Consider the following 72,089-nt stretch of genomic DNA (forward strand, 5'->3'; position numbering starts at 1 on the left):
TTTTGTAACCTACTAATTTTTTTTAAAGAGCTTTTAACTCTTTGGTGAAAGAGGAACTGAAAAATCAGTTCAAAATGAATAAAAAAACAGCTCAGAGAAGGAAGAATGAACAGAAAGTATAGAATTTCTATTAATATTATATCTATGGGATACATTTAAACAATCAAGAAAGCCTATAGCCCTAACACTTTTGTCAATACAAATGAAAGAATGATAATAAATGAACTAAATTCTCAGCTCAAGAAGCTAGAAAAAGAAGAACAAAATGAACAAAAAGAAATCATAAGAAAGGACACAAGAAAGAAAAAAGTAGAAAGCAATGTTGTAGGGAATACAAAAATAGTAGACCTAGTTAAATTAAAATCCTTACTTTTTTGAAAAAAACTTTAACAAAATAGACAAACCACTAGGTAATTAATTAAGAAAATGGCAGATGATAAAGTACAAATACACAAAATAAGAAATGACAATAGGGAAATAATAGTAAGCAGAAGAAAATTGGACAGTACCTAACAAAAACAATATTGGCATTCATTTCTACCCAGCAACCCTATGTCTGAGAATTTACCCTAAGGTACACCTCCAACAATATGAAAAAACATATGCATGAGATTATTTATTAAAGAATTGTTTATAATTGCAACATTAAACTGGAAATCTAAATACTCGTAAATAGAAGAGTTTTGAATAAAGTATAGCCTATTTACAAAATTAAGTATTGAAACTATAAGAAAAGAATAAATTTTCTAGAAAATTTTATCAAGTGATTTCCAGAATAATTTGTTAAAAGAAAAAAGCAAATGAAGGGTGGCTCAGTCAGTTAAGCGTCTGACTTTAGCTCAGGTCATGATCCGGTAGTTTGTGAGTTTAAGCCCCGTGTGGGGCTCTATGCTGTCAGCACAGAACCTACCTCAGATCTTGTTTTGCTCTCTCTGTCCCTCCCCTGCTTGCACCCTCTTTCTCTAAAAAATAAATAAACATTAAAAGAAAAAGAAAAAAGCAAATGATATGCTGAGATAGCCTAGGATCAGCAATGAGCATTCCCAGTGTTCAGATCTTGGTTTCAAAAGGAACCAGAGCTCATTAAAGAAATGATTCCAGCACTGGGGCAGAAAAAGTACCATAGAAACCTGAAACATCTTGCTGTGCTAGAAAGTTGGGAAGTGTTCAAACAATGATAGTGACATGTCAGGTCACAAGAGCTCACATAAGGAAACTCCCACTATCCAAATCTGGAAAAATTTAAGCATCAAAATAGCAATAAGGGTAATGTATTATAACCCACAGAATGAAATAGAAACCAATGAGTCCAGGGGCGCCTGGGTGGCTTAGTCGGTTAAGCGTCCGCCTTTCGCTTAGGTCATGATCTCGGGGTTCATGGGTTCGAGCCCCGCGTCAGGCTCTGTGCTGACTGCCGGCTCAGAGCCTGGAGCCTATTTCAGAGTCTGTGTCTCCCTGTCTCTCTGACCCTCCCCTGCTCACGCTGTCTCTCTCTCTCTCTCTCTCCTAGAAATAAAGATCAATATTTTAAAAATTTAAAAAAAAGAAACCAATGAGTCCACATTGATATAAATGGAAGAAAAAGGAAAACACTTCATTGCACTGGAATGCCAAATAATAAATGTTAAAAATATGAAAAACTAGAAAATCACCATTTGGTGACTATCATAGTAATAATTGATACAGGCAAGGGTCATATATGGATGCTAAAATCAGTAAATGAAAGTTTGCTAAGAACAGAATATTAACATATTCTTATAGTATTTCACCAAAATATTCTTAGTAATTATGGAAGAAAAAAATCGTAAATCTGCAGTCGAAAAATCAGGCAGGTGTCTCCTTAACCAAGTGATCCAAATAAACAGCATTGATAATGGGACAAAATAAGCCTCATGTGCCTCCTGATATTGATGTACTAAGAAAACAAAATCACTTTTTTAAGTATTCATACTAAAAAGGATTGGAGCAAATCTAATCATAAATATTAGATAAACTCTGTTAAAGGAGACACTTTTTAAAGTATAATCATGACTCTTACACAGATTTTAAATGAAAATGTTAAAGATTTTACTTCTCTCATTAATGACAAAATCCGTATGATATTGTAACCAGTTGAAGTAGAATCCAAAGTACCACTCATATGCAGTCAACTAAGAAATGCTGAAATGAGCTAGGAACAACAGTGAACCACATTCCACGGACACAATTTGCAATTTCTATGGACAAGAATCATTTGCACTGCTATCAGTTTCTATGACCTACAGAGCTGTGAAGGAGCTTGAATATAACAAAAGGCTCAGAGCCACATAGAAATCAGATAACCTGGAAGGGTATTTCAGGCAACTTCTGGTTCTTCTTGGATGTACCCAGTAATCTTCTGGTCTTTACAAAGGTTTTTACAATTTTTCCTACAACCCAAATTGAGAGATATTCTATAAAATAACCAGTCATGAAATACAAAAGACACAACAACTGTTCCACAATTAAAAAGATTTAAAAGACAAGAACTAAATGCGACGTGCATCCTAGATTGGATTCTGACCAAGAAAAAAAGGTTTGTTTGTTTGTTTGTTTTTCTATAAAGGACACTAGTGGGATTATCGGTGGTACTTTGAGGCCTGTCAATTAGATAATGCTGCATCAATGTTAATTTCCTGATTTAGATCATTATATTCTGGTTATGTCGGAAAACGTCCTTGTATCTAGGAAACACGCTCAAATATTTAAGATCAAAGAGGCATCATGTCTTCAACCTAATCTCAAACTGTTCAGGGAAAAAATATGTAACACAGAAAAACTAATAAAGCAAATATGGTAAAATGTTACCATTTGAGGAATCTGGAATAAGAGTGGATAGTAATTTTTGTACTATATTGGACTTCTATGGAAGTGTGAAATTATTTCAAAAGGAAGTTTTTAAAAAGAAGCACTTACTGAGGCTTTACTAAGTATTCTATTTAGAAAGGAAATTAATAATTGCCCTCTAGGAATATAAAAATCTGGCAGAAAAGAAAGGTAGTGAAGCTGAAAAGTACTATACAGAGAGACAATAGAGTGATAAGCCAGACAAATACAATCCTTTGGGAGGACAGAGAAAAGATATTTTGTCCCTACTGTGGGGAAATGTGAACAGTAAAATAAATCTAGAAGAAGGAGCATAGAGAAAGCTCTTCAAAGTGATAATAGCTAAACTGAAAGATGATGTCAGACAAGTGGGAAGGGGTGATGCATTCTAGGTAAATGAAAAGGTCCAGCATGCTACATTTAGAAAATTATAATTAAAGTTTTTAATACATCAGAGGAGGAGGCTGGTGGTAATCAAGCCCCAAATCTTAAAGAGCTTAGTATGCCATATGCAAGAATCTGGCTTTTAACCCACAGGCAATGGATGTGAGTACACATTTAAGGATGGAGTGATATTATTAATCAATTTCACTCTTGAAAAACTCACTTTTTCAAGTATTTGAAAGATGGGTTATAAGAAGACAAAGCAAAAACAAATCCATTAGGTAGCCATTTGCAGTAAACCAAAAGAAAAGGCTGATTGGGATAGAGAAGGGTGAAATTAAGGTGATATTAGGAAAGTCAAATCCACAGAAATTGGTGACCAATTAGAAGTGAGAAAAAGTGAGAAATAGGGAGAAGCATATGATAACTCCTAGTTTTCTGGCTTCCACTACTCCACTGGCCTCAATAGAGGTTGATGTTGTTTCTCCTTGTGAAAATCATAAGCAGACAAACTTCAAGTTCTGCTGAGCTTGAATCCTTATTAATTTGCTTTTATAAGCAATGCAAACACAAACAAGGTTGAGTGCAAACAGCAGAGTTAGAACAAGTCTGCTAAAATGTGTTGTAGTAAAATGATTTTGAGTTATCACATGTGTCATTTTCCCAGACTACCTCAGCCTGCAGCCTGTCCACGCCTTCTTGTACCTGCTCAGCCCTGGAGGCTTACCATTCAATATTCCTCCCTTTGAAAATTCAAATGTATGGAGGCTATAAAAGGAAACAAGGAAAGTATATCTAAGAATAGAAAGAACTGAAGTCTACAGGATTTTCTGAACTTCATACTTAATCCTCTAATAATGAAGCAGTATGGCTGTAATTGGGGGCAGTAGCTGGACTTTCCACTATGGGTTAGTCACCAATGAGACTCCACCTTTCAAAATGTAATCACTTAAAGTATGCACACACACCCGTAAGAGTACAAGGAACATTTTCAATATGAAAACAACAGCTCCGACAAAGTTTACACTGTTAAAGGCAGAATTGGCCAAAACATCACTACACAAATTGCTGACTCTGGTGCCCTGAATGCTTTTAAGATCCTTGTTTGTTTGTTTGTGTAATAGCAGTTTTAGTAACAGAACTTCAGAAAAAAAATTATGACTGCAGTAAATGAAGTATTTTACTCTATGGATTGATTCTCAGAGGGCACTAGGGTGACCATAGGGCTAGACCATATGCAGACATGAAGGAATTAAAATTTCAGGAGAGAAACAGGGTGCCTGGCTGGCTCACACATATGTATGTATATGTGTTTGAGAAAAAGAGAGAATCCATGCTCAGAGCAGAACCTGATTGGCGGGGGGGGGGGCTCAATCCCACAAGCTAGGGATCATGACCTGAGCCACAATCAAGAGTCAGATGCTCAACTGACTGAGTGACCCAGGTGCCCCAAGCTTTAATGAATATATTTTTAAATAATACAAATCTTTCATATTAAGAATGCATTCAGGGGCACCTGGGTAGCTCAGTCAGTTAAGCGTCCGACTTCGGCTCAGGTCATGATCTCATGGTTCGTGCGTTCAAGCCCCGCATTGGGCTCTGTGCTGACAGCTCAGAGCCTGGAGCGTGTTTCAGATTCTGTGTCTCCCTCTCTCCCTGACCCTCCCCTGCTCATGCTCTGTCTCTCTCAAAAAATAAGTAAACTATAAAAAAAAAAAAAAGAATGCATTCATGCAGCATCATTATTCATGGAGCCAAAAGGTGCAAACAACAACCCAAATGTCCATCAACCGATGAATAAACAAAATGTGGTATGTCATACAATGGAATACAATTCAATCATAAAAAAGATTAACATACTGATAACATGTTACAATATGAATGAACCTTGAAACATTATATTAAGTGAAAGAAGCCAGTTCACAAAAACCCACATATTATGTGATTCCATTTATTTGAAATGCTCAGAATAAACATATCTATAGAGACAGAAAGTACATTAGTGGTTGCTTAGGGCAGGGGACTAGAGGTGATAGTCTAAGAGATACAGAGTTCTTTGAGGGATGATGAAAATGTTCTAACTTTGATTACAGAAGGGGTATACAATCCTGTGAATATACTAAAAACCATTTAATTATAAACTCTATGCAGGTGAACTGTATGGTATGTGAATTATATATCAATATATACCAAAGCTGTTACAAAAAGATAATAATAATCCAACAATTTAAAAGCTAATTCTAAAGAGAAGACACACCACTGCTAAGAATGCAAAGAAAGCTAGAATGTGAAGTAGTCTTATGTTACAGGGAACATGCAAAATTAGAAGGCAGAGAGGGGCGCCTGGGTGGCTCAGTTGTTAAGCATCCAACTTCGGCTCAGGGCATGATCTCACGGTTCATGGGTTCGAGCCCTGCATCAGACTCTGTGCTGACAGGTAGCTCAGAGTCTGGAGCCTGTTTCAGATCCTGTGTATCTCTCTCTCTCTCTGACCCTCCCCTGCTCACGCTGTCTCTCTCTCTCAGAAATAAATAACATTAAAAAAATTTTTTTAAAAAGATTAGAAGGCAGGGAAAAGAATAGAGCTTCTATTTGATATTTATATAAAAAGAATAAAAAAGAAATTAAGATTCCTGAAGTGTTTAATGTGGTTGACAAGTGCCTTTACTCAGATGATCATGTACCCTGTGAAACTCAAGAGGCATTCTAACAGCAGGAATTCCAAAAAAGACAATCTGGGCTGTGGGGGCCTTATGCATTTTCCCCTGTTCAGCATATTACAACATATGACCAGTTACATGGGTTTATAGATATACTATCTAGATTTAACTGAAGTCATCCTTGCTAAAATAAGTAGATGGCTGAAACACTGCTTGAAGCTTATAACTGTATTTCATGCACAAGTGAAAAGAAAATGGCAGAAAATTATCTGACTGCTACTATGATCTCTTCGGCAGCTAGCACAGAATGATAAATATTAACAATCTATATCTGTTGCCTGAATATTATGGAAGTCATAAAAGGCAAGAGACAACTCTAAGGAAAGCTAGGAAACAATTCTTCACTTTTAGTACATGTTACCACCATTCCCTTACCCCACTATGGAAGGGGTAACTATGGAAATAGCAAGCATTATGATTAAATCATATCAAATGGAAACACAAAAGAAATTTATACATGGATATGCTTTATGTAAAAAACTAAACTACAAGGGGCCAGGTTGTTTTCATATAACAAATTCCTCATGAATCTTACTTCACGATGTGTCCTAATTCACTCATGTATGTAAGGGCAATAGTACCTCGCAAGGCCAGAGACATACACAAGAAGTCTAAAGCCCTGCATATCCGAAAATTATGTTTCTCTTTAGCTAACTAAACACCAGATGTTTGCTTTCTTAAGGGTGAAAAAAGCACCTGCAAGTTTTAGTAAGTTATCGTACTATCAACTGTCACATGACAGTGAGAAACCAGGAAGTTGGGAGAGCTTGAGGACAATGTTAGAAAAAAAAGTTAACAGGGAAAAATGTAAAAATAAGAAACAGCAATGGGAGAGAGAAACCAAACTTAGAAAAGACTATAGGCTAATATGTAGCAGGTTATCGACTTCACTCTGAGATTCTTGCCCTGGGTCAGAACTTCTAAGTATTTCTACAAAGTATCTGCATGATCCCCTCAAATGAAAACCTCCTCCACCAGGTATCACTAAGCAAAGTTATTCTGTAGTTAGGCAGTGGCAGCAGATTAAGTCCTTAAGTGAAGGTTCATAGATTTTATGGTTTATTTAAAAGGATGCAGAGACCAAGGGGGAAAGGGGTGTTGGGTTTGCTTTGGGGCTTTTTGCTTGTTTGTTTTCAATGCGTATTTTAGAAAGGGGGATTTTAAAAAAGCACTATCGGCTGACAGGCAAGAAAAAGAAAGGGGGGTTCAAAGTTAATTTGGGCACGTCTGCTAAAGCCCGGCACAAAGAGTGTACCACCTTCAGCAGGAAAGAGAAAAGGATCTGCACAGATGAAGAAAAACATTCAACCCTTGGTAGGAATAAAGGTGGAAAGTGTTTGCGGCGTGGCCTCTCTGGCAAGCCCAACCGCGCGGCCTTATAAAATCCCAAGGATTCTGTCCACTCCCGAGAGCAAAAGAAGCCCCCAGCGAGGAGCCAGAAGTCCCGGACACTGTTTGCACCTCGCCTACCCAGGCGATCTCAAAGCGCGTCGTCTCCTCTCCCCCACCTGGGATGTTCTGCCACTTGGACTCGACGCGTGGCAGGGCCCTCCGTAGCCATATTTCGCTAGATCCTTCCTTCTTCCACTTTCCACTGGCGAAGCAGAGCTCCCGAGGTAATCACAAGACATCGGCTGCAGGAGGCTTTCCTTCCGGGCGACGGCGGCCCTCACCCTGCGGAAATCCTGCAGCTCTGCTGAGGTGGCCAGCTCCAGCCGGCCCCGCCTACGGCTCCTCCTCCCAGGGGTCCCGGGCTCCGTGCCCTCGCAGCCGCTGTCAGGGACCGCCACCTGGCTGCTCAGCTCCGGGGCACCTGGGACTCGCGGCGACCCTGTGCCCAGCGCGTAGGAAGAAGCTAAGGAGGTTTATTTTCTGTGCCCTGGGGCCGAAGTCTGAGAACACAGTCATAAGCTAGCGCCTCGGGTTGCTTTTTCCTTTCTTTTTTTTTTTCTCTTCTTTTTTAGGGTTTTTTTTTTCTTTCATGACCCCTAAATAACACTGAATTGTTGCTATTACCTTTTGTGTGGATTATTTCAAAATCAGATAGTATAAAATTGATGCATCATTTGATTTAAATATTTTTGCTTATTTCCAGAATGGTGGCATTAGTGGAACTTCCCAGAACACAACTGATAGTGAAAAGACGAAAATGCATGTCTTTTGGGGAGCCTGGGTGGCTCAGTAGGCCAAGCGTCTGGCTCTTGACTTTAGGCTCAGGTCATGATCTCACCGTAGGTGAAACGGAGCCCTGGGTCCTCTGTGCTTTCAGTGCAGAGCCTACTTGGGATTCTCTCTCCCTCTCTCTCTCTCTGCCCCTCCCCCACTTGCATAGGCTCTCTTTTTTTCCTCTCTCTCAAAATAAACTTTTTTTAAAAAGAAAGAAAAGACATGTCTTTTATTTATTTTTATTTTTATTTATTTCTAGGAGAGAGAGAGAGAGACAGCGTGAGCAGGGAGGGTCAGAGAGAGAGGGAGTCACAGACTCTGAAACAGGCTCCAGGCTCTGAGCTGGCAGTCAGCACAGAGCCCGACGCAGGGCTCGAACCCACGAACCTCGAGATCATGACCTAAGCGAAAGTCAGACGCTTAACCGACTAAGCCACCCAGGCGCCCCAAGACATGTCTTTTAAACTGGAAGAGACTTTGCATCCAGTGCAACCCCTTCATTTTTTTCACTTACCCAAAGAAATCCCAAATGCCCTACTCAAAAAGCATACCATTCCCACCCCATCATTTTACTGTATTTTTCTTTCCTTCAGACTTCTCATAAGTTCTGCATATTTATTTTCTTCCATACTATTATTAGCATCACCATCTCCACCATCACTGCCACTACAACAACGTAAGCAAGTTGAGGGTAGGAACTGTGTATCTAGGCAGCACCTGGCAAGATGGACTGAATGAACAACTCAGGGGTGAAGTGACTTCCTAAGGCCACACTGTTAACTGGGAGCAAAATGTGAATTGTCAATTGAGCACTGTCATTGCTGCTTTAGTTCACAGGGGAATCATGGGAGGATTGATGCAAAACATAAGGAACTTAGATTTCTGTAAAGGAAAAAAACAAAGATAATTTTGGAATTACAGTATAATTGTGTCTGCTCCGTGCTTTGCCGCCACTCCACATACCAGTCTGAAAAGTAGGTAGTTCATTTCATAAACCTAGTTTGGAGGTATGGTCACCATTTTGGGTGGGAATAAAAACAAATGGCATTAGAGATACCAAAATGGCCAGAAAAACAAAGTGTGTAATTGTATTTTTGCAAGAGACATTTTTTTACAAGGTTAATGTCAGTGTACAGAATGAAAACGAATATGACTCACACCCTCTTTTTACACATTCTTCCTATGGCAATTTTAGAGATAAAAGACATAACTGCAGTATAAATCATTCTGAAGGGTTAAAATGAGTAGTTGATTGAGTTAAACATAAAACATTTATTAACTACTCTGTAAACACCATGCATTTACATACATCATTTTTTTCCACCTGAAGAGACTGAGGTAGATTAAAAGGAACACTAACTAAGGAAGGCTATCAGTCTATAAGACGGAGATGGAATGAGATCATGCAAACTATTTATCAGAACTCCTCTCAGGAAGATGTTGGGATTAAATGTAAGTGGAAATAACATTTTGATAAACTACTTAGGTTGGTTGGTAAGATCAAGGGAGGGGCACCTTGGTGGCTCAGTTGTTTAAACATCAGAATATTGATCTCAGCGTCCTGAATTCGAGCCCCACATTGGGCCTTAATGCTGGGTGTGAAGGCCTACTTAAAAAAAAAATCAAGGGATATGCCCCAAGAACAACAGATAGTCATGAATTTAATGCCTTTGAAAGAGAGAAAATTCCCTCCCCAAGTGAAGTATATAATTTCTGTTATAACCAAAGTGAGGTATTTATCATCACCCCCTACCCCCACACCCCTAAACCACACCTTTGCTATAGCTATGGCAGTAGCTGTGTTTCTCTACGACCACAGCTGCTGCTGGAGGTCCATCTTACCGGGCTCCTGCTCTTTCTTGCTGGGCTCTAGCAGAACCATTTCTTCCTTTTGCCCCTTCAAGCATTCAAGAAGTGCCAAAGATTTCCAGCCCAATGCTAGTCCCTGGGTGTTTCACCATCATTGTTGATTCCCTTAACCCTGACCCCAACTCTGTCCCCAACTCTGTAAGTAGTCCCTTCATTAATTATTTTTAAGAAATAACATCAATGGTTTCTAAGTTTTTTAAAATCCAGTTGATCTTTTTTAAGTAAGCTCTATGCCTATTGTGGGGCCTGAACTCATGACTCTGAGATCAAGAGTTGGTAGATCAAGACTCTACCAACTGAGCCAGGCAGGTGCCCCAATCCCGTCATTAAATTTTTAATTAACCCCCCTGAGTATACCATGAGTTTCTGTCCAGGTCTTAACTAATACAAAAGGAGTCCTCCTCTTTTGCCTTTTAGGACATAATGTTCAGCCCCTGTAAATAAATGTATCAAAAAAAATTTTAGGATGATCAGTCTGAAAGGATGCCAAATTATGTGCCTATTTGGGGTAACCAAATGTCTCAACCTAGAGAGGTGAGGGATCATGAATGCTAGAATTTACTTAAACATATCACATTTTTATTGAACATTTTTCTTTTTTTAATGTTTACTTATTTTGAGAGAGAGAGAAAGAGCATGTGTGGGGGAGGCACAGTGAGAGAGGGAGAGAGAGAGAATCCCAAGTAGGCTCCACGCTGTCAGCACAGAGCCCAATGTGGCTCATGACCATGAGATCCTGACTTAAGACAAAACCAAGAGTTGGACGCTTAACTGCCTCTATTGAGCATTTTCTACAGGCAAGGCACATGCTTAGTTTCAGGGGATTCCGAGGTAACTAAGATAGTTGTGTCCTCAAGGAGTTTTCAGCTAAATAAATAATATAAAATAGGAATAATAATACAGAGTAACATAAAGTTGTCAAAAATATACTTTAAAGGGGTCAAATTCTTTTGGCAATTAAATGTCAATGATTTTCGACAAAGGTGCCAAGACAATTCAATACAGAACAAATCATCTCTTCAACAAATAATGCTGGCACAATTTAATATCCATTTGTAGAAAAAAAATAAGCCTCCATATTTACCTCATAGTATATACACAAATTAAACTTGACATAGGTCATAGTCCTAATGTAAGAGTTGAAACTATATAAAATTTCCATAAGAAAACATAAAAAACATCTGAGTGCTTGGTTTTGGCAAATATTCCTTAACACAACATAAAAAGCATAAAAAGCCCTTACATTTCAATGGTAATAAGATGAATAACCCAATTTATTTATTTATTTATTTTTTAATGTTTTATTTACTTCTAGGAGAGAGAGAGAGACAGCATGAGCAGGGGAGGGTCAGAGAGAGAGGGAGTCACAGACTGAAACAGGCTCCAGGCTCTGAGCTGGCAGTCAGCACAGAGCCCGACGCGGGGCTCGAACCCACGAACCGCGAGATCATGACCTAAGTCGGACGCTTAACCGACTAAGCCACCCAGGCGCCCCATAAGATGAATAACCCAATTTAAAAATGAGGAAAAGAATTGAAGAGATACTTCTCCAAAGAAGATACATGGATGACAAATAAGCACATGGGAAGATGCTCAAAATTAGTCATTAAAGTGTGCAAGGTAAAACCGCAATGATATACCACTACACTCCTGCTAGAGTGGCTAACATCAAAACAACTGACCACACTGTGTATTAACTAGGATGTTGTGCAAGTCGAACTCTTATATACTGCTGGTAGTTATACAAAATGGCAAAATCACTTTAAAAAATTTAAGAGTTCTAAAGTTAAGCATACATCTACCATATAATCCAACCATTCCATTGTTAGGTATTTATCCATATTCACATCTATTACTATATAACAAGATTGCCACAAACCTAGCCATGTAATTACCTCATAATTTTTATGGTTCAGGAGTCAGGGTATGGCTTAGCTGGGTCCCCTGCTTTAGGGCCTCACAAAGTTTTATCTGAGATTCAAGTGTGGACAGATTCATTTCCAAGATCACCTGTTAGCAATACAGTAAAACCTTAGATTGTGAATAACTTTTTCTGTGAGTGTTCCAGAAGACAAGCAAACATTTCTGATAAATTTTAACTTGATAAATGAGCAATGTCTTGCAATACAAGTAGTACATGATGCCAGATGTCACATGATCACAACTGAGCTAATGGTTCTTCTCTTTCTTTCTCTGTCTTGGTGTCTCTGAGGGATTGTGGGTGATTATCTCCCATGCTCAGATGCTGTCTCAGGCCACGGTGTTTGGCAGAAATCAGTGATTTTTCAGAATGTTGAAAGGTGCGCACAAGTGGTACTAGTGTATTTATGTCACTTCAAAATGCCTACGGACAGTCTTTTGCTTTTCCATACAAGAGTAAGCTTAGGAATGCTTTGCTTCATTCTAGGTCAGGCTACATGCAGGTATAGACCCTTTCCTTGGATGCCTATTGCCAGTTATATTAAATACAGTATATGACAAGAGTTTATTAATCCGTGTGAGTGTATACAATGGCCCCTGTGAAGAAAAAGATTGGAAAAAAAAGGCAGTAAGAAGGAGATGACTACTATGGAAGTTAAGGAAATCATGGAGAAGTACGAATGAAGTATGTGAGTGGCTAAAATTGCAAGATTTTATAAGAAGTCTGTGTCTGCATCTCATCTACAGAGGAGGAGGAGAAAAAGGCAGAGGAACCCCTCACTTCAAATGAGATTAGGGAGATGTGTAAAATGTGGAAACAGTGCAAAATTTTGTGGAAAAGCACCACCTGAATAAGGCTGTAGCAGTGCAAGGAATTAATCTGTTTTCATCAATGCAATGTCACATTTCTGTAAAATCCTCAAAAGAAGGCAAAAGCAAGTGCTATTGGATAGGTTCTCTGTGAAAGTTGTATGAAAAGAAGAAGATTCCATTGAGCCAATAGATAGCAGTGATTCTGTTACTGTGCTAGTGATAGTGAAAGTCATTCTACACAATAACTCTCCTCTCCTGTCTCCCTCACACTGGTCACAAAGGTTTTCAAAGGTAAGTGCAGGTTAATTTATTTTTCTTTATATTTTGTCTTTTCTTTATTATTTTATATTATATTACACTATTATAATCATTTTTATATGCATATTTTTCATTTATGGAATCATCTGAGTTTCCATTATTTGGAAATTTGCTTTGATATACGAGTGCTTTGGATCACAAGCATGTTTCTGGAACAAATTATGCTCCCACACCAAGGTTTTACTGTATTTGGTTCCTCGTGCGTGGCCAGAGTGAAAGCCACAGTTTCTTCCTAGCTGTTAGTCAGGTGTTAACTTCAGCTCATTGCCATCCTTCGTAACATGACCACTTTCTTTCTCAAAGCAACAAGGGGGATAGAGTCTCTCCAGCAAGATGAGTTTACAGTCTTGTGTAATGTAATTATGTACACATTATCACATATATCACCTTTGCTGTATCTTATTGGTTAGAAGTAAGTCACAGATCCCACCCACATTCAATGGAAAAGGATTATCCAAGAGCACAGGTAATAAGGAGACCACCTTCAGTCTGTCTACCACATTATTCATGAGAAATGAAACATATGTCCTCACAAAAACTTGTACATATATGTTCCTAGCTGCTTTATTTGTATAAGCCAAATACTGAAAAAACTCAAATATCCATCAACAGGATAACAGAGAACTTGTAAGATATCCCTACAATGGAACACTCAGCAATAAAAAGAAACAATAAATTGAAACCAATTGAAACAATATGAATGACTCTCAAAGTAATTATATTAAGTGAAAGAAGCCAGGCAAAAGAGAGTACATACTGTTTGATTCATTTATATAAAATTTCACAAAATGAAAAATAATCTATATGAGAAAAAGTAGATCAGTGGCTGCCTGAGAAAAGTGAAGAGGGTTGAAAAAGAAGGATAACCAAGAGGTAATGAAACTTCTGCAGTGATTAGTAATCTCACTACTTTGGGTGTGGTAATGGTTCCACAGGTGTGTGCATATGTCAAAATTCATCAAATTGTACACTTTAAGGATGTGCAGCTATTGTACCTCAGTAAAGCTGATAGATTATACCTCAATAAAGTTTTTAATATATATTTTTATATTTTATTTTTATTAGAGAGAGAGAGTGCGAGCGGAGGAGAGGGGCAGAGGGAAAGAGAAATAATCTTAAGCAGGCTCCATGCATGGCATGGAGCCCAATGCAGGGCTCAATCCCACAACCCTGGGATCGTGACCTAAGCTAACACCAAGAACTGGATGCTCAACTGACTGAGCTACCCAGGTGCCTTTTATATATTAAGGGGCCCCTGAGTGGCTCAGTTGGTTAAGCGTCTGACTTCAGTTCAGGTCATGATCTCACGGTTCGTGGGTTCGAACCCTGCGTTGGGCTCTATGCTGACAGCCAGTTCAGAGCCTGGAGCCTGTTTCAGATTCTGTGTCACCCTCTCTCTCTGACCCTCCCCTACTCATGCACACGCTCTCTCTCTCTCTCTCTCTCTCTCTCAGAAATAAATACAACATTAAAAATTTTTTAATATATATATTTAAAACACAGGATCCACTTTCTACAACTGCATCACATCATATCAATGGTCCCTGTTAATAAAAAAACATGTATTATTATTTACCATTGAATACAACTGATGTCGAGAAAAGAGAATATCATAATTGCACAAAGTATTCAAGATCCGTTATGTGAGTGAGGTGACATTTAAATGGATTTTTAAGGACAGAAAAGATTTTTGATGCATAGAGATAGATATAAGCACACTCCCTGCACAGAAGAATTAACATTTATGGGCACCTGAGTGGCTCAGTCAGTTGAGCTTCCAACTTCAGGTCAGGTCATGATCTCATGGTTTGTGGGTTCTAGCCTTGCATGGGGCTCTGTGCTGACAGCTCAGAGCCTGGAGCCTGCTTCAGATTCTGTGTCTCCTCTCTCTGCCTCTCCCCCCGCTGGTGCTCTGTCTCTCTCTGTCTCTCAAAAAATAAATAAATGTTAAAATAAATAAATATTTTAAAAATGCAAAGAAAAATTAGCATTTATTCATTCAACAAACACTTTTTAGTATTTGTGTACCCAAGCACTGTGGAGACCTTTTTCCCTACTTTAGAAAATTTCCAGACTGGGTTGATTACATTTGTAAGACTAAGACTAAGAATATTATGCTCAAATTTTAGCTGCAGCTTTTCTAGTGTTCTTAGTCACTAACTTAACTTAAATAATTCTTTCTCCACTGCAAGACAGAAGAACTACATTAAAAAGCAGAAAATTACATCAGTAAATTCAATGTAAATCAACATGCAGTTTTATTCATGTGATCACTATGTACATGGCTAATAGATCATTGCAAAATTGCTACACGACTAGAAAGCACAGCTATGTAGTTCTGATTACTCTGAGCAAATAAGCCTTTTAACCAGCTTGGAATTCTATTTTCTCTTTTGAAGGATTACGGATTTCAGGTAAAGTAATCATGTGATTTACTGTCCAAACTTCTGAGAGTGATGGATGCTAATTATCATTCTGGGACAATAATACTAAATCAGGGCTGTTAAAGTTATCCCAGTTATAGGGAGATTTTGGTTTGTTTCAGGGCTTAAGTATATGTTTTAAGGTTTAAGGTTTGTTTTAAGGTTTAAGTACAGATTCCTGAGCTCTACCCCAGACCTACTGAATCAGAATCTCTGGTATGAGATTTTGGGAAGTTATACTCTAATGAACTGCCATGCTTGGAAAGCCTTAGACCCTAAAGTGATATCATTAAAGGCTCTTCCAATTCTAAAATCCTATGCCTTACAGGGGAATTTTGAATATGGACTTGGTATTAGAGAACATCAGGGAATTATTAATTTTCCTGATGTAATAATTTTCTGAAAGCATAAGAAAATGTCTTGGTTTTAGGAAATACATACAGCTGCACTTAAGAGTGATGTATCATAATACCTGCATTTTACTTTCCATTGTTTCAGGGAATATATACACAAACACAAAGTTGATAGTGAGTATACACATGCTCACTGGACTATTTTAATATTTCTGTATGTTTGACATTCTCACAATAAAAGGTTGGGAGGAAAAGACTTAGGGTAAAACTTTGTTTATAGGTAGGTAGTATTATTGTTATAAATATAACTTTTAAGAACTATAACCAAAAAGGTGGCAATTCAATAGATTACTAAAAAATCCAGACTGTAATTCCTCCTCTTGGGTTTTTCCTAAGAAAAAAATAAAGTGACAAAGATATTAGCTGCAAAATTGTTTAAAATAGTAGTGTTTTTGCAATATTCTAAATGTGTAACAATAATGACATGCTTAAGTAAATCATGGTGCGTTGCTACATTCAACGGAGGGATTATTATGCAACCATTAAGATGATCATTGCCAAGAATTTATTGCATATATTGTCCCATGCTGTTACATAACTACGTGTAAAATAATCCGAAATTATATCTGTGGTATAACTATATAAAATTTATAGATTCAAGTGAACAGAATTGGAAGTTTATATGGAAAGTGCTGTTTGAAACATAGTTTTCCCCCCTGTATTTCATGGTTATTTTTTCATTTTGAATTCTGCTAATAATTCTGTGTAACGATAACGCGTATTTAAAAAAACATTCGTTTACTGTTATCTTAATTTCGGGTAAGGGCAGTAAAGGTCTGTTTATAACTTGTTGAACAACTGAATAAGACTTTAGGAGCCTCAATTGATTGATGCTTAACGGTGGTGGGACAGCCACAGCATCTTTTGCCAGCTACAAATACAACAAACATTATGTGTAAACCGTGCTGCTAAAAAGGTCTCCAAACATCACGGGAACACCCACCACAATATGTGGGCAAAATGCAAATAGATAAGGCAGAAACAATACTACCTGTCAAATAGGACGGGCATGTCAGCCTTTTCTCTGCGAAAGACTTCTGGCCCTATGGTGCCTCTTACTTTCACCATAATGAAATGGTTCCAGAGTCCCAGGCAAGGGAAGAGACTGTTCCCTTGCCCAGGAGGCTGGAAACTGCTCACTGTGAGCTCAAGGTTTCCAAGGCCCTTCAGCGGAGATCCTCAGCACTAAACGATTCCCTAGTTGCTAGGTTTAGTTGCTAAGGCACCAACCGTCTCGCAGGAAGAGGGGGCAGTGCACTCCCTTCTGGCGTCGTAGTGAATCCTCCCGATGCCGAGCGCATTTGTTCCGGGAGGAAACATTCAGCTCCTCTAAGAGCGACGGGAAGGCGAGAAGCTGCGAGTGACGCCTCTGAGCCGTGGAGGATTGTGGGAGGAGGTTGTCTCCAATTTCTCCTCCCTCTCCCCCCCTCCCGGCCAAGATGTCTGACATGGAGGATGATTTCATGTGCGATGATGAGGAGGACTACGACCTGGTGAGGCGGAGAGGACGGAACTCTGGGGTTAGGGGGTGGCGTCTGGCTTTAGCGGTTGGGGCGGGGGCTACCGGGCCTCTCCTCGTAAAACATGTGCTTCTTCCAGTCTCCCGGTGCAGTGACAGGACGGGTTTACCTCCTCCCCCTTCCCGCACCGGGCCCGGGCCCTGCTTCTCCAGCATGGGGGAGGGGAGGGCAAAGGAAGCAGCAAAGGGGGTCCCGAGCTTTGCGCTCCAAGTCCGAGTGCCTCCTCGTTTACATGGACACCCCCGGCCTCCGGCGTCCGGGTTTCGGTGCCTCCTACCTCCTCCCCACCTCCGGAGCCGCCTTGGGGATCGTGCAGCGGTCTAGGCCCTGGCTCTGCTCTCTCGGGCCCAGCTTTCTGGGCTCCTCTTCTTAACCCGAGAACTGAGAGAGTATGAAATGCTGAGACAAGGGTCTGAAAACTGGGGGGCCTTACTGCTCCCAGGCCTGACCGGGAAACGCCACTTGTGAGTCTCCTGGAAACAGAGCTTAGTAAGTCTTGTCCGGGGTCCGTTTTGGTTTAAGGTAAAGGTGCACCGGAGAATTCAGAGCAAGGATAGCTGAAAAAGAAGTAGTTAAACTTACTGTTTTGTTTAAAGAAAAATGCTGGGGAGGAGGTTTTGGGGTTTGTTTGTTTTGGTGTTATGGGGGGGGAGGAATAAGGGGATTGATCCAATGGGTTTTTTCCTTGACCAGAGGTTTCCCAGTATTCAAAGTTAAAAATACCAACAGTATAACAATAAACGAATTTGTGTAGCTGACCGGTGATCTTTAAAGATTCAGGGTTTAGCTTCTAAACGGGTTTACAGGTTTTCAAAAATAATTCACTACCATTACAGATTGCTATTCAGAAACAGTATCTGTGTGCGAACTAAGAAAAATTATCCCGACCAAGAATTAGCACCAACTTTGTTTTTTGTTTTGGTGCATGGTTCCTGCATATGATAGTGATGCTGCATTATCGTAAAGTTATGGAGTAGATGTTTAGGGGAAATCTGACTCATTTTAAGCGACAGATATTCTTGAGCAAACAGTAATATATTGTTTTGAATTCGTGTAAAACTTCTTTGTATAGCCGTTTACAATTAATTTTTCTATTTTAAATGAAGGCACATTTGCAAAAGGTAGAGGGAAATGCTTGCTGTTACTGAAAATCATAGTAGAGGTGTTAATCATTCTTAAAGTTGAATGGAGAGTTTTGCTAATAGTTTTTATTTATGCCTTACATTTTAGTTTGTGCAAACCAAGTCAGTTGTAGGCAATGCATTAGGTCCATTAAGAATGTATTACTTGTGATACGCGTGCATTTTTATTTATTGCATGTTTATTTCTATTACAGGTATTTTCAAAACTGTAGAAGTATCTCTTTTAAATATGTCTGGTTATGGTTTTTGTTTTTAAATGTTTCTGGTTATCTTTCCTAAACAATAGTTTATTGAGTACATGACTTATTAGCACTGTGATAAACTTAAAGGTCATCATTGAGAATGCAGTGTAGGAATGGCCTACACTGAGGCATAAAATGAGAATTTTACTGTCCCAGGAAGTACTCAATTAGTTTTCACGAGAATTCTAATTAAACATACATTGTTTAACTTGGCTAGGTTTTTCCAGCCTTTTAGAGCCTACACTATAATGTAGTGCGGTATAAAGCCAAATAAATAGTTGTTAATTGAATGAATTCTTCCCCCCAGCCTTCTGTTAAATAGCCCCATATTTCTCTTGGGTAGATACCATTCTGGATTCCCATTCCGTTATCAAGTAGTGAAAACTTTTATGCTCTGTTTACTATGAATTAAAGTCTTTTGATGGCATAAAATTTATTTAGTAATTTATTTTATGCTTTCTTAATTTTCTTAAACCACAATATGTTAAAAAAAATTAGGGGTGCCTGGGTGGCTCAGTCAGTTAAACATGTACTCTTGATCTCAACTCAGGTTTTGATCTCAGGGTTGTCAGTTCCAAGTGCTGGGCATGGTACCTACTTAATAAAAGAAAGATTAAGGTGGGGGGTGCCTGGCTGGCTCAGTAGGGCATGGGACTCTCGATCTCGGGTTGTAAATTCAAGCCCCACTTTGGTTATAGAGATTACTTAAAAATAAAATCTTTTAAAAAAAGATTGAAGGGAGCTGGTTGCCATTTCATGCTTTCATGTTGTCAAACGAGAAGTTGTTGGGTGGGTTTTTTTTTCATAGTTATTTGCCTGGGTCTTGTTATTTCTTGGGATTTAAAGAGTCCAAAGAATTGACTTGCTGTTTTAGGGAAATTTCTTCTTTATTAAAAGAAATGTATGGTTTGTGGGAAAATTTGCCATCAGTTTATTTTAGTCAAAATGTTAATTAAGCCATGAGTATTTATGACCACAGATACATACAGCATATCTTTTATAGGTTGTCTGTTGATAAACTTTAATACCCTACATCACTTTTTTACTTGTCCAATCTAGTGGCAGTAGGTAGTTAGGATACCACCAGGAAAAGTAAATATCTGTTTCTAAAACTATACTGTTTTTATCTAAGAAAGTAAATAGTGGTTTATGCTCAAGATCCAGAAGAAAAGAAAACCAACTTATTTAAAAAAAAAAAAGAAGCAAGCGTGAAATAAATTAATTTCCTTGTGCTTTTACTTCTAAGACCAATTTTATTTTTTTATTAGAGGCAGAAGCAGGCATTTTCTAAGCATAGGAATTTATGTAGCATTAAATGGAGAAGTAGGAGATGGTACTAGTAAATGTCTTGATTATTTGCTGGTCTAATATACTAAATAATAACTCTACTGCCATTCATTAAGTTAATAAGGCTATTGGTAAGTTAACTGTATTGTAATTCCACAGTCCAGCCATTCTTGCATGAAGTTGCTTTGTACTTTTAGTAATCATTTTAGAAAGGAGTTAGAACAAACTGACTTCATACCAAAAATTATTCTTGAGTAGATCCTGTGATAGAACACTGTATATTTGAGTTTAATGTATTGCAAGAAAAAAAATTGTCAAAAGGTAGAGTAATTCCGCTTGGTTTAAGAAATTACCAAGCTGTGAGTCTTATAGTACCCTGGTCAAACTCATAGTTGTGATTAGTGATGAATGTTTAGTAGTATTGTGGTTTTTTGGTCTTCATATATAGCAGCTTTAATGCCCTGAGTATTTACTTATTCTTTGTTTGCTTTTTGGGAAGGAGAGATATCAGTCTTAACTATAGGATGTCTTTATAGAATCTCTTATTTTTTACCTTCTTAACAAGATCAGCAAATGATGGTGTGAACTTTTATTTTCACGTTATAAAAAGCCCTAGAACGTAGTTTAACAAATCAAAAAATAACAATAACTTCTATTTTTTAAAATATTTTTGAACTACTACAAAAAGAATATATAATCTCCTTTGAAAAAGAAGTGGTAATATAGGAACAAGGGCAAAAGAACAGCTCTAGGAATTTGTGTATTTGGTATAAGGACTATCACTTGTCATTGTGCAATATAAGGAGCATGGATGTTAAAGGTTATTTCACTCTGAGACTCTTGTCCCAGTAACGTAATATTTGCCAAAATGTTGTACAGATTTTCAGACAATATACTGTTTATGGTCTGGGCCAGTGTTTTCTGTGCTGCACACACATTTGGAATTCTGCATGTGGACTTCATGAAGATGAAATATGATTGTACAGCTGAGGCTTTTAAAAGAAACTTAATATGTTTAATTGTAAATAATTGGAAACAGCTCTAAGTTATCAATAGGAGAGTACTAGTACTATTGATATTAGTAAGATTATAGATAAATTATTTTATATCCATGGGATGGAATGCAGTGTTGACATTTCAAACCATGCTACTAAACAATATTCCATATGAAAAACTTTTTTTTTTTTAACAAATATTCATTTTTGAGAGCAGGGGGAGGGGAGGGGCGGAGAGAGAGGTAGACACAGAATCTGAAGTCGGACCCTTACTGACTGAGCCACCCAGGTACCTTGAAAAACTTTTGATTAGTTGTATTTGTCAGGACTCTTGGGCATAAGAGGAATATATGTCAAAGTAGCTTAAGCTGAAAAGGGCATGTATTGGGCTTACATCGCCAAGAAGTAGAAGTATGGCTGGATTCATGGCTCAGATGACGGTGGTGGGTCTTTTTCTGTTTCTCTCTCTTCCTGGTCTGCTTTTCTCACTGAACTGGCATAACTGCCTTCACAAGACGTAGTGCAGCATCTTCCTAGTATTATAACCCCCAAGTCAAAAGGGTGTTCCTCTCTAGAACTAACAGCAAGTCCTAGGAAGGACTTCTAGTAAACCAGCTGAGATCTCTAGCTGTCTGAACCACTAGCTTACTGGAGAGAGGGAAACAGGTTGCTTGCCCTCCTCTGTGGATGAGGCGCTGTAATTAAGAGCCCTTACCTGGGAGAGAAAGGGTTGATCACCAATTCTCTACACACATGAACATATATCTACTATAAATGTATAATCCGTATTGAGTAGAAAAATAGAGAAAAAATTTCTACAAGACCTGAAAAGCGTCAGGAAAACTAAAATTTGTTTATTCCTTACAAACCTTTCACAGTGAACATGTATTACTTTTATTGCTGAAGTGAGAAGGGGACAGGTTCCAGGGTACGAATTATGAACAGAAATCTTACTTGGATCATGAGAGGTCACACAGCAATTGTGTCATTACTCAAAACATTTTTGAGTTCTTCTTAAAAATTGACTTCAGAGCCTGAACCATGTAGCTTTTTAAAATAGTAATATATACGTATCATTAAAAATATAAACTATAAAAAAGTTTCCTTTCCATTTTTGTTCTCAGTTTGTCCAGTTCCCATTCTTCCCCATAGGCAACCAAATACACATTTTCCCCCCCCTCTTTGTTTTTAAATGGAGTATGGCCTATTATATTATATATTGTTCTACACTTTGTTTTTTAATTTATCTTACAGACTATTCCATAGAAGGATGCAAAAGTTTACTTATTCTTTTTACAGCTGCTTTGATTTTATGGATATGCCATACTTTATATAACCAGTTCTCTCTTAATAAGCATTTGGCCTGTTTTCTTTGCTGTTACAATGTGTAGCTTTTTTTCTTTTTTAAACTTCAGTGATAGGCTTATCCTTTTTCATAGGTGTCAAAAATTGTATTCTGAGTCATATTTAATAAGTAATTGGGCCATCAAACCGGATGATACTGTTTTAGGTGAGGAACATTTAGTGAAGTGTTTCTTCAGAATTTCAGAAGCGTTACTTAATAATATGCATTAGTATCACAATTGGAATAATTTTACTACCTCTAAAAATTAGTACTTTGGGGCACCTGGGTGGCTCATTCACTTAAGCAACTGACTCTTGATTTCAGCTCAAGTCATGGGATTGAGCCACATAGGCCTCCATTGGACTCCGTGCTCAGCATGGATTCTCGCTCTCCCTCTGGTGCTGTCCCTCACTCACGCACTTTCTCTAAAATAAAAAAATAAAATAAAACACTTCTTTTAAAAAAATTGTAACTTCGAGGATAAGTATTGGTTTGCTATGTGAGTTTTGATGCATTTCCGAAAAATCCTGTTGCATTACCTCCTCGGTATACTCTGTACAATGAAATAGGAGAGATTCAAACAAGAATAGCTAAAATGATAAGTTAACAGAAGACAGCTCTTACATGCTATGAATGAGATGAATTTAAGGCTTTTTACCCCTAACTGAAATCTGTTAACTGTGACTATTCAACAGCATGAATTTGTAATTGTGTATTATATCTCAGAATAAACACATGGAACTCAGTGAGAATTAGAAAGTTCCTAGGGTTCAACTCCCACATTTGATAAGAGAAACTAAAGCAGCATGTTTGAGTGACTTACATTTACAGGACAAATAGTGGGAGAGTCAAAACTGTAGTCCAAGTCTAATGACATTTATGATTTCTTTCTTTGTAAAGTTTAATTTGAAGATTAAAAGTTTGGGATAAATAAAATAATTTTTTGATTTATACTGTAGATAAATTAGGACCTATTAACTTAAGTAAAATTTTGAAACCTTTGGTCAATTTAATGAATGGCTAGCTAAACCACAAATGGCTACTTAGGGCTTGTATTATATCTAATCCTTAAGGATAATGAGACCTTGCTTGCCCTTTGCCTCTCTGTGCCTGACATTTAGTATAGCTGTCAAGACGTGGTTGGAGCTTGGAGAGCATGGTTAATAGTGAGTCTTGTTTTCCTAGAGCACATTTCAAAGACCTTTATTGACAAGGCACATAGGAATAAGTAGGGACTATGGAACTGACCCTGTTCAGCAGTAGGTACATTCCGGCATGGAGTCAAAATTGCCCCTGGCTATGTATATAGTTTTGTATGTTTTCAAACATTCATCCACTTCTCATTTCAGTTAAGCAAAACTTATTGAGCATTTTGTATTATACCCGACTCTGGGGATACCAGGGTGAGGAAGAGGAAGTTCCTGCTTTTTGAAAAACTCATGGTAGTGAGGTAAGAACAAAACACACTCACAAGTCTCCACGTTAGAGAGATTCATGTCATGTAGAAGCATGACTGAGGAGAAAATTTATTTTCCAAAGTAGGGTTGGAGAAAGAACCACAAGGTAAACCTTGATGAACACATTTCCCAGCAGTGTTAGTTAGGGCTAGAAAGCATCATAGGATTAAAGTGGGAAGTCTATTAATAGGGGAGGTAGTTTAGAATTCCTAGCAGAGAGAACAGTTTATGTCAAAGCAGAGGTTTTTAATTGTGTGGCACATTTGGAGAAGGAATAATAGATTGGGTGGTGTGCATGGATCACAGATTGCTTTGGGGAGATGTCAGGATATGAGGTATTATATAAGTAGGTGGTACTTAAGAAATTTCGTGAGTTTCTACATGGCAATGAGAAACCATGAAATCTGGCCATGTGTAGCAACATGGATGGACCTTGAGGGTGTTATGCTGAGCGAAATAAGTCAGGCAGAGAAGGACAAATATCATATGTTGCACGTATAGGAGGATTAGGAGGAACTTGACGGAGGAACAAGGGGGAGAAGAAGGGCGGAAATGGTGGGGGAAAGGGAGAGAAGCAAACCATGAGAGACTCTTGAATGCTGACAAAAACTGAGGACTGATGGATGTGGGGGGAGGGGGGGATGGGCATGGAGGAGGACACTTGTGGGGATGAGCACTGAGCGTTATGTGGAAACTAATTTGACAATAAACTATTAAAAAAAAAAAAGAAATTTCGTGAGTTTTTCAATCCCTTTAACAATATTCAAGTGTTTTTATATATTGCTTAAATTTTTTGTTTTTTTTTTAATTTTTTGTTTTTAAAGCATTCTTAATACATTGTTTGAAAAATCAGTTTCTCTTTTAAAAAGGATTTTCTTTAAATTTTTACAAATTATAGTTATACCTTTCTCATCTAACAAGGGAATCCTGTTTAGCAATATTTGTTTAATACTTTTCATATAGTCTCTATTCTGATTAATAACACTGTGTGTAACCAAGCCATTAATAGTCATTAAAGATAACTTTATTTCCCTTTATCCTGTACTCCTGTGGTGGGTCCTTTTTATTTTACATTCTTAATATCACTTGACGTTTCCTATACTTACACTATTTCCTCCTTTTCCTCCTACTTGGAATCAGACCTCCATCATCTTTTAACCAGACTGTTGTTAAGAGTATCTATTGGGTACTTCATTAGTACCAGAGTACTCTTCCTAAAACACAAGTGGATTATTCCCTGTAAAATCTTTTAGTGACTGGTTCCACGTGATATAAACTCCTTGCTAGACTTCTGTTGTCCTGTTCCTCTGTCTGATAGGGGTTTATGTCTCATCAGTTCTTTATACACATCCTGTGCTTCAGCCCAATCTTGACTATTCATGCTTCTTTCAAATATGTGAAAAGAAACGTCTCAAGCTTCCTTACTATTGCATATGTTAACTGCTTTGTTTCAGATGCCCTTCCTTATCCCCAGGCAACTCCTATTCATACTTTTAGACGTGGTTCAAGTTACTTTTCCTTCCTCTAACTCTTTTTTTTTTTTTGAACTGTTACTGTACCTAAACTATGTCTCTGTTAATTGCTTTTATCATGTTTTAGGGTTGCTGTTTGAATATCTGTCTCTGACCATGAATCGCTTGAGGGAAAAGACTTGGTTTGCATTTGTGTAAGCAACACTTAACTACTGGTCTATGCTAAAGATCATTATCAATTATCTAAATAGATATTTAACAAAAGATATCCAAAAACAGAATTATTCTAAAGACATCAAAATATCAATGTAATAACTAAAGAATAGTTTACTGTATGTAGTACATAGGTTGTACGGATTCATTAAGCTGCCTCTGACAAGTTAGTAATATCACAGAGACTGGTTCAAATGCATTTGAACATGCTGTTGCAGATCATAACAAGGGACTGCCTGATTATAAGAATGCCAGTCAGGTACACCTAGGTGGCTCAGTCAGTTGAGTGTCCAGCTTTGGCTCGTGTCATGATGTCACAGTTCAGTTCGTGAGGTCAAGCCCCACACTGGGCTCTCTGCTGTCAGTACAAAGCCCACTTCAGATCCTCTGTCCCCCCCCGCCNACAGTGTTATAATCAGTAATTTCCAAGTAATTGAAGTTTTAAATTTTTATTATTTTGAAACCGTACTCTCTCTCCCCTTTTTGCACTCATACCTGACCTTTTTCTAATCTATTGTAGGCTGAGAAAACAAAAATAAATGGACTTTGAGACTCCAAATTCTTCAACTTTGTCATAGACACAAATAAAAAAAATTATTTCCAAGTTGAGGGATATATTCTGAAGATTTGGGTTGCAGAAAAATAATATTCTGGTGGTTTAGCTAGCTATTTCTTTTTGTTATTGAACAGTTATCTAGAAAAGAACTGATTTCCAAAAGTGTAGAGTAAGTTTTATAGCTATGATTTTTACTCCCAAGTCTTCCCTGAGTAGGTGACACTATGCAGTAGGTAACCAGATGAAGAGTGGGGGAAAGACTTGTTGGCCACTGTGTGGTGAGGCCACGGTGGCTGCAGCAAAATGAATCAGGGGGAGCTTAATTAATAGATATGATTGGATGCGTAGTCAGGTATAAGATTTTGATGACTTTTGAAATTAATTTTAAGAGCAATATGAAACCATTTTGAGAAGAGGAATGCGCTGATTTACCTTTTATGAAGGTTATTCTGCTTACCATGAAAAGGTTGGAATTTGAATGTATAACAAAATAGGAGGGGCTGTGGGGAGATGAAAGTGACTTACTAGGCTAGGCTGGTGGCAAGGGAGATAGAGGAAAGTGGATGAATTTGAATTTGAGACTCATGTTGACGGTAGAATTAATAAAGACTTTTTTTATGTTCCAACAATGTGACTGCCTTTGGTTCTTTAGTTACCTCCCACAAAGCCCTTTTGTGTTTACTGTTTTCTTTCCCCTCTCCTGTTTCGTCTAGCAGGCAAACTCCCATTTATCTTTAAAAACCGATCTCAGAAACCTTCGCTATCATAGCATTATTTGGGCTTATTTATTTGTTAAGTCTTTATCAATTGCTTTTCTAGTTTGATCAGTTGTAATTAAACCTAGATTACAGTTTTACAAAGTGAATGATTGATTATGAAATTGAAATGTTGCAAAGGATTTTCATGTTAAACATATCTGAATTCTCAGTCTAGTCTGTGAGACTGCATCCCTGCTTCATGTCATTACACAAGGAAGTAATTGTCCTCTAGAGGGTGCACATTACAAAGCCTCTGTGGTCCGATGAACCTGGTTTTGTACAACTTCAGACATCCCCCTCCATCTGCTGGTCGCAGAAAAATTTCCTCTTGTGTTCATATATCTTTGACCTTTCTGGCACTACACTCACTATAATTTTTTCCTTCTTTGGCCTTTATGAAATATTACAGATTTTTTTGTGAGTATCCCCCCAAAATTTACTCAGTATTTGGATTTAGAAATAATGCTGTTTGTCTTTTTGTGTTTACTTCCAGGTGCTATTCTTAATTTAACAATAAACTTGCCTTTTGTAATAACTTGAAACTGATGAAAAAACTTTTGTGTCTTCTTAAAACAATGATTTTCATTATACTAATCTTTGTTTATTTTATAATCCTCATCATTAAATTGAATATCTTGCAACTATTTTAAACTCTGTTTACACAGCTCCACAAAACAGCTGTTTTATTCCAATTATTGTTTCAGTACTAAGAAGTGAATTTATGTGCTAAAACTCCCATAAAATTATATAAATTCATTTTCTTTTGATTTGTTATAAGGCCAGTTAAAATACATTAATATAACTAAATAGCTATTGAGTAGTGGAATGTACATAAAGCAAATATTCTTTTTAACATACATTTAATATTTAACAATAAACTACTCTGCCACATACAGATTATCATCCCAGGTAGTCAGGCCACATTAGAATAATGAAATTTAGACTTAAGAAGTAGAGAAAATTAAGATTACTGAATTTAAGATGAATAATTAACATTTATATAATAATTGGCATTTACAGTGATTTTTCTTGGGTTTCATGACCAACAAAAGGTTAACCACTACAGAATTGGGGCTTATTAACCCATTATTTCTTTGCATTTCACCTTTCTGTTATTTCTGTGGAAATTGTAGTTTTGATCTGAAAGTAAATGATTCTATTCTCTCCACTTGATTTTGGCTTTTTTACTTTTTTAAAATAATGATTAAGTATCAGTTACATTTTACCTATGTATGCAAGTTTGTTTTGTACCGATGTATGGTTTTCCGGCTTAACAGTATTTACTTTTTACAGGGCAGTGTGTGGGTTTCTTTTTCATTGTAGTATCTCTTTCTAACAAACAGGAATACTCTGAAGATAGTAACTCCGAGCCAAATGTGGATTTGGAAAATCAGTACTATAATTCCAAAGCATTAAAAGAAGATGATCCAAAAGCAGCATTAAGCAGTTTTCAAAAGGTTCATATTTTTCCTGATTGATTCTGTCTTAGAGTTTATTTTTTTAAATGATGTCTTAGATCAAGTAAGTTCTAAGTGATTTTATCTCAGAAATGTGTTTTGGATACTGAGTGATAATTCTATAAATAAGTTTGCATTATGCAGCACAAGCAAGTATTTCAAAAGGGATCTCCTGTTTTTTCCTAATCAAGCTGTCTATAGAGCAGGGCCATTGTCCTGAAAAGCTAGTGTGGTTTGGACTAAGGAAATCAGCATGATGATCAATAGGTATTATCCCTGCAAGTTTGTTCCTTCCTGGGGGACAGATCACACAGACAAGGTTTCAATATTAAGTAAGGTGATTTCTTGACTACTGATACACTTTTGGGTTATTCTTATCAATGGATTATTCAGAGGGGAAAAAAGGATTTCTGGGACTATATAATAAGCAGTAGTTCTTAAACTTTTGATAAAGAAATTTCAAAATAAGCTCACTTAAGCATTTTAAAACTTGTTTCCTTTTTAAAGCCTTTTAAAAATGGCATTGAGAAATGGGAGAATTCTTGGGGAAACGTTCTTAATGGATATGATGTAAAATTAATTCAAAACAGACTTTATCATTAGAAAATAACACAGCATTTTTGTTAGACTGAAAATGTCTTCTATGTTTTAGGTTTTGGAACTTGAAGGTGAAAAAGGAGAATGGGGATTTAAAGCACTGAAGCAAATGATTAAGATTAACTTCAAGTTGGTAAGATTTGTTTTGAGGGGACTTAAACTAATAATGAAATTAATTCTGTAGGTAGAAACCTCGTGGCAACAAAATGCCATTATATATCCCTCTTTAAAATAATTCTGTTGATACATTTCCGTATTTAGCCTAGCTTTCATTTGTGACTACCACAACACTAAGTAAGAAAATTCTGGAAAGAAATCAAACTTTTTTGTTTAAGAAAGCTTATCAGATACACAGACAGTGTTTGGCTTCCTTATTAACAGGACTTTTCCACAAACTACTGTTTATTTTGGAGTTTTAAAACTCTACTTTGTTTTATAAGGAGTTCCTCTTCTACTGATAAGGACCAAAACTATAGCACTATTCTTGATTCCTCTCTTTGTCCCTCAGATAATCAGTTGGTAAATTTAGGTGTCTATCTTTTAAAAATTTATCTAGTATCTGACTGCTGCTCAACCATTTTTACCTCTATGACTCCAAGCCAACATCATCTCTCACCTGGATTATTTCAGTTACTTCTTGCTTCTATCCTTCCCTTATTAATAGTTTGCTCTCCACAGGCAGCAGTGTTCCTTTTTGTTTGTTTGTGTTTGTTTTTAGGGTGATTGTTTTAAAATGTAAGTGAGACTATGCCATTCCTTTGCTCTAAATCTTCTAATGGTCCCCACTCTCCTTAGTATAATCCAAATCCTGGTGTCCCTGGCTGGCTCAGTCAGTTAAGTGTGAGACTCCTGATTTTAGCTCATGTCCTGATCTCATAGTTGGTGACTTCGGTTTGTGAGTTCAAGCCCCACATCATGTACTGCACTGACATGGAGCCTGCTTCAGATTCTCCCTCCCCTCCCCTCCCCCTTTCTCTCTCTCTCTCTGCCCCTCACCTACTCATGTACTCTTTCAAAATAAATAAATAAAACTTTAAAAAATTTAAAAAAACTAATAATAAAATAAAATCCAAATCCTTATCATGACCTGTTATACCCTATGTCATCTTACCCTTTGCTACCTTTCTGATCTTATTTTCTCTTTACCGGCTTCCTTGCTGTTCCTCATGTCATCCTAAGGATTCACCTACTTGTAAACACTTGTATTTGCTATTTCCTCTGCCCCAAATGCTCCTCTCTAATAGTTGTATGGCTCTTTTCCTCATTTGATCATATCTCTGTTCAGTGTCACCATATATCAGGATGGCCTTCCTCTGACCACCTTATATAAAATAGCATCCTTCTCATCTTATATTCATCTTACCCTGCTGTTTTTCTTCTTTGAATATATCCCCACTTAATTGCCATTCTGCTGTCCTCATCCCCATACGTGGTAAGATTCATGAGAGCAGTACTTTCTCTCATTCACTGTTATATTCCTACCACCTGTAGTAGTGGCTGGCATTCAGTAGGTACTCAAATATGTTATTGAATGAAGCCGTAAATAAACTGGAACTATATGACATTGTACCCTCATAGAATTGCTAGTCTTCAGGAGTGCAGGGTAGAGTTGGAGGGAAAATAAATAGACGAGAGTACTAGTGACCGGTGTAAACCTTAAAATCACTAAGGATAGAGGAACTTTTGAGAAGAAGATAAAGTGGAGCTTAGAGAGCAGAGGTAAACACTTGCTTCTGTGGCAGATAGAAGGATAGCTCGTAATCTGTTACCACTTTCTTTTCCTCCTATCTCTGTATTTCTCATATGTCTCCTCCCTCTCACCATTGACTTATCTGTCCCATCTGTTTGAAATTGAACTCCCTGAATTGACTATTCCTTTGTCCAGTTAACTTCTGCTACTCCTGCTTCCTGTTTTTCTTCCCATACTCTCACTCTGGCATCCTCACATACCTTCAGTCATAGAAGCCCTCCGTGACATTTACAAAAACTGTGCACAAAATATTTTAGCTCATTCTTCACCCCCAAAATATGAAGACTATTTAAAACACCTTAAACAGTATTAAGTATATTGTAAATTGCTTTTAAATATCATTAAAAAAGGAAAATGTCTGTCTTGGCCATTTACCCTTTCAAGAAAGTTCTTCTCTTATATTCTCAAAAAGAATATGTTGCACAAAGTCCTTGTGCTTTCTATTTATTATTTATGAAAATATTAACCACAAATACATACTATATTTAAATTAAAGACCTTAGAAAGATATGGGAGAAGCAACAGGTGTCTCAATGGATAGAGATTTCAATTAAATAATTATAGTGACTTTAGAACCTAATTGTTTAACTCTTAAGATTCTACAATATGAGGAGCCCCTGGATGGCTCACTCATCCAATTAAGTGTCCTCCTTTGGCTCAGGGCATGATCTCAGGGCTCATGAGGCCGAGCCCTGCACTGGGCTCTGTGCTGACAGCTCAGATCCTGGAGCCTGCTTCAGATTCTGTGTCTTCTTCTTTCTCTGCCCCTGCCCTGCTTTTGCACACTCTCTCTCTCAATCAAAAATAAATAAACATTAAAAAAATTTTTTTTAAAGATTCTGTGATTTGAAATAACACAAAAGACCCTATAGAAATTGGCTTTCTTAGCATACCTGCAGTGGTTTAGTTTTTGAGCCCATTTAAATACATGCTACCCATAAGACTTGATCTTACCATTTTACCTTTAGCCAAGACAGGAAGCAAGTAAGGGAAAGGATTATTTGTATTTTGTGTTATTTTGCCTACTTTCCTTCTTTACCTTTTATTTGCTTAAACAGCATCTGTGAATAAGTTGCGTTTTATAAGAGTAGTTTGAGCTTCCACCCTTCATTTTCTAATTGGATTCAGAATAGGACCCATGTTGCGATGTGGAGGTTTTGAGCAATAAAAAGTTAGAAGGGGTTGTTATCAACTGCTCTCTGTTAACCTCTGCAATTTACCTAATCTTCCTATAGTCTTCAGTTACAGTAACAATTATTGAAAAATGAGCTTTAAAGTTATTAGGATATAAAGAAATGAATTAAAAACTAACTTTCTGCCAACATCCTATTTCTGATTCGCCTTTGGCCGTAAGATATGTTCTGTAACTTGGGTTTTAATAGCTCACTACTAGGATATTACCTACTATTTACCCTTACATGGTACTGACATATTTGGAAATACAAGTAGTTTTGAAATATATATATTTATATATATTAGTAAGGTTTTTTCCCTTATTCTGTGCATTTTTCCCCACCCCAACTACTGTTTTTTGTAATTCAGTTCTTGCTTAGGTTTCAGGGAGTCTTCTCATATTTTCTTGTCCCTCATGCTGTATCCCAGGGCGGGACATAGTCATAAGCAGGAAAATTACATTATCATTTTTCATCCTATTAAACACATGTGTGTATGTCACTGTATGGTCACTGTATCTGCCAGTGTTCTATCTCCCTGATTAGAAGTAGAGTAGAAGCCAGTAAAAAAGAAGGATTAACAGCCATTGGAGATTGTTGGGACTGTGGATTCAGGGTATCAGATTAGACTCATAAATTGACTTCCATGGTATACTTTGAGGGATGATAGGCCATCCACCAAAATATTTAAGTGCTTGAAATTTCACTGGTAGTTCCTTATTTACTCTGACCTCTCACGTTTCCTGGAATAACCACACAGTACAAATAGTCCTGTAAGGAATAGCAACATTAGCTATATTTACTGTTGAGTAGAGCCTTGGGTGGGAGGGAGGACTTTTCTTGATAGTGGGATGAGTACCTGGGCCTGAAAAGTTTCCTTACCTCACATTTTATCATTGAGGAAAGCAATAATGAATTGAGACAAGAAACATATCACTGTTGTTGGAGAGCTTTCTCATCAAGGGGTAAATTTTCAGAAGAGGATATAGCTGATATCTGCATAGTTGGGACCCAAGGCATTTGAAAAGTTGGATTTATTTATATTTTTTGGTTTCTGAACATTGTAGTAGTTCTTAATATTTCAATAAATGTGCAGTGAGAACATATCTGAAATTTTGAAAATTTGTAAATAATACTCTTTCATAGACTAACTTCATAAATTTGGTTCATGTGTCTGAGTGATCTAGAAATTTCAAATTTAAGCTAAAATATTTATAGTGTTTCTGACATACTTTCTCTATCATAAAACCCTATTTTTCAATTATGTAGTAATATGTACTATAATCTTAATTGCATAGACATTTTTGTACATAGATATCTAATAATGCATTTTTCTTCCCTCATAGACAAACTTTCCAGAAATGATGAACAGATATAAACAACTATTGACCTATATTCGGAGTGCAGTCACAAGAAATTATTCTGAAAAATCCATTAATTCTATTCTTGATTATATCTCTACTTCTAAACAGGTTAGATTCTGGTTGTTCCTTTTGGTATTTATCAATGTGTTGTTATTTATACTAAAGTCTTTGTTCTTTTTTTTTTTTTTTAATAAGGCCTAGAGGTTCTAGTTAAGCATTATGCCAGTCATTAAAGTGCTTTACACTAAGGTACTCTATACCATTTTCTTATAGTACTAATTATATTATATTAAAAGGTAATAACTAGCTTAATCTCTTTAAATAATATTTTGAGATACTAACATAATCTGCACACAACTTTTGCAGGCTTAATCTCCCATATAGTTACTATCATAGTTTCTTTCATCCATCACCACTTCAGTTAGATTTGTGTAGATTTGATTAACTACAGATCCTTGAGAGAAGACCCTGTACTCATATTAGTACTTGGCATTACCATTAGGTGTTTAGTAGTAAATGCTTTTATAAAGAATGGGTGGATGATGGATGATGAAAGGAACAGTTAGTGATGAAGAAATACAGTGGACCTTGGAAATGATAGTGCTTTTGTTTTTCTAGATTTTGCTTATTAAGAAAAGCAGTGATGATTTTATTGTATTGCTAAGGGAATTTTTAATTGGATTGTTTGTTTGTATTCTTTTAAGCAACATGTCCTAAGTTTCAGCTTTCTTAAACCATGATATTTAGCACATGGTATTTAGCACAAGAAGTATTCTCTATTATTTAGGATTTCTTAAAACATTTGATACTTTTTGTGTTCATAATAAAAATGTTCATCTTAGAATTTCATTCTTTTCTATTCAGTGTCATTTTTATTTTTTGAGGTAGTTTATTACTTTATGCTTTGTATCTAAAATATATGTAATGGAAATAGAGAAAAAATAAAATTGACCCTTAAACAACACAGCGGTTAAGGGTGCCAACCCCTTGTCCCCCTCACCTTAGAGTTCAAATCTGTATATAACTTACTCCTCAAAAACTTAACTACTAATAGTCAGTTGGTTAACATATTTTGTATGTTATGTATATAGTGTATTCTCACAATGAAATAGACTAGAGGAAAAAAATTTTATGGAGAAAATTATAAGGAAAAGAAAATATATTTATGGTACTGTACATTTATGGGTACTATATCAAAAGAAATCCACATATAAGTGGACCCGTTCAAACTATTGTTGTTCAAGGGTCAACCGTGTATGTTTTATTAAAACATTAGCACTTAATGGCACTAATTCTAGAGTAGTTACATATCAAAGGATTTTCTTAAGTGAGAAAATATTTTCTGGGTTTTAAAAACAAGTCTCCTCAAAACATTTTTGGTACAGTTTATAAATGTTATGCCACATGTTGGGGGGGATTAATTTGAAAACTTCAAGATTGCCTGTTGCTTGATGCTATTATATGTAAGCTTTATGTCTTTCAAAAGTAAGAATAAGTATTGGGTGGGAGATACTCTGCTTATTCAGTATGCCATCAGCAGTCATGAGTAAATAGGCAGCCTTTTCCCATCCTCATGGCCCTCTTCCCTCTTGATCCTGTTAAGTAGAGATCTGGAGAATCAGGTATTCAAAGGCAGAGCCCAGTGTGGGGAGCGGAGGGTGGGTAGGGGAGCTTATCGTGATGCAAAACAAAGAGTGAGTTCTATGAAAATATATTACACTCAGACTCATGAATTAATGGTGTTTAGACATGGCTAAAATTGTGCTAGACTTTTCACTCTACCCAACCCCAGCAGTTTACCAGTAACTTAAGAGCTATGTAGTTCAGTTACTTGATTAGTTACATTTACAGAAGAATTTTTGAGGGAATCTTATTTTTCTTTGTTTCTTTAGCTGCTTGCCTAGTGTTTGCCATGTGGTAGGTAACCAAATGAGTTTAGTGAATAAGATACACACTATTAACAATAGTACAACTAGTTCAGTATGCATGCCATTTACTTCAATATAAAATGAGTTATTAGATTGGAAAGGACAAACCCTATACTATTAGAGCATTAGATATTTTCTGGGTTTTATTTTTTAAAACTCACATTAAAAGCAGATCTTGGCACTTTTTATAAATTTGGTCTCTGTTTTGCTAAGGTTTTGTTAAATAGTAGACGGTCACAGACATTAGGAAACAGATAGTGTATCTTATGTATTATTAAAGTTCGAAGATGCACTTTTAGTTTGCTCAAATTAACTTTATTAACAGGTACAAATTTGCTGTTTACAATTATAGAATTCTGATTTTTTATGTCAGATGGATTTACTGCAGGAATTCTATGAAACAACACTGGAAGCTTTGAAAGATGCTAAGAATGATAGACTCTGGTTTAAGACAAATACAAAGGTAACAGTTACAATTACTTTCACTTTTTTTTTCTTTTTTGAAGAGTGGGAGGGTATCCTTAATAAACTCTCCTAAAGATTCATACCTTTTCCTATTGAAATCTCTTAATTTCAATAAGTATGTTCTTTTACAGCTTGGGAAATTATATTTAGAACGAGAAGAATATGGAAAGCTTCAAAAAATTTTACGCCAGTTACATCAGTCCTGCCAGGTAGCATTCTCTTAACTTTATCTTAATATTTCTCCATAATAAAAAAGCATTAAAAAATTGTATTTGAAACATTGGTTTAGAGATGTTTTTGTTCAAGCATCATCCCAAAAATAAAATTTGGTAAATAAGATACCAAAAAGCTCATTAAAAATATATTTATTTATTTATTTTGAGAGAGAGTGAGCATGTGTGCATGAGCTGGGGAGGGGCAGAAGTAGAGAGAGAGAGAGAGGGAGGGAGGGAGTAAGGGAGAGAGAGCAAGCGAGAGCGAGTGAGTGAGCATGAATCCCATGCTGGCTCTACACTCAGTAAGGAGCCCAACGTGGGGCTCAGTCTCATAGCTGTGAGATCATCACCTGGGCCAAATTAAAGAACTGGATGCTAATTGACTGAGCTAGCCAGATACCCCTTAAAAGCTCATTTTTTTCTGAGTATGGAATTTCTTCCTGATTTAATCCTAATTTCAGAAGTTATTTTTGTGGAATGAGACACAGGTATCAATAAATGAATAGTCTAGTACTTACTGAGAATAAGATAGACCCTGTGAAAATTAGAAAAAAGTATTAAAGACATAAATATTTTATATTCAAGTTTATAATATATGAATCTTTTGTAACAACTGTCCATTTGAACTTCATGTGATGCTAGAAACATTCTGTTTCTATACTGTCCAATATGATAGCATCAGCTACATGTCGTCAGGCAGTTAAATGTAGCGGAGTTTTTTATTTTGCTTAATTTAATTTTTAACTATAGCTATAATTTGTTTTCTTTTTCATCTTGATCAAGTGAAAAAAGAATTTTTATTTTATAATAGTTTTGCTTCATAAAACAAATTATTTATGATTGGTTTCTTATGTACACATTCTTAAGAAAATTTAGTTTGATGCATAAACAACTGTGAGTTCAATTCTATGTGAAGTGGAAATGATAGAGAAGCCATTTCTGAATGGAAAAGCGTCTTCTGTCTGATTGTAAATAACATTATAGTGTAGCAGAGATGTATGATAATCTGTGGGGGGTTTTTTATTGGGTTGTTTTGTTTTGTTTACTTATTTTGAGAGAGAGAGCATACAAGCAGGGCAGGGGCACAGAGACAGGGAGAATCCCACGCAGGCTGGATGCTGACAGCACTTTGTGGGGCTTGATCCCACAAATGTGAGACCTGAGCCAAAATCAAGAGTCGTACACTTAACCAACTGAGCCACACAGGTGCCCCTATGATAACCTAGATATATTAATTGTGTCTTAACATATCATATATTTTACTTTTGCTGTGATTCATTACTGCATAAACAGAATTAAGTTGGAAGACCCAATAATAAATTCTGACTTTGTGTATGTCAGTACTTGAATTCATGATTATCTGACTGTTGTCTATATGCTGTTTTTCATGGCCTGCATTTTGTGGGCCTTTGGTCATTTTTCAAAGTTGAACCCTTGTTATTCTTCTGACATCCCTCAGCAGAGTTAGTTCCTTTCTCTTCCATTCATCTGGCCAATTCGCTCATGCTTCAACTAGAATCATCATTTATATTATAATTTATCTGTTGACAGACTAATCGTTTAGCCTGTAAACTCAAGGGGATTAGGAACACTGGCTTATGTAACGTCACATTTCTCCAAGGCAGACCCAGTGCCTGGCACCACGAAGGCACTTAAAAGTGCTTTGTGATAAAAATCAGTGAATATAAAGTTGTGAAGATTTGGGGAAGACCATAAAGAACCTCCTAAATAGAAACAAACATTATAACATTTTATATGTTAAAAAAATACTTCTTGTGGTTACTTACTCCTTATCGAATGACTAGAAAATCCAAAGGATGTGTGCATTCCTTTTTGGCTGTTAAAGTTAGTGTTCTTGGTGTTCTGGATCTCAAACTTTGTAGTGCATTTTCACACAAAATTCATATTATAAATGTAAGGATCCCAGAGTAACTTAAATAAAAATGTCTACATTGACTTTGAATTCTATTTTGACTATAGTTCATTATTTGCTTTCCTAGACTGATGATGGAGAAGATGACCTGAAAAAAGGTACACAGTTATTAGAAATATACGCTTTGGAAATTCAAATGTACACAGCACAGAAGAATAACAAAAAACTGAAAGCACTCTATGAACAGTCACTTCACATCAAGTCTGCCATCCCTCATCCACTGATCATGGGAGTCATCAGAGGCAAGTTTTGTTTGGAGAAGGGTGGGCAGTGTCACAGGAAGATACCAAGTTGTCATCGTATGTGACTGAATGACTCGGAAGGTTATTCCTGTTATGGTGAAAATAAATGGCGAAGTAGTAAAAATCAGTGAAATGAGCTAGTCTTAGAAAGACATTATGAGTTTTTGTCCTTTAAAATTTTACATCAGTGAAATACTACTAATAGAAAATTTACCATTAGAAGTTCTATTCTTGAATTATAATGCTGTATATAAAATGACCTTCTGGCTCAACTGAGAATAAAAAGATTTGCAAATGCTTGTTTGGTGTTTAATGAAGACCTTGTTTTTTAGAAAGTGAGCATCCTGCAGCCAGTACTATTCATATTATAGAATTAGAAGACTGGAAAGCCACTGTCACAGTTTTCATGTGATTTTTACAAGTATTCAGTCTTATTACAGAATTGAAAATGCCCCCTTTTATCCTATTTTATTTGCAGAATGTGGTGGTAAAATGCACTTGAGAGAAGGTGAATTTGAAAAGGCACACACTGATTTTTTTGAAGCCTTTAAGAATTATGATGAATCGGGAAGTCCAAGACGAACCACTTGCTTAAAATATTTGGTGTTAGCAAATATGCTAATGAAATCGGGAATAAATCCATTTGACTCACAGGAGGTATGTGTGTGCTCTAAATATTCATTTCTGTCAGCTATCTTTTGTGGAAATAAGTGTTACTCTTTCTTGTGTTAATTGTTTTTTTGTTTTTTTTTTTTTAACTGTGTTTAGGCCAAACCGTACAAAAATGATCCAGAAATTCTAGCAATGACAAATTTAGTAAGGTAAGATTATATCTCTCAGTTAAGGTAAATTTCCTTAAATCAGTGAATAGAGGGGAAAGAGGGAGAGATATTTTGAGAATTCAGTTAATATTCCAAATGTGCTCATTTGTATTTTGATTTGAAATATTCCAAAGTTTGCGAAATTTTTCTCTCAAAGTTATTTATTCTGTTTCTGTTAGTCACAAGATTTTATGAAGTATAGTATAGGCTGCTGTTTTTCCCTTTATTGTCTATATGTCTTGTGTGAATGCTATTTTCAGTAGAAAACTGATTATAGCTATTTTAAAATGATTTCACAGTGTTTGCTATTTCGATCTGCCTTAATCCAAAATGAATTAATAATTGATCCATGTAAGTCAGAAATTTTCAGCAAGACCGTGTCTTTACTCACATATTTTCTCAATTGACAAGATTAAAAAAACATCATCTGAAAAGTTTACCTCAGATACTATTTTCTGAGATGAGGAGCCAGAGGGGTCATAATGATAAGAAATCCAAGGATTTATTGATGACTTCTATGGTGGTTAGCAACTGAAAAACCTGCCGTGATCAATTATTATTAAATAAAATTATAAAGATCAAACAAAGCAAAAAGCCTAGGAAAGAAGACCTACTTTTACAAAAGAAATCAGTGAGCAAGAAGAATTTTCCTCTGCTGGGAATACATAGAGCCTAGGTTTCTACACGTCTTTTGTTTTGGATTGTGCAACTGAGTTTACCAAAGCAGGAAGATTATGACTAGGACATGGGGTAGGGTGGGCTTTTTTGCATATGTATGTAGGTAATTTAAGTGATCAGACATTCTTTTCTTTCAGTAGTCTTTTTTGATTTAAAAGTACTGTTAGACTATAAATTATGAGTCACCCATGTATAAATTTCATATACTTAGAAAAAATAGCTTATTACATGATATTGTGTAAGTTCCTATGTAAAATGTCCTCATTTACTTTGTTTGGCTGTGAGTTTTACAAATTACTAGGTTTATTTGTTTAAGGAAACTTTACTTTTAGCTGTAAAAAATAAGGATGACTTTATTTTTATTTTAAGGGGACTAGGAATAGTTGGGAGATAAGAACTCTAAATTGCAACATAAAATCAATTTCTTTTTTATTTATTTAGTCTATTTTAATACACATTTGTTGAATTAAGTTTATTTTAGTTACGAAAGGAGATTTCTCCATCTTTATTTCACATGGTTTATTCCATCAACATGATTTGGCTAGAGATTCACTTCATAATACTTTAGAAAAATGTTTTTAAGTTAAATTGCTAAGCAACAGTTTAAGCTTTTAAAACTCTTAAAGAAATATTGAGAGAGAGTTTGCTCTAGACATTAATATTTCATCTAAATTAAATTGGTTAAATACATTACAGTGGATTAAAGGACTGACTTATCCGACCTTTAAAAAGTAATAGCTATATTTATGTTTACTATATCATATAATTTACTCCTCTGTATTAATACAATTTGATCTATACATTGGAACTCAGAAACTTATTTTAATCAAAAATTTTGACCCAAACAAGGGGCCTGCGATGTGTCCCATGCTTTGTGTAAGATTTTTTTTTAAGTCTCTTAAATAGTGGCACAATGTCTCTTGGTTAAACTATGCACATGTGCAAGTGTTTCACAATTTGAATATATCCTCCTATAGCATATTATAATGTTTTTTGGGCAAGTGAGAAAGTAATGCTTCCTAATCTTATCTTCCTAGTCAGTTGCCAGCAGACTAGAGGAAAATAATTCCTGTTGAAGCACTTGAATCACCTGCCCCTTACATGACGTTACATTGTGACCCAACAGGTGGAAGCAGAGCAGAGGGCGTGCAGAATGGCTGATGATATGTCTTACATATAAAGCAGACAGTGGTGCCATATCCAGAAGGTTGGCTCCTTCCTTCTCAGCACCCTCAGCAATCCTCGTAGTGCCCTACAGAATTATTTTAGGACTAGATCCTGGACACTTGAGAGAATTATGAACATAACTCAGCCTTTGGCCTTCTGCAGCAGGGTCCATGACTCTTCCTTAGTGCGTGTGTCCCATTTGGCACTAATTATGTGCCACTGATGTTTCTGCTGTATGACTCAGTGGAACTTTAAGGCTAGAGAAAATTAAGAATCAAATGTTCCCTTTGTAAAGCGTTAGCAGTTGCTGGTAGCTTTCTAGAAGATAAAAATTAGGAAGCTGCATTTCTGAATAATCTTCAGAAAGGATATACTGTCTTACTTCAAAGACAAGACCAGACTCCTCCATACAGTAGTATGCTGACCTGGTTTCTTAGGGATTAAATGCTAAATCCACCATTTAATATGAAAGTATCAAGCATTAAATGGTTATTAAACTTGTCAGTTTTTAACAGTTCTAAGATTTTGAGATTTTAATGAACTATATATAAATACAGTATATGATCCTAAAAGATTTATTTAATCTTTCCTTTATATAAAACCAAAAGCATTAAAAAAGAAATTCATTTTGTTTGCAGAAGAATGTGTGTGTTTTTAACTCTGATTTCTATGGCAGAAACTGTAGTGTAATTTCGATTTTTGCGTATAAAAATCAAGAAGCAGGCTCTTTGGATAATCTGATTTAATACATGACTTCCTCATGTTTGACAACATTTATACCTTTCTTTTTCTGTTAGTGCCTATCAGAATAATGACATCACTGAATTTGAGAAGATTCTGAAAACTAATCACAGCAACATCATGGATGATCCTTTCATTAGGGAACACATTGAAGGTATATTCTTTCTGCTAAGTGAATTCAGTTTCCTTCTGTGCCACTGTCAAACAGTACTTCTTAATGGAAATACATGGAATCAAGCCAGTTGTCTTCTATGTATTGCCAGTATAGAAATGCTTCTAAATGGTATCATAGAATAGGATGTTATTTAAAATTATAAAGCCCTTTAAAAGAAATCATTCACCAGTTTCATGCTATTGAAGAACATAATCAAGTTCTTATATGATGTCCATTTCATTTAAGGTGGCTGTCCCTTTTATCTTTTTATTCTAATTTAGATATTGTTGCATGTTTATTACTGATACTTAGTATCAAAGTTAATTCTTAGGATTTGTTTTCAACAAGTAACAAAAGCTTTTAAACATAGTTCGCTATAGATGATGCCCTTGATGCATTTACATTGAAGGGTAGGCTAATGTTGTACAAGTAAGTGTATGAGATTTTTTATTCTGTTGGATTAACAAAGACAAAAATCATTCCTTGTTCTGGGGCCTCTTTTGTACCTCCAGTGTTCCCACCTGTTATGGAGCTATTTGAGGGTTTTTAAATGACCATTTGGAACAACTCATTCAAATACTTAAATTCCAGATGCATCAGGAAAATCCGAAGAATACTTTGGAAGTAATGTTCTTTTTTCCCCACCTTCCTTTCTCTTTCATTCAACAGACATTTTAAAAGTTCTTGTATGAAGCTAGAATGATACTACACTTGGTGGATATAGAAAAGTTTAGAAGCCTTGTGCATGAACTCCAGTCTAGTTTGTTTGTTTTTTTAAAGACACTTGTCTGTGAAGAAACTGGAGAAACTTGCAAGATCATTTTATAAAATAAAGTACTGTAGATTTTGAGACAGCATAACATAAGGGACTTGGCTGGTGTGAATCATAGCTTCTTGAAAAATCTTAACTGTAGAGGAAGTGATGAGCAGTGTGGCGTATTACTGAGAAGGCAGGAGAATATTTTAGATAGCATCACAACATAAGCAAAATCAGAGAGGTGGGAATGAGAAAAAGTAGGGGAAAAGCAGCCTTTAATCTTACTGTGCATTTATTGAGCCTAAATATTTTTAGATCCAAATACCTTATGTCTAGGATGCCTGGCTGGCTCATTTGGTAGAGTAAGTTACTCTTGGTCTCAGAGTGATGAGTTTGAGCCCCATGTCAGGCATAGAACTTACTTAAAAACAAAAAAACCCAAATACCTTATGTTCTTATCAGGCAGAAAGATGTATTTTGAGAAGATAAGTGATAATAGTTAATGAATGTGATTTAGAAGTGCATAATGATTCATGGAGATACACATACAAACTATTAAATAAAAGTTTATTATTTTCATTTTTATCTTTCAGAGCTTTTGCGAAACATCAGAACACAAGTGCTCATAAAATTAATTAAGCCTTACACAAGAATACATATTCCTTTTATTTCTAAGGTACTTATATTCATGAATCTTAATATTTATAATTTTTAGTTTATAAATGCAGTGTACCTATCTTCCATTTAAAAAATGATTCTTGGTAACATTTTATAATAGTATATTTTCAAAATAAAGCATAACTTAAGGGCTTTCCTTTTAATGTAAATTTTTCTGTATTTTCTTGCCATACACTGACTTAACAGTCAAGAGAAGTAAGGAATCATTACAGTTCTTTTTAAAAATTTCTTCAGCCTCAGAGAACATTGTAGAAGACAGAGTAGTGGCTAAAGTATATAATTGATGTAGTGTTAACTCAACCACAATAAAATTGTAGTAGGAATGTACTTTAAATATTACAAAGTTAAATTTTATCAGACCTATGTTCTCAGAAATGTTTTGAAGTGATAAGGAAATTTTTGTTTTACATTTTCTTTCACTAAATCTCTGTTTAAGTGGTGGGAATGAATTTAAAATCAAAATAATAATTATCATGAAGTCTTTACAGAAGTTAATTAGTAGAATTATAATGAGTCTTTTGTCTTAGGAGTTAAACATAGATGTAGCTGATGTGGAGAGCTTGCTGGTGCAGTGCATATTGGATAAGTAAGTACTTGGCTGTTTCTTACTGCAAAATGTTTAGGACCATGACATTTGAATAATGGGAACAAAGGTTCAGTGGAATTCTGGATTTTTCATAAAAAACACCCACTGGGTATTATTTTCTTTTAAAAGAGATACATATGTATGCATGGTGATATTTTTGTAAACGAATGATCTCTGAAAAAGCTATAAATGTTTTCAGGAAGATTTCTCAGGTGTGCCTGGGTGGCTCATTCGTTTGAGCATCTGACTCTTGATTTTGGCCACACTCACACTCATGGTTTGTGAGTTCAGGCCCTGCATAGGTCTCTGCACTGACAGCACTGAGCCTGCTTGGGTTTCTTTCTCCCTTTCTCTCTGCCCCTCCCCTGCACATGTGCGTTCTCTTGTGCGCGTGCTCTCAAAGTAAATAAACGTCTTAAAAAACAAAAAAAAAAAAAGGATTTCTCATTCAACACGTGATCTGTATGCAGCTAGCGCATTTTTTGATGAATAGTATTTTTTTTATGTTTTTAAAGTAGAAGCTGTGGTATGTAATAGTTCTGAAGTCATATTTTTCTTAAAAGCAGTATAGTATTTAAAGCTTCACAAGTTACATTTGCTATTAATCAGTAAGTCTCTGCCTTTTGATTCTTTTAGTGATCTGATGAAAGATAGCTGAAATCTACTTTCTGTCTAGAATTTTACTACGAATGATATAACTAATCCTGAATTCAGTCATTTAATGTAGGCAGCAGTTTTCTCTTTTACATTTATTGATATTATAAATATGTTATGAAACATTAGCCCAAAAGATACACTTAGTGAAAATGGTTTGTAGACATGTCTTCTATTTATTTCCAGCACTATTCATGGCCGAATTGATCAAGTCAACCAACTCCTTGAATTGGATCATCAGAAGAGGGGTGGTGCCCGGTATACTGCACTAGATAAATGGACCAACCAGCTAAATTCTCTCAACCAGGCTGTAGTCAGTAAACTGGCTTAACAGAGAACAAGCTTTTACAGACGTACTTAATGCAACAGTGCAGAGATGTAATCCTTAAAAGAACTGGGAATGGCAAAACTACTGTCGGTTGATGTGTCCTGAAAATTATTGGAGTTATGGCAGAAGTGCTTTTTTTGATCAACTGGTTTGTGTTTTGCTGCTGCATTTATCCCAAGAAAAACAGCTTTAATCTCCAGAAGAAAACCAAAATGCCATGGGATTTATGCTGTATTGACATCTTGCCCTAAACATACAACATCATAGTAATTTGTCATGGGCAACATGACCAGAGAGAAGATTTTTGTCATGATTTTAAATACACTGACATGTTACTGTTGGTTAAATTTAAACATGTTTTACCTGCAGAAATTCTCTCACAAATAACCTGCAATAACTTGAAATGCATACCCTTTTGAACACTTCCTTTTCTCATGTATAAATTAAAATGTTTGCTGCATTTTGCAAAATGTCAATTCTCCAAAAATGTGTCCGTATATTTCTGTACCTGCAGTGTAGTAAAGGTTTAGATGAAACCCCGTAATTATGGTGGCATACTGTCACTTAGGTTTCAAGCAGCAAAATAAACAGTGCAGCTCAGAAATTGTAGTTTGGTTCTTGACGTGTTTTTATTACATTTGGGGTTTTTGTTTTGTTTTTTAGTACCTTAGAAATTTCAAATTATTTTATCTTCAGTTAATGATTTTTAAAAGCCTGGGAGCAAATAAGTTGGTTATTTGCTTTCAAGCTTTTTAAAGTAGTCTTTATTGATAAAGTAAGGAGAACTAGTTTCTAACAAAACACTTGCGTAATACTTACTTTGACAGTGATGCTTTAAAGGAATAAAATTCTTTTTTTTCCTAAGAATGATATTCCTTTTTAAAAATAAATTCTAACTCTCAGAATGTTCACTTTAAACAAATATGCCAGAACATAGACAGCTAAATGAATGTTACCCTGTATAGTGATCATGCTGGAAAATTATTTCCTAATTCCAGCAGTCTACCATTGCTCAAAACCTCATGGATTTTGCTCTTTTAGAATTGCATTCAGAGCTAATTTAAGTCATACACACTATTCACTTTATGAAACACAGTGTTTAAGAAACAGAAGTTTGTTTTTTTTTTATAGTTACCATCATTCGGCACCAAATTACTTTGGAAAGTTTCCAAGAATTAATCTGTCTTTGAGGAAATAGGAGAAGGTATGTAACTGGTTTTGAAGGCGATCCCAAAAGAGTTTTTAAGGTATTTTGAGCAGTGGTAGCATAGTTAGGATAATGAACTGTGGCCTTCTAAGGTGACCACCTTAGAGGAGACGCAGTTCATTTGAATGTATTGAGTTTTGGATGTATTTGTTTCATTAAAAAAAAAAAAAAAAGACCACATTATTTTATAGTGTCAAAAGGAAGAACTAAGATTAAGATGATTTCTTTGGTTTTTCTATTGCTTGTTATTATGTAAAAAGAAGTGAGTGGCAGTTCAGAAGGAAGACTGTTGTAACTGAGGAATGACAAACAAGAATTTTTGATCATTAAATCAGATTTTATAAACAGTGGCAAGAGCATGGACTTAAAACAAGGCATGCTTATTCGGTTTTGTCAAAATTTTACGAAAATATGTGATATATATTTATACTAAAACTATATAATCCTTAGATTTAGGAAAGCAATCAGTTAATGTCTTTAGCAGATAAAAGCAGTATTAAAATACAGGTGCAACTTGGAAATTGTAGCAAATTGAAAGAAAACGAAAGACAAATGTCTCTGGTAGGGAATAAAAAAGTTTAAGATATTATAAAATTATGTGTATTTTCTTCTCTTTTACATAAATCATTTGTGAAAATGTGCTAAATTTTTTTTACAGGAGTGATAATAATTAGGACTTATTTTTCAATATAATTTGGAGACCCTTTGTTACCCAAATAAAAATGACAAGTTTCTGTGCCTGTATTCAAATATGTATGCATGTGATAACTGTGGGAAAAGGCCCTGCTTACCTGAGTGGATGGAATTAGAATTTACAGGATTTGAATATGACTTAACGCGTATTCCACCTTTCACAATGCCCGGTTCACCTGGGATAATCTTTGCCCCATGGCAATGGTGCATCTTCCAGTTTCTAGAGAGAAAGCATGCACTTACTATTTTTTGGTAAACTGGGCTAAGCATAAAACAGCATCTGAAGTTATACCATAATCTTTAATTGTATGTGTCACATAGGCTTTAATATTCCTGAAATACTAGTTCTTTTTTTAAAGTTATTTGCCCCATTTGTTTTAGAACACAGGTTTTGGATACATTTAACAGTCTAACTTAAAGCTTTTTATTTTTTTCCCATTAAACATGTTCTGTGTTCTTAAAAAAAAAACAAAAAACAAAACATGTTCTGTGTTCTTATGCATCTTAAAGAGTTGAAATCTTTTTTTGAGATTGCTTACCAAAACAACTAAGTTTAAGGGAAGTAAAAATTGGCATATTTTTAGCATTTTAAACTGCTGATTGAGTCTTCCCTTCTGTGAAAATTGTTGTAACAAAATAGTTTACATCATATGGTGATGTGTTTGTCTCCTTTCTTTTACCCCTATATCTGGAAAAATCTCCACAGCAAACTTTTGACTGCTGTTTGAGGAGAAAAGATAACTGCTATAAGAACTGGGTTTCCACTGCACTAGCTCTTAAATTATTTTTTTAAAGGAATCTCTGCCTAACGTGGGGGTTGAAATCATGACCTTTGAGATCAGCTTTTGCATGCTCTGCCAGCTGAGCCAGCCAGGCACCCCTAACATTACTTTTTTTTTTTTTTTTTTGAAGAGGAGAGGACTATGTATGTACTAAGTATTTAATTTTCTTTTTTAATCACTAATCTTTATAATTCTTCAGTAAACACAGGTATGTAAACTTCTCTTTTGGAGTGGGGATGGGGGTGAAGGTATCTAATCAGCGTACAAAGCAGATGTTGTTGGTAAGGACCACTTGTTAGTTTAGTCCATAGGATAAAACCTATTTGCCTAGTAGATTCCCTCTTACCTTTAGGGGACTCAGAGATACTCAAACCATTTATTTACCAAGGCTGCGTTTTACAAATAGCAATTTGTTGGTAACTATTTTAGTTAATATTATTTTAAATAAACCAAAAGGTTTCATTTGATTCAATCTTTAAAGTGAAACTTGCACTTAAAAAACTAGTAAAGCTAGTTCATTCTTAATATGGGATTCATTCATTCTTTATATGGAATTTACAAAATATGATTATGAACTGAGATATTTTAACAAAATACAGAAGGAATTGACTTTTAGCTATTTAGTTTCATAGTGTTAAAGAATACTGTCCAGGTACATAGAATAAGATTCTGGGTGTTAGGTTTCAGAACTTGAAGCTCAAGGACTTGGGTCTTCATTTGTGTGACCGAAATCAAAACAACTTTTTATAAAGGTTTTAGTTGTGTCTGTGTTAGGTTCTTCCCATCCCCCACACAAGCATTCTATATTTTGATAGAATTATAAATATGGTTCATATGTAAGAATCACTTTAATGTGGACATCATAGATTCTTAATTTTGAATGCAAGTATATCAAATTCTATTAATTCAAGATGATTAAATTTTACTATGTATCTTTTAGCTAATGTGTGCCCTTAACATGGATTAGTCAGTGATTTAAAATTTTGTTTACTTCTCTCCATCATTCAGTGAAATTTGAAAAGGTTTCACTTTTAGAATTTCGAGGCGAACTGGAATAATACTGTCATTTGGAGAATTTTAAGTTTTATAATGATAAGCATACAAAAGCGCTCTCAGTGACTAAATCACTGATTCTAAATATTTCTGAAAAATTCAGTATCAGTTTGCTTTTGAATCTTGAAAAGATTTAACTTCGATAATGTCCCAAAAGAAACCAATGTGTAGTTCTCTCAAAAACCAATGTGTGTTTTGCTTCTTTAGTGTCATGTTATTTTAAAACCTGCTAGAATAATTGAAAATCCTATGTCATCAAATCATAGGCCATCAGAAGTAGATGCCAACTATACTTTAAAACCCTGTGATAGTCAAAAGAATAATTTCTTAGATACTTATCTTACTAACTAGGGCCAACTTTCCTCTTGGGTAGGATATTTAAACTTTGGTCAGGATTTCCACCTTAATGGGGCTGGCCAGTACTAGTGTTTACACTTATACACGTGAGAGTACATACAGGTGGAAATACAATGTCTCACTCCCCAATCCATTGCAGTAAATTTTTTTCCAGTTTCCATTATTTTATCGCTTATTTTTGACTCATGCCATGAAAAGAATTTCCAGTGTACCAGTAACTTCTTTGTCATGACGAAGTTCCTCAGGGAAGAGAACTTTGTGTCCAAAGTTAGAAAACGATCTAGGAGAATTAGGTTTTGCTTTTTAATTTATGAAATAGGGTATTTTAAAATCCTGTATATTTTAAAATAAATTGCTAAAAGTTGTTTTATTGGACATTATTCATCTTATGTGAATTTAGAGATTATAAAAGTAATTACAAGTTTTAATCATCCCAGGAGGTTGTCAGAAGTTTTTGCATGCTTAATTACAGTGTTAATGGTATATTAATACTGTTGAGTATCTAATTGTTATTAAAATGTTTGCCAATCTCCTGTCCACTACACTACTAAATTTTTATGCATCTATTTTAATAACACTTTGAGGATAATTAAAAATTTTCAATTACATGTTGACCAAGAAATAGAGCAATGATAGGGAAAATGCAAAATCATTTGGTTTTGCCATGTGCTAACATGGTTGTATTAGGAGTCTTCTCGGTGTTCTTTTTCTTAAAACTAGCATTAGAAATGACATAAATTCCTTGAGCTTGTACTAACTGATGGTAGAAAACAGGCTACCACAAACGTGGCAGAAGATGTCTACCTGTAATTAGAAGTCAGTCCCACAAGTTACACTGAGAGTCAACTATCATGTGCAGGATGAGTCACAAGATGCTTTAAGACTTAGGTATCAAGGAGTTTTGACTGGAAGTACACATTTTTTTTGGTAATAAAAAGTTACATATTCTACCTCTTAAATACTTAACTGTGTAAATATTAGTCTTGGTACTAGACCACAGTGGTTTCAAACAGTACACTTTATATTTGGCTGAGTAATTCAATAATTATAATTCTGTGGAATAGCTTTCGAATGTTTTAAGAATATTTCTCAGAAAATAGTGTTGAAAATCTTGTCCATTTGGTTTGAAATTCAGGGTTTAAATATTTTCCACTTTAAAGATTACCTTCTTGTTCTGGTTTGAAGCATTCATGGAGGAGTTGGCCTCTCTTGAACCCTGTTTAATGATCTGTCCTGGAACAATTCATGTTGCAAACAAATGTCTCAGGAATTACTCCTTCAGTATAAAATTAAACATTTCTAAGCAGGAATTAAGCCAAGAAAGGAAGTGGAGGAAGAAATGTACTCTTCCAAATCCTTGTTACAGTGCTCTAAAATGAACCCTTTAAGAGCTGCAACATTTAAGAAAGCACTTGTGAATTATGTATCCAAAAATAATGGTCTCCAGTGTAAGCTTCAATCTAGTGGAATGGGCCAACCCTAATCTCGAAATATGAAAATGCCGTCAGATAGTTTTTGAAAGTCAAAAGAACTTCTAGGCTAAGCCTGTAGCCAAGGTACCAAAGGAAAGGTACAAAACCAATGTCCCTTTGCACAGTGCAGATCCTTTGGTACTCCACGTTGTGGGAGTACAAGGAAAGGAGTGAGGCAGATCAACTACTTCCTATTTCAGCTACATTTCAAACAGCAATGGTAGTTGGTATGTTGGTAGAATTTGCCCAAGAAGGAACTACATAAACAATATCTGCATTGAATATCTTGAGTTGTGTTTTTGTTCTACTTCATAGTTTTATGGTCTCAGCTCAATTTTTAGAGTAATGAATGAAAGCTTATAGTTTTCTTTCTAGAAACCGATTTTAAGTTTTACCGTATTATGAATGATCCTCTGTAGGTTAGTGGCCTTCAACCAAAGAAGGGTTACCTATCTTGGACCTGTCAAAAGTGAGTTGTGTTGTAAACAGAACACAAACCGATGTACTTTATTGGGAGAGTAGGATTGATATTTAAAACTTGGTTTTTTTTCCCCTTCTCATTATTGTTGTCTTCACCACCAAGAGGCAGTTAGGAAGGAAATCTGAAAATGCTAGAATACTAAAATAAACATAAGCTTTCTCTAATTCCTTCACCATCATTTTAAGTGCTAGGGACCATGTGCTATGTCCTAAAGTTGAAAAATACTGTAAGGAACAAATTGACACTGTGCTAAAAGAGCTTAGTGCTATAGGGAGAGGCAGAGAAACAAAATTTTAGATAAGAGAAAAATTCTATCAAACAGTACATAAAGTTAGGGGAGGTATCTCTGAGTCTGTGAAAGTTGACTTCACATATGAATGAGGCAAAGGAGCTGGACAGATCTAGGGAAAGAGTAGTCTGGGCAGAGGTTAAGTCCATTGGAGGTGAAATGGGTATATCAATTTCAAATTCAGGCAAGGTAGAGTATGATGTTCCCATGGGAGAGATGGTCAGGGACCAGTTTATGGGTAGTCTTATGTTTTGCAATAATGAGTTGAGATTTTATTCTAAAGACAATGGGAAACCATTGGAAATTTAAATACCAATGTAGCATTTTATTTATTTTATTTTTTAAACGTTTATTAATTATTGAGAGAAAGCATGAACATTGGAGGGGCAGAGGGAGGGGGAGACAGATTCTGAAGCAGGCTCCAGGCTTTAGGCTGTCAGCACAGAACATTTTTTTTTATTTTTATAAATAGTTTATTGTCAGGTCGGTTTCCAACAACACCCAGTGCTCATCCCAACAAGTGAGCACAGAGCATTTTAAATGATTATTCTGGTGGGGCACATGGGTGGCCAGTCAGTTGAACATTCAATTCTTTTGGCTCCGGTCATGATCTCATGGTCCGTAGGTTCAAGCCCTGCATCAGACTCGGTGCTGATGGTGGCACAGGGCCTGCTTGGGATTCTCTCTCTTCCTCTTTGTCCCTCCCTGCGTGTGTGTGTGTTTGTGTGTGTGTGTGTGTGTATGGGCATGCATGCACTCTTTCTANGCAAGCTCTCTTTCTAAATAAACAACAACAAAAAAAGATAATTCTGGCTGTTGTGTGGAGAAATAAATGATTGTATAAGGCAATAGTGTGACCAGGGAGACCCGGAGGAGCCATTGCAGAAGGCTATGATAGGTAATAGAGGCTTTTAGAATAAGATTTGGAGAGAAGTACACTGAATCAGGATAGAACAACAAGACTTGCTTATGAATTGGAATTGAGGGTTGTAAAGAAAAGAGAACAAGGTTCCTAGGCTTCTTACCAAGCAACTGGTAGATAGTTGCATCATTAAAATGGGAAGACTGGGAAAGCCTAAGTGTGGCAAAATGACAGGGTGAGTCAAAGAAACTAGTGTGGACTAGGAATTTGGAAATAAACAGCAGTTTCACAGAAGCTAGATTTTTTGTTTAATTTTAGTTTTATTTGAGAGAGAGAAGAGAATCCCATGGAGGCTCCACGCTCAGCATGTAACCCAACTCGGGGCTCAACCCCACAACCCTGGGACCATGACCTGGTCAATCACCTGAGCTACCCATGTTCACCAGAAGCTAGGTATTTTAAAACTGTGATTCACTGTGAATGTTGCTGAGAGATTAAATAAGATAAAGGCTGAGAGGGCTTTAGGATTTAAAACTTAACACAATAGTCTTTGGAGATGCTAATGAGTGAGGGGTATGTTCCCGCTCTTTGGAATTGTGAGGAATTTCTTTAAACAGTCACTGTCCTCTTTCTCTTACGAATTGAAGATTTAAAAAAAAAAATCTATCCTTTTTTACATCTTCTGGATATTAAGCAGGATAACAGAAAATTTTGAAGAGAAAAAGCGGACCTCTTACAAAATGTCTCTTCCTTATATTTAAAACCCATTTTCCCCTTTCCCACACTGTGTATAAACATTTAATTTAAATTTTCTCTTTCACACCTATCAACTAGGAAATTGTACGAAATCCATGGCTTTATTTAACATCTTTATGTACCTCCAAAAGCTGTCAAACCTTTCTAGTATTTATGAAGAATGGATTCATTATATACGTAAACAAAGCCCTTTCAGCATATCAACTTTCATTATATCTTGGGATATCAGTATAGCTGCATGTTAATGTCACCCAAATCATGAGTTCTTGAAATGTTTGGATTTGTCTCCAAGGAAAACTTGTTCAAATATAAACAACACTGTTACAGTTAAGGGTTGGTATTTTGAGTAATCTCAAATTGACAGTGGAACAAAAATATGCCTTCCTTATCCAGAAATTATTATTTTATCTGAAAGTACACATTTGCTTACATACTTGAATACTCATAAAGCAAGTAGAATAATTAAATTTACAGATTATCATACCTCAGAATTATAGTAGTCATTTTCTACAATTAAAAATCAGTGGGGCTCCTGACTGGCTCAGTTGGTAGAACATGTGACTCTTGATCTCAGGGTCCTGAGTTCAAGCCCCATGTTGGGCATGGAGCCTACTTAAAAAAGTAAAAATAAACTTTTTTCTGATAAAAATAGTTTTTAGCAAAAATTTAAAAAAATCAGGAAAAAATTGGCAAGTGGGGATTGTACTTGTGGAAACAAAATACCTGAACCCTAGGACAGGTTGCTATCTTAAAGATAGATAACTTTTGCAGCTTCCTACGGGAGAGGAGTGTAGATGGTAAAGTAGAAAGATCTGAAGAACAGGGGACATGAATTCTTCAACTGGCCTTGAATTGAGACCTTCTCACATAACCTCTGTGAACTCCCAATGCATTTAGTTCAGTGATTCTCTTAACCTCGAGTATTCAGAATTCAGAAATAACCTCAAGTATTCAGAATTGAGAAAACCTTAATCCTTGGCATATGGTATACTATCATGTCTTTTCAGTTTTCTTTCCATGTGTTTATTTAGGTATGCATATATTTTGAAAAAATAATTTTTGTGTCTATTTTTAATTTCCATAAATAATATTTCATTCTTTTATCCATGTTATTTTTAAATCTAGTTCATTAGTCCTGTTTTGTCTCTTCTATCTCTTACATATGCCATAATTTACCTATTCATTGTTCCAGTGACAGACATCTGTATTCCTTCCAACTCCTTACTGCATAAATAATTCTATGATGAACATTTTATACCATCTTGTATGGACTTGTGCAAAAATTACTGTAGGGTGTATTTCTGGAAATACTGGGTCTTTGGGCTTAATACACTTAATTTTGCCATGTACTGCTGGATTATTCATCAAAATGACTGCACCATTTATCTTCCACCCCACAGTGCATGAGAGTTTTGGTTTTCTTTCCTTGACAGCCCTTAATAACACCTGACTTTCTAAAATGACATTTTACTCTTGATTTTAACTTACAGTTTTGTAATTACTAATAAGATTGAACATCTCTTTGTACGCTATGGACTATACTCTTCATAGACTGTTATTGGCTTCCTGTTTTTTTTATAAAAGTTTTTTTTTATATTTTTATTTATTTCTAGGAGAGAGAGAGAGAGAGAGAGAGACAGCGTGAGCAGGGGAGGGTCAGAGAGAAAAGGAGATACAGACTCTGAAATAGGCTCCAGGCTCTGGGCAGGCAGTCAGCACAGAGCCCGACGCGGGGCTCGAACCCACGAACTGCGAGATCATGACCCAAGCGAAAGTCGGACACTTCAACAACTAAGCCACCCAGGCAGCCCGGCTTCCTGTTTTTTAATGAATTGTGGAAGTCATTCTATGTTCTTAGATATTAACTCCTTATCTCTTTTATTTTAGACTTGCAGCTATATTCTGAAGCATTGTCACTGGTTTCTTTCATTGGCTTTCATTTTGATGCTATATCTATACATCTCCCCNATCACAAAAATGTTCTTTTATAAAGTTTTATAGTTTCCTCCTTTATATTTAGGCCTTTATTTGGAGTTTATTTGAGATAGGCATTAAGCTTTGCTTTTTCTGTGTAATGAGCTAATTTTCCCTGTCCCATCTAGTAAATCATTATTCCTAACTAATTTGTGATGCCACCTTTTTCAGCTTTCCAGCTTCTACATATGCAAGGGTATATTTCTGGATTTTCCAATCTGCTGTTCTGCTAACCAGTGTCACCTTGTGTTTTTATCACTGAGCTGAGTAATGTCTTAAGTTCAGGAGAATCTCCACCGTATTTGCTGCTCATTTTGAAATTAGTCTTTGTATACCTTCATTTTTCTATATCAATTTTGGAATAACTTTGCCAAGTCCCTCGAAGTCCTGTAGAATTTTAATTGGAATTGCTTGAATTAATAGGTCTCTTTTTATGTCATTTAAGAGTGTCTTTAGTTTTTCCCTATAAAGATCTTGAATATTTTTACTGTATCAACTTCTGAATCTTTATAGTTTATGTTACTTTATTTCCTAAAATATTTTCTAGTTGGTATCGTTGGGGTAGAAGAATGATATTGATATTTGCCTACAGATTTTCTTTAATCTATCAGCCTTAATGAACTTTATTCTATCAATAGTTGGTCTTTTGATTCATCTGTGTTTTTTATGTAATTATATTATCAAGAAAATAATTATATTTTTATGCATTTCCTTCCATCCCTAGACCTCTTATGTCTTTACCTTACTCCATTACTCAGGATCTCCAAAAACATACAGAACAGAAGGGATGAGGGGCGCCTGGGTGGCTCAGTCCGTTAAGCGTCCGACTTCAGCTCAGGTCATGATCACACGGTTCGTGAGTTTGAGTCCCGCGTTGGGCTCTGTGCTGACAGCTAGCTCAGAGCCTGGAGGCTGCTTCAGATTCTGTATCTCCCTCTCTCTCTGACGCTCCCCTGCTCATGCTATCTCTCTCTCTCTCTCTCTCTCTCTCGGAAATAAGTTAAAATAAAAACATTTAAAAAAAACAGAAGGGATAACACAAGTAGCATTCTCATCTCAAAGAAAAGCCGTCTTGAGTTTCTTCATCAAGTATGAGATTTATGATCACTTTTGGGGACTCAGGTTTCATTAACTAAAATTTCCTTCTATTTCTAGTGTCCTAAGACGTATGTGTATTTTTTGTTAATCATGATAAGTTTTGAGCTTTATTAAATGTTTCTGTACCTAGTAAGATGAAGATGTGATTTTTCTTTTAGTCCATTCACATGAAGAATTAACACTCATAGGTTTTCTTTCTTTTTTTTAAAATTTACATCCAAGTTAGTTAGCATATAGTGCAACAAGGATTTCAGGAGTAGATTCCTTAATGCCCTCACCCATTTACCCCATCCCCCTTCCCACAACCCCTCCAGTAACCCTTTGTTTGTTCTCCATATTTAAGAGTCTCTTTTGTTTTGTTCCCTTCCCTGTTTTTACATTATTTTTGCTTCCCTTTCCTTATGTTCATCTGTTCTGTGTCTTAAGGTCCTCATATGTACACTCATAGGTTTTCCAACATTAACTCGTCCCTATGTTCTAGGATGGATGCAAACTGTAGATTGTGTATTCTTTTTCAATAAAATGTTGGATTTATTAGCCAAAATATTATTTAGAGGTTTTCTATCTATATTTTTAAGTGAAATTAGCCTATAATTTTCTCTTCTTAGATGATCTTTAATCAGTTTAGTTATCAAGGTTACTTTGTATCATAAAATAAATAGGCACCTTTCACTCTATTTCTGTTCTTTTTTTTTTTTTATAACAATGTGCATAAAATGAGGACAGTCTGTTCTTTGGAAGAACTCACTTTTATGCTGTTTGGACTAGACTTTTTAGAACTAGTAAAATTTTTAAATTATTTTTCAATTCCTTTCATGATTATTCATCCTTTCAAATATGATTTTTCATCTATTCAAGTGTTCTGCTTCATCTTATGCTATTTTAGCATTTTATTTGTTTTCAGAAATATATCTATTTTGTTTACATCTTCACATTTATTAGGATAAACACCATTTGAACAATGTGGGTGTGAACTGCATGGGTCCACCTATGTGCAGATTTTTTATTTATAAATCCAGTATAGTACTGTAAATATATCTTTTCTTCCTTATGATTTTCCTAATAAATAACATTCTTTTCTCTAGCTTACTTTATTGCAAGAATACAAATATATATAACCTATAAGATATGTGTTAATTAACTGTTTATATTATTAATAAGGCTTCTAGTCAAGAGTAGGCTGTGAGTAGTTAAGTTTCTAGGGAGTCAAAAGATAACATGCAAATTTTTTACTGCATTGGGACAGGCATGTTCAAGGGTCAACTATAATTTGTAATTTTCTTTCTAAATATTCATTTAGCTTTTTCCCTCCTTTTTAATTCTATATGTGTTTATGTTGTCTATCTTATTAGCCTTTCTAGCTCTTAGTTCATCTTTATTATTGTTTTTATTGTTCTTTGATTTCTGCCCCAGGTATATGTTATTTCCTTTTTTTCATTTCTTTGAATATCCATTATAACTCTCTTTCTAGCTTATGGAGTTGAATCATTTTCAGAATTTGTTAAAATTTGCTCAAAGCTATTAATTTAACATACAAGTTTTAGTCAATATTCAATTCCTTTTTAAATCAAGAAATTTTAAGCCACGCCTCATTCATCAGTGTGGGATTTGTTTTTAGTTTCCAAATATGGAATGTTTCCAACTACCCTTTTATTGATTTTTCATTTTGATACATCCTGTGTAGGGGCACCTGGGTAGACCAATTAGTTAAGCGTCTGACTTTAGCTCAGGTCATGATTTCGCAGTTTGTTAGTTTAAGCCCCACTTTGGACTCTGTGCTGACAGCTCAGAGTCTGGAGCTTGCTTCAGATTCTGCGTCTCCCTCTCTCTCTGCCCCTCCTCAGCTTGCACTCTGTCTGTCTCTCTCTGTCTCAAAAAATAAACATTAAAAAAGTCACTCCTTTAGCTTTTGCTGTTGTTGCTTATATTTGCCTGGTGTATTTTTCTCTTTTATCTTCAACCTTTTCATATTTTTCTCTCCCCTTTGGATAGATGTGTTTGTAGACAACATATTAACATATGACTAGATTTTAATATTTTAAAATTCAATTTCAGAGTCTCCGTCTTTTGATGTTTATTTAAAAGTTTTAAAATTATAGTTATTTTAGATTTGTTTCTCTCATCTATTTTTTTGTATTTTTTCTTCAGCAGTCTTATTTTGAAATGATTTTAGATTTATAGAAGAGTTGCAAATATAGAAGTTCCTATGTACTCTTTACCCAACTTCTTCCAATATTAACACCTTATATTATCATGGTACATTTATCATTTTTTAAAAATTATCTGTCTGTTTCTTTATTGTCTTTTCGTCAACAAAACAAAGTACCCTCACATTTTTCCCCACCTTTCTTGGGTTTATCCCCTTACTCCCAACCATGATGTTGGAATCCTTTAGAATTTTAATTTCAGAATACATTTCAACATGTTGATCATTGGTTATTTAGACAACAATAACAACAACAAGTCTTTTATTCATTTCTCTTCTTGCTAAGTGCATTCAGAGAAGATCTTGTGTGGTAATTATTCTGCATCCTTGATACCTTGACTCATTTTTATATATACATGATGATTTCATTTTAATATTTTTAGGTGAGATGGTTTTCCCTGGTGTTTTTATTATCCATTTTGTTTGGAATTCTTTCAATATGAAGACATATCTGTATTTTATTCTATAAATTATGTTATTACTTCTTGAAAGATTTCTTCTCTTACATTTACTCTTTTCTTTCATTCCTGGAATCCTATTAAATGCATGTTGACACTATACTCTTGTCTTTCATGTATTAAACATTTTTTCTCATTTTTTCCAACTATTTTTCCCTTTCTGATCCATTTGCCTTCATGACCTAATATTTTAGTTCACTAACTTGTTCGTTCGTTCTTTCTTTCTTTCTTTCTTTCTTTCTTTCNCCCCACGGTCCTTCTTCACTCACCTGTTCTTCAGACACTTTTATTCTATTATACAACCCATTCAGTTAATGTTTTTATATTCATTATCTATGCTTTTTCTTCCTTATAACTGCTTCTTCCAGATTTAGGATATTTGACTTGAAATATGAGAATATTTATCATGCTCCTTTGAAAGTCTTATGTTGGTCCAGCGGAGCACCTGGGTGGCTCAGTTAGTTAGCGTACAACTCTTGATTTCTGCTCAGGTCATAATCTCACGGTTGTGAGATCAAGCCCCTCATCAGGCTCCATGCCTAGCATGGATTAAGATCAGGCTCCAAGCCTAGCATAGCTTAAGGTTCTCTCCCTCCCTCTCCTTCTGCCCCTCCTCCACTTGCATGTGCTCACACACACTCTCTTTCAAAAAAAAATCTTATGTTTGTCTAAACCATTGATTTTTCTTATCCTGGTGTAGGTTTTTAACTTTTTGTTTCTATTTTTGCCTTACTTATTTTGAGGCTATGCTTTTGATATGTATAAACTTAGAATATTGATCTCCCTGATGAACTAAATCTTTTATCATAATAAAGTATCCTTCCCTGGCACAAAAACAGACACATAGACCAGTGGAATAGAATAGAGAACTCAGAATTGGACCCACAAATGTATGGCCAACTAATCTTTGACAAAGCAGAAAAGAGTATCCAATGGAAAAAAGATAGCCTGTTTAACAGGTGGTGCTGAGAGAACTGAAGAGCAACATGCAGAAGAATGAAACAAGATCATTTTCTCACACCATACACAAAAGTAAACTCAAAATGGATCAAGGACCTGAATGTGAGACTGGAAGCCATCAAAACCCTAGATCTAGGAGAAAGCAGGAAACAACCTCGACCTCCACCAAGCAATTTCTTACTTGACACATCCCCAAAGGCAAGAGAATCAAAAGCAAAAATGAACTATTGGGACCTCATCAAGATAAAAAGCTTCTGCATGGCAAAGGAAACAATCAATAAAACTAATAGGCAACTTAAGGAGTGGGAAAAGATAGTTGCAAATGACATATCAGATAATGGGATAGTATCCAAAATCTATAAGGAACTTACCAACCTCCACACCTGAAAAACAACCCAGTGAAGAAATGGGCAGAAGATATGAACAAACACTTCTCCAAAGAGGACATCCAGATGGCCAACAGACACATGAAATGATGCTCAGCATCCCTCCTCATCAGGGAAATACAAATCAAAACCACACTGAGATACCACCTCACGCCAGTCAGAGTGGCTAAAATGAACCAACCAGAGAACTCTAGATGCTGGCAAGGATGTGGAGAAATGGGCACCCTCCTACACTGTTGGTGGGAATGTAAACTGGTGTAGCCCCTCTGGAAAACAGTGTGGAGGTTCCTCAGAAAATTCACATTAGAACTCCCCTATGACCCAGCAATAGCACTGCTAGGAATTTACCCAAGAGATACAGGAGTGCTGATGCCTAGGGGCACATGTACCCCAATGTGCATAGCAGCACTCTCAACAATAGCCAAAACATGGAAAGAGCCTAAGGGTCCATCAACTGATGAAGGGATCAAGAAGATGTGGTTTTTTTATACAATGGAATACTACATGACAATGAGAAAGAATGAAATCTGGCCATTTGTAGCAACGTGGATGGAACTTGAATGTGTTATGCTGAGCAAAATAAGTTAGACAGAGAAAGACAGATACCATATATTTGCACGTATAGGTGGATTAGGAGGAACTTAACAGAGGACCATGGGGAAGAAGAAGGGAAAAATGCGGAGAGGGAGGAAAGGAAACCATGAGAGCCTCTTGAATGCTGAGAACAAACTGAGGGCTGATGGGAGTGGGGGAGAGGGGAAGAGGGGTGATGGGCGTGGAGGAGGGCACTTGTTGGAATGAGCACTGGGTGTTATATAGAAACCAACTTGACAATAAACTATTTAAGAAAAAAATAATAAAATAAATTAATGTAAAACAAACAAACAAACAAAAAAGTGTTTGGCTTCCTTATAATGGATGTCCAAAAATAATGAGTGAATGAGGCTTGGTTTGTCCAGTAGCTTTGTGATGAAATCACATTCTTTCCACGTTGCTGTCTGTATTATTAGCTTTATCTTAAGGCTGGTCACTCCCAACAGCAATCAAGACTATACTTTGTGTTTTTCATATTAACTAGAGAGAAATAAAATAACTTGATTATCATCATCAGAAAAAAAAGTATCCTTCTTTACCTCTGATAGTTCCTTAAAAAGTCTTAACGAACTTAAAGGAACACGTAAAGTGTTTGCAGAGTATATGGTTTTTATATTCTTTTACTTTCTTTTTTTAAATGTTTTTATTTATTTTTGAGAGAGAGAGAAAAAGAGAGAGAGAGAGCCAGGGAAGAGCAGAGAGACAAGGAGACACAGAATCTGAAGGAGGCTTCAGGCTTGGAGCTGTCAGCACAGAGCCTGATCCAGGGCTCAAACTCACAAATCATGAGATCGTGACCTGAGCCAAAGTCGGATGCTCAGCCAGCTGAGCCACCCAGTCATCCCTATAACTGGGGTGTTTATAAGAGAAAGGAAGGAGCATTTGGACATAGACACACAAAGAAGAAGGTAATATGAAGACCGAGGCAGACATTGGAATTATGCTGCCACATACGAAGGAATGCCAAAAGCCACCAAAAGCTAGGAGAAAGGCAAGTAAGAATTTTCTCATAAAACCTTTGGAAAAACTAGCCCTGCTGATACTTTGATTTTGGACTTCTGGCTCCAGAATTGTTGTTGTAAACCACCAAGTTTGTGATAATTTTTTTTATATCAGTCCTAGGAAACTAATAAACCCATCCATTAAGTTATTTTCTAAGAAGAACTTGGAAGAAATATATGGCTAGGTTCCTGTGAGTCAATTAATCAACTAATCAATACATAATCTTGTTTTATATATGTTTTGCTTAAAGACACCTTATTTAATTCATATTATTGGTTCATTAGCCTTGTACTCATGGCCAACAACACTAATTCATGCCTGAACAAAGCTTGTCTAACAGACATATCTCCTTGCAATACACATCACTGCCTTCTTGCTCTTTGGAACACAAGAAAGTACTTCACAGTGCTTGGGGACCATTTTAAATAGGGGAGTCACCAATCAAAAACACAAAAATATGAAAAACATGGCACCTGATAGACCTCAAAAAGCCACTTGTGATCAGGATGAGAGCTGAAACAAGAAGGCAGAATATCACTTTGTTTAACCTCAGCTGGAAATGTGTGTCTCATGACTCAGATTTTTCACCTCTCTGTGCACATGCATGTCCACAAATGACCAGGAAAGCACTTAATTTTCAAGCTATAGATAACTTTAGCAAGTAAGTGAATTCTCAAATATGGATTCTGCAAACCGTGAGAATCAACTTTAGAACTAAATCCATGTATGCTTTAAACTTCTACTAGGGAACTCAGGTGTGAGGAGGGATTTTATAGAACTTCAAACATGAAGCGACAGGGTTCTAATACTCATCATTGCAGATAATGGTCTAACATTCTCATCAAACTGACAAAACCTGTGCCTCCTCATAGACAGCTGGTCCCAGACGCCTACAGCTTCCACGGTGATGCACCTTCCACATCATGCTGTCCATACTCCAGTAAAAGGACAGGTCATTTTTCCTCTCTTTTTTCTCCCCTTCCCCAGTAGGTTATTCCCTCACCTGACTCCTTTTTCTGTAGCAGTGACTCTCCGGTTGGCATAGACTTGGGGCCTGCCATGCCCGCTACCAGTTTTGCTTGTCTGCTTTTAATATGGGGAAAAAAGAAAAAAGCTGAGTGGATAACCTGGCTTAGCCTAAAGCTGGAACACCTATTATCAGAATAGTCAAAAATGGAAACAAACCCAAACAGTTCAATCACTTTACTGTGAGTCTTGTCTCTTGTTTTTTTCTCTAGGTACTTACTGATAATGTATACTTCGTACTTGCACCATGGACAAAATCTAGCCGGTTTCCTCTGTTTTGTTGACTTTGAATTAACGTATTTAAGGGTTTGGTTTTTATAGTGCTCTCTGGGAAATCAGGCATAGAGGAATAGACTAGAATATGGTCCCGTAAAATACAGAGAGGGTCAGATGAATACCTATAGGTTCACAATGACAGAAGAGAGGGTGGTGGTTTTTTTTTTTTGCTGTTTTCTTTTGAATCTCTTTTACAGAAAGCCTTGTCCTCATTCATCCCAAATCATCCTTATAGGAGAGGGTTTAACAGACTCTGTCCTGTAAAGTGAAAGCAGGGATTGGCCATGTGGTATTTTTCTGTTCTTCTGAACAAAGTGAGTTTCTGCTCCATAAACTCTTCTCATGCTACCCATATATAGGCTCCCTATCCATAGAGCAGTTAAAAATGATTACTGTGTGGGTAGAGGAGCTACAAGTTTCTGCATCATTTTATTTTGTATATTTACTAAAGATGTTTGCAGAGAAAATCAAATATATCTGCCTACCTTAGAAGAACTCTATCAAAAACTGGCATTTTGTCATGTCTTCCCTAAGAATTCCGCTTTTAATGGAATTAAGGTTTAGAACGCTTCTTCTGATTTTAATTTGGACTTTGTTTGCTATACAGTTTGGGAACTTTCAGGAGGCTGCTTATGACTTCATTCTCTGGTTTAGGTTACATATTGCTACTCCCCCCCCACCCCCATATGAAGAAATTTAAATTTCTGATTAGTTAATTAAATGTCCATCTTTGTATAAGAATGCAGGGAAATTTGGTTATAGGTCGTTTGGCTTTTCTATCATGATGTCAAAGAGGTTGGGTGTGGGCGCAGGATAAAAAGCAAAATATCTAGGCACTGTGGCGACAGGAATCCATTCTCCTTATGATACAGCTACAGCTCTTAGAATCATTATTCTGATTCAATGAAGGAAAAGTGCTGAGCAGAACTGAGTGAGGCAGTAAAGATATATCCAGATGGACAACAAGGTTGACACAACCAGTTGGTGATCCCTGTCACCAAGAAGTATGGCTGGAACCTGTGTCAGGAGAGTCTTTTCTGGATTGAACTCCATTGGGTTGCCTCATTTTAGTGAAAATGCTGCTGGCCAACCTCCCACGTTTACAGAGTAATCATGGGAGTGCCTGAGGTCATTCTTAATGGGAACTTCTTGTTCTCAGCAGGACTTAGGCTGTAAGCAATTGCCGTAATATAATAGTTATGTGCGTGCACACACACGCGTGTGTGTGCACACACACACATTTATTTATCCTTATGTTTATCTTTTATCTTGAAAGATAATTTCAGATGACAATATTTTATCTCTTCTCTGTAAACTATACGTAGAGCATTGAAACCTACTCTTAATCTGGCAGTGTAAAGGTTTTTTTCTGTATGCATTTTTCCCATGGCTTAGAAAATTACTCTGCAAATGTTATTATGTTCATTTAAAAATTAAACTCAAGGGACGCTTGGGTGGCTCAGTTGATTGAACAACCGACTCTCGATCTCAGCTCAGGCCTTGATCTCAGAGTTGTGAGTTATGAGTTCTCCACCCAGTGTGGAGCCTACTTAAAAATTAATTAAAATTAAAATTAAACTCAGAAGTGTACGGGATATATGATGAAAAGTAAGAGAATCCTATCTTAGATATCATTGCTATGAACACATTTTGTTCTGTCCTTCCAGAGATTACTGTGCATATAAAGGCAAACAATTTTTGCATATGTGGGGCCCAAATAATGTTTTCACTTGCTTTGTTGCTAAAATGTATATTTTAAGCCAATATCCAAAAGGCACAGTTGGGGTGCCTGGGTGGCTCAGTTGGTTAAGTGCCCAACTCTTGTTTTTGGCTCAGATCATGATCTCACAGTTTGTGAGTTTGAGCCCCACATCAGGCTCTCTGCTGTCAGCACAGAGCCTGCTTTGGATCCTCTGTCCCTTTCTTTCTCTGCCCCTCCCCTGATCTCTCTCTCACAAATAAATACACATTAAAAAAAAAAAACAAAAAAAAAAAACAGATGCAACAAGCGGCCCCTGGCTGGTCAGTTGGCTCTTGACCTCAGGGCTGTGAGTTTGAGCCCTACGATGGGTGTAGAAATTACTTAAAAATCTTAGAAAAAAAAAAGCTACAGCAAGACAGTGTCCAACATGCTACAGTATGACATTTCACAGCATTATATTATTTTCTTTTGTTCTTGACTGTAACATAAAGTGCCTATAAAGTGACCTTTTGTTTTGGTATGTGTGGCAGGAGCACAGAAGTTTCACAATAAACAATATCTCACAATAATAACTCATTATTTGCAGGAAAAAAAAAACCCAGCAAATAAATATCTTGGGAAAATGTCATCATGCATCTGGTGGTCAGCAAAGTTGGAACGGGATTCCTGTCTAGTTTTACTGCATTCCATATTCAAGTCTCACAAAGAATGGAATTGTGAGAAAATTCATTTTACCAGTGGGATGTTTGATGAAAATTTTTTTGATCAAGATACTCCCACCATTCTAAAGACCTATAAGCTGGTTAGAGTTTTAAAAAATATGCTCCATGGAAAGCTTAAGACTTATTATTTTTAGCACTGTGGTGGTTTTCTCTCTTGGATATTAAGGAAAACCTTCCACCACTTATTTTCATGCCTATTGTGTGCCAAGCCATACTGAATGCTTTATATACATTATTACATTTAATCTTCACAGCAACCTAGAAGATTAGTACTATTCTTTTCCAGGTTAATTTCACTTAACAAAACATAGGCACATGAAGGCTAAATAATGTGTGCAAAGTCACTGCCAAGTGGAGATCAGAACTTATGTCAATCTGACTCCAGAGGCCTTAAGCTAACCTTTATACCTACCTAACTTCTACTCCTGTATAAAACCTATCATTTCTCTTCCCACACATTGCCTTTGAACTTCTGGTGCACCCCAGTCAGCATATCTGTGAAACAGCGTATTGCCTGTTTTACCTTTTATTTGTTTCTTTTGAATCTCCCTGCTAGAGAGTCCTGTCCCCGTTCAACCCAGACTATTCTGATAGAGCAGGGGTCAGCAGACATTGTCCACCAAAGTAAAAGCAAGGAATTCCCCTTGGCCAAGTGGCTTCTTCATGTAAACCTGAACATAAATGATACCTCAAATCTGTATGCCACATACACCTGTTTATGAAACACTGGTTTTTAGGATGATCTATGTCCACAGAGTAGTGGAAATTGCATGTAACTTGGTTCCCACAAGGTTGAAGAGAAGTTCATCACATATAGTCGTGAATCCTCTTTGGGCTTCAGAAATCTCACTGTTAACCTTTCTCTTAACTGTCACACTCTTGATTCTCCTTTCTACCCACTCTGTCTTTTCTCTCACAAACTCATATTATGAACCCATTCTTTCTTTTCTTAATTTGTATCCTTGAATTACTGTTTCATAGATGAGTGTAGATATGTACAAGTGGGTGTGAGTGAGTGAAAGTACATTCCGTTGAGTGTCTGGGTGTATGTGTATGGATGGGTAAATGGACTATCTGTATGTCTAGTAAATTTTCTGATACATGCTCCAGTATATATGTTCAATAATATAATAAATGGGAATAAAGATGTAAAATTCCTTTTCTTATAGAGATGTGGTGGTAGAGATAGGCAATTTCATTCAGGCTCTCTCCTGCTGGCTAGCTAACCGCTCTACTCCTTAGTCGGGTCTTGCAACATTCCTTGTCTTGATCCTCATAATACAGCTTCTAGATTAGTCCCCTGGACTTTCATCTCCCTAAAACTCTCTACTTGAGAACCACATTGCTATAGACTGAATGGTGTCCCTTGCAAATTCACATGTTGAAGTCCTACTCCCTAATGTGACTGAATTGGAGATAGGGTCTTTAAGGAGGTAATTAAAAGAAAATGCAATTATAAGGGTGGGGCTCCAATCCAGCAGTATTGGTGCTCTAATAAAAAGAAAAAGAGAAACCTGAGCTTTTTCCCTCCGGCCAGCACAGAGCAGAGGCCATGTGAGGCCTTAGTGAGAAGGCTGCATACAAGCCAGAGAGGGTTTTCTCACCAGGAACCCAACTGGCCAACACCTTGACACTGCACTTCTATCCTCCAGAACTATGAGAATGTAAGTTTCTGTCGGTTAATCCGCCTGGTGTATGGTATTTAGTTATGGCAGCCTGAGAAGATGAACTCACTAGGGTCACTCACTCGCCACTTTTCTGACTCCAGTCTTCCTTACACACCCTACCGAATTCAATCCTACCATAATTACTCAGCCTTATCTCCAGCCTCTCCCCATTTAGCATTCTCTGAACAAAGTCAAATAAGGTTCTGTAATGTTCCCTGAACACCCTGTCTTTTGTTCATGGTAACTCCCTGCTTCAAAATACCACCATACCAGGGGCATCTGGCTGACTCAGTCGGCAGAGCATGTGACTCTTGATCTTAGAGCCATGAGTTTAAACCCCATGTTGGGCACAGATCTTACTTTAAACATGAACTTTTTAAAAAATAAAATAAAACCAGAGAATATCCATTTATGGTCCAAAAATGTATATTTTTAAAAAAAGAACCGCCATGTCAGCTGCAGCTCACCACCTCCTCTGCAACCATCCTAGGTCAACCCCCCAGTGTCTCCTAAGAGACTATTCACCAGCCTCCTAATTGGTCTCCACGCTTTCACCCTTCAGTTTATCCTCAGATGACTCCTAGCACACTGCTGCGGTGATTCTGTTAAAGCATGTCCATTATCATTCCTCTGCTCAAGACCGTCTGTTGAGTTCCCAGCTCACTCAGGGCAGAAGACATGTTCATAAAATGGTCCATCAGGCCCTGTCTCCATTGCCTTTCTGACCTGATCACCTGCTATTCACGTCCTTGCTCACTTGACCAACACTCGTCGCTTTGCAGTTTCTCAAACTTACCAGGCACTTTCCTCCTCAGGCCACTATGCTTGCTGTTTCTGGTGCCTGGATAGTCACATGACTTGATGTCTTCATTTCCTCAGCTGTTTTCTCACATAGATTTCTCCTGCTATCGGAAAGTGGAGTATTCCTATGTAACTGCCCACAAGCATGAAATGGCATAATGTGAAGAGCATCTCCACTTTCCAAAACTTTGTGTTATGCCACTTTGCTTTCGTGAAAGACCATTAATACAGTAATGGCTTCTTTTTTTTTTTTTGTAAAAGTGAAAATTCTCTTCGGGTTTCTTTTGGCTAGTGAAAATGGGTACTAACATAAGACTTTTGTAAAAGCAAAGTGGTGTGATGCAAACTTTTAGAAAGCAGAAGTACTTGTATATACCACCTTCTAAGACATTTGGTCCCTGACCAAATTTGTACACATATACTCAACTCCCTATCCCATTTATTGTCATGTCCTTCCAGAATGTAAGCTCTCTAGAGTGTAGGAATTTTGTCTACTTTCTTCATTGCTATATATCCAGGAACTAGAAAACTGCCTGACACATAGTGAGTCCTCAACAAAAAAATAAATTCCAAAGCTTCCGCCTTCCTTTTCTTGTATGATTTACTTTTTCTGGTTCATTATCCCAACCCACACCACTCTCATTCCCAATCTGTTAAATCCTCAATTATTCTCTAACATGTGTTTAGTGGGGTTTTTTTTTTCCAGTTTTTATTTAAATTCCAGTTAGTTAACATACAGTGTAATATTAGTTTCAGGTGTATAATACAGTGATTCAACACTTCCATACATCTCCCGGTGCTCATCATGACAAGTGCATTCTTTAATCCTCATCACTTATTTTACCCATCCTCCCTTCCATCTGGTAACCATCAGATTGTTCTCTATAGGTAAGAGTCTGTTTCTTGGTTTCTCTTTCTTTCACTCTCTCTCTCTCTCTCTCTATCCATTTGCTCAATTGTTTTGTTTCTTAAATTCCACATATGAGTGAAATCATATGGTATTTGTCTTTCTCTGACTTATTTCACTTAGCATAATACTCTGTAGCTCCATCCATATCATTGCAAATGGCAAGTTTCATTCGTTTTTACGGCTGAGTAATATTTAGTAATATTCAGATGAATATCCATCTTTATCCATTCATCACTCAATGGATACTTGGTCTGTTTCCATAACTTGGCTATTGTTGATAGCGCTGCTGTAAACATTGCAGTGCATATATCCCTTTAAATTAGTATTTTTGTTTCTTTGGGTAAATGCCTAATAGTTCGATTGCTGGATCATATGGTAGTTCTATCTTTAACTTTTTCAGGAACGTCTGTATTGTTTTCCAGAAAGGCTGACCAGTTTGCATTCCTCAAAACTGCAAGAGGATTCCCCATTTCTCCAATATGTGTTTAGTTTTTTCTCACAGCCACGTTGTAAGGTTTTTGAAGGGAATGACAACCTAGGAATTTTTTTTTTTTAATAATCCACAGTACCTATCAGAGTATTGGGCATGTATCAACATTTGCTACATTCTTGGTGATTAGACTCTATCTAGAGTGAGCCAGAGTCTTCCAAGGTGAGGCTGCCTATTGGATAACCATAAAAAATTTACAAATTTGCCTTGCAACTGGGAAAAAGGTATATTTCCATCTTGAATACACAAATTGTTTATGCTAGAAATTTCCACAGCTCAGAAAAAAGCCAAGTAGAGAGTCCATTGTTTCTTGCAAGCTTAAGGAAATATGGCGGCTGCATGGGAATCCTCAGTAATTTCTAAAATGATGTCATGGGGCAATACAAGTATGGTTATAACTTTTATAATACTATTCCCTCAAGTCACCAGCTAGATCTGCTGAGGAGAGGATGGAAGAACCAAATCCAGATATATATCTCAATGCTGAAAGGTGGTCTTTAAATCCTGGGGTAGAGTTTATAAAAGTTAATGTAGCCACTAAATGCTTTGGCTGTTTCTAAAAAAGATTAAGCATAAAGCTACCATGTGATACAACGCTTCACTTCTAGGTATCTTGGAGAAATGAAAACATATGCCCACATAAAGACTTGCACATGAATACTCATAGCAGCATTATTCATAACAGCCTCAAACTGGAAACAAACTAAATGTCCATCAGTTGATGAATAAATAGACAAAATATAGTATATTTAATAATAAAATACTGAATAATAAAAGGGAACAAACTGATACATGCTACATCAATGAGCCTCTGAAACATTCTGCTAAATGAAAGAAGCCAGATGTGAGAAACCGCATATTGTCTGATTCTGTTTACATGAAAAGTCCAGGAAAGGCAAATTTATAGAGACAAAAAGTAGATTAGTGGTTGCTTAGGGCAGAGGGTGGAAATGAATATTAACTGTAATGGGCATGAAGGATCTTATTGGATCTACAACTGATTTGTGGTGATGAATGCATCATTGGTAAAATCACTAAAAATCATTGAATCATACACTTGCAATGAGTAAATTTTATGATATGTAAAATACACTTAAGTAAAATTTTTAAAAAAGTTAATGTACCCTTTTTCTGATTATAAAAGGAAGGCATGCTCATTTTATAAAGTACAGAAAAGCATACAAAATTATCAGTATCTATCAAGATATAACATTTTGTTTATTTTCTTATGTGTATTTTACATAATTGAGATTATTCTTTATATGTAATTTTAAATCCTGATTTTCAACCGAATATTATAAACGTTAACCTCATCATTAAAGGCTATTTAATACATATCAATATCAATAGCTGAGTAATATTTCATCATGGAGATATAGCTTAATTTATTCAGCTACCCACCATTGCTGGATATTTCAATTTTATAAATAACACACGCTAAACATCTCTGTATCAAAAAATAAAAAAATCACTAAGACTTATTTTTCAATCTAGTTTATCCCTGGTTCTTAGTATATCTTACAAGTCTTGAATTTAGAAGCATGACCTTTGAAATATGGACTTCTTTATCTTCAGTTGAAGAGAGAGCCCTGCTGAAGTACAGATAATTACTCATGATTTCAAAATCGGGTGTGGGTGGCAACAGATGAGACTGATCAGCTGGGCCTGTGGCACTGGGCAGCAGGCCAAGAGGTGTCAGAGGCTGGGATCTGCACCTGGAGGGGGAGGACTCCAGTGCAGCTAGAGGTCAAGAGCAAGTCCAAGAGCCCTGACTGGGAATCTAAGGCAATAAGCAGACACCTGAGTGTCAGTGGGTTACCTCGAGTCAGGAGTAAACTGGATCCAACTGGAGTCAGCCAACAGAGAGACCCAAATAGAAAAAGTCATCAGTTCTCCTGACTCCTGGTAGTATTGAAGGTAGATCAAAACACAATACCAGCAATGGCAGCCCAGAAGTAGGCCTGGCTCTAGGGCAAAGACTATTTGCTATCTGCTCTCCCACACTGGCCAAAGGGGAGTTGTGTGTGCCAGTACAGTGGAACCTGTTAACCCTCCTACCTGTCCAGACGTAGAAGAGCTAGACTTTCACGGTATTACTAACCCACAGTCTTGGTTTTAAAAAAAACTTCATTGTATTTTATTTATTTTTTAACATTTTTAAAATGTTTATTTATTTTGAGAGAGAGAGAGGGCCAATGGGGAATGAGCAGAGAGAGAGGGAAGAAAACAGAACTCAAGGCAGGCTCCATACCAGCAGTGCTGAGCCCAATGTGGGGCTCGATGCTACGACTCAGTCCCATGAACCACGAATCCTGATCTGAGTAGAAAAAGAGTCTGACACTCAAATGACTGAGCCACCCAGGCGCCCTACATCATTTCAAATAAATAACTGTCAAACTAGTAACAAGTGGAAACTGATTTCAAATGTCATGTGAAATAAAGGTATTCACTTTCTCATCCTTCATAAAAATTGACCATAAATGTTATAAAATTCACTATGGTGATGGTTACACAAACTCTGAATATCCTAAAACCTACTGAATTATACATTTTAAATAGTAAATTTGATGGCATGTAAATTACATCAAAGTAAAGTCTGAAAGAAAAAGGAATTCATTATGATATCCTCCCCTTTAACATCTAGAAGATGGAGCCCGTGAACTTCTACCCATATTCAAAATCTCTACCTCATGTGTTTCCCAGTGCATGTAAGGTCTTGCCACTGAGCATTTATCCCTCTGTGTCATTCCATTGCTACATCTAGTTCTCAAAGTACCTGGGAGACCCAACTTGGAAAGAATGGGTGTTAAGAAAACTGGGTCCCTTGCTGCTTGCAGAGTTAGCACACCACCACTGAAGGATATGGGAAAACATGGGAAACACCGTGTGGAATCCATATACTGTATCATTACAACCACACAGGAAAGACCTATTCAAAGAAAAAAACACGGAGAAGAAATTAAAATGCTAACAGCAGTGTGAAAGGAAGGTGAGAATAGAAGTGATTTTTCTCTGATGATTTGCTATTTCCTTGCCTGTCAAGAGACAACATTCTGTGCCTTTCATAATGAATTACCCTGGGAAAGACAACACCACCTCTAGTTCTGTGCAAAGAACTTGCTCTATGAGTCCTGCTCTTTTTTTTTTTTTTTTCTGTGACAAAAGGATTCCGGGGAAATATGAAAACTCAGAGTTTTGAGTTAAGGCTAAAAGAGGAGAAGAGATGTAACAGAGGGAAGGGGAGGGAAAGGGAGGACACAAGGTTACCCTTTTCTTGTTCTTATTTGGAGTTTCTGTTTGTTTTAACCATATGCCAAAAAA

The 72,089-nt window shown here is 36.3% G+C and overlaps 2 protein-coding genes across 2 annotated transcripts in view; one reads left to right on the top strand and one right to left on the bottom strand.

Annotated features, from left to right (window-relative positions):
• GALK2 (galactokinase 2) overlaps positions 1 to 7,598 on the bottom strand; it is a 115,838-nt gene extending 108,240 nt beyond the window's left edge. Inside the window, exon 1 of the mRNA XM_077764449.1 lies at positions 7,419 to 7,598. Coding sequence (XP_077620575.1) covers positions 7,419 to 7,579 — 161 coding nt within the window. The 5' untranslated portion in view covers positions 7,580 to 7,598. The remainder of the gene's footprint in view (positions 1 to 7,418) is intronic.
• Positions 7,599 to 17,252: 9,654 nt separating this feature from the next.
• COPS2 (COP9 signalosome subunit 2) lies at positions 17,253 to 46,493 on the top strand. The gene is made up of 13 exons (XM_077764450.1): positions 17,253 to 17,363; positions 28,201 to 28,314; positions 28,967 to 29,044; positions 33,180 to 33,305; positions 35,499 to 35,588; positions 35,722 to 35,799; positions 37,806 to 37,980; positions 38,459 to 38,637; positions 38,749 to 38,801; positions 41,444 to 41,541; positions 42,892 to 42,974; positions 43,504 to 43,562; positions 44,403 to 46,493. Exons 1-13 carry the CDS (start codon positions 17,310 to 17,312, stop codon positions 44,545 to 44,547), a joined length of 1,332 nt encoding a protein of 443 aa, XP_077620576.1. The 5' UTR covers positions 17,253 to 17,309; the 3' UTR covers positions 44,548 to 46,493.
• The last annotated feature ends 25,596 nt before the right edge of the window (positions 46,494 to 72,089 follow it).

This window comes from Crocuta crocuta, unplaced genomic scaffold (genome assembly GCF_008692635.1).
Source record: "Crocuta crocuta isolate KB4526 unplaced genomic scaffold, BGI_CrCroc_1.0 scaffold102, whole genome shotgun sequence".
Lineage (NCBI taxonomy): Eukaryota > Metazoa > Chordata > Mammalia > Carnivora > Hyaenidae > Crocuta > Crocuta crocuta.

What these genes read in the sequence shown, in the direction of transcription:
- COPS2 (XM_077764450.1), top strand. Translation starts at nt 17,310, where the DNA reads ATGTCTGACATGGAGGATGATTTCATGTGCGATGATGAGGAGGACTAC. An exon ending in GGTTTAAGACAAATACAAAG is followed by an intron (nt 35,589 to 35,721) that starts GTAACAGTTACA and finishes GTTCTTTTACAG; the next exon opens with CTTGGGAAATTATATTTAGA. An exon ending in GTGCAGTGCATATTGGATAA is followed by an intron (nt 43,563 to 44,402) that starts GTAAGTACTTGG and finishes ATTTATTTCCAG; the next exon opens with CACTATTCATGGCCGAATTG.